The 72,089-nt window shown below is 38.6% G+C and overlaps 2 protein-coding genes and 1 long non-coding RNA gene across 3 annotated transcripts; 2 read left to right on the top strand and 1 right to left on the bottom strand.

Annotated features, from left to right (window-relative positions):
• Window positions 1-40,028: 40,028 nt before the first annotated feature.
• Window positions 40,029-40,544, top strand: LOC138897167 (H/ACA ribonucleoprotein complex subunit 4-like). Its single transcript, XM_070183125.1, has one exon. The coding sequence runs from the start codon at window positions 40,029-40,031 to the stop codon at window positions 40,542-40,544; it is 516 nt and encodes a 171-aa protein (XP_070039226.1).
• Window positions 40,545-47,336: 6,792 nt separating this feature from the next.
• LOC138897166 (uncharacterized) lies at window positions 47,337-47,971 on the bottom strand. Its single transcript, XM_070183124.1, has 2 exons — window positions 47,746-47,971; window positions 47,337-47,593 (listed from the first exon to the last, which is right to left on the bottom strand). Exons 1-2 carry the CDS (start codon window positions 47,969-47,971, stop codon window positions 47,337-47,339), a joined length of 483 nt encoding a protein of 160 aa, XP_070039225.1.
• Window positions 47,972-56,852: 8,881 nt separating this feature from the next.
• LOC104106109 (uncharacterized) lies at window positions 56,853-57,867 on the top strand. The gene is made up of 3 exons (XR_688496.4): window positions 56,853-57,087; window positions 57,573-57,613; window positions 57,760-57,867. It is a non-coding gene; the product is annotated as an uncharacterized lncRNA (long non-coding RNA).
• The last annotated feature ends 14,222 nt before the right edge of the window (window positions 57,868-72,089 follow it).

Genomic DNA, 72,089 nt, shown 5'->3' with positions numbered 1-72,089 from the left:
AACACTAAAGCTAAGCGAGAGTTGAGAGCAAAATAACAAGGCATTTTGCAAGCAATTCCTGTGTGATTCAAGTCTGCGAATATGAAGCTACATGAACCAGATAGAAGAACCAGTTCTAAGTGTCTATATTTTATTCTAATTTCATTATAGTAGGGCTGTTGAGCTGTACCTTTCAGCTTTCTCTAGAAGCATTTGTACTAGGTACTCTGAGTATATTGTTCAAGTTAAAGATAACTTGAAATTGTCGTAACAGCCTGAGGTTGGTTTCCACAAAGGGTTAGAGGCAATCCTTAGGCTTACAAGAGTTTTGTAAACGTTGTTTTTAGCTCAGTGATTTAGTGAAGTGTTGGGGAAAATCATTCGGGTAGTAGGTCGTAGTTTTTTTTACCTTTTGAGCTAGGTGTTTTTCACGTAAAATACTTTTGTTCTCTACTATCTGCAACTATAGTATAAGGAACACATAGAAGAACCAGGTCTTTCTATAATTTGTGCACGCGAAAAATTAGACACCACACAAATCACCCCTTTTTGTGTGGTATTGAAGTACAAAACATCAATTGGTATTAGAGCAGGTTATCCTTAAAAAGGTTAACACCATAGGAGAAGATCAAGATGAGTGCACCACCTGGAAACTGGGAAGGGGCAATCCACTGCTAGGCCACCACTCTTCAATGGCCAGTACTACTCTTGGTGAAAGTCAAGAATGAGAGATAATATACAGGGAGAGGACTATGAGCTATGGGACATTGTTACTGAGGGTTCACTGGCTACTTTCAAGAAAAATGCTGAAGGAGTAGATGTGCCAAAGACAAGAGCTGATTGCAATGATGAAGATCTAAAAAAGTGCAAAAGAATGCTAAAGCCAAGAAGTGGCTTGTTTGTGGACTTAGTCCAGATGAGTACAACAGAATCCAAGGTTCTTCTACTCCTAAGCAAATTTGGGACACACTACAAGTGGCCCATGAAGGAACAACTCAGGTAAAGGGATCTAGAGGAACTCTACTGTACTCTCAGTATGAGAACTTTGTTATAAAAGGATGGAGAAACCATTAAGGATATGTACACTAGACTCACTACATTGACTAATGAACTAAAATCTCTTGGAAGGATTGTCCCTGAAGAAGAAAGAGTCGAGAGCTCACCAAGGTCTTTCCAATCACTTGTGAGAGCAAGATCACTGCTATCCAGGAATCAAAGAATATTGCCACTCTCCCACTAGATGAATTGATAGGGAATATCACTGCCTATGAACTTAGGAGACAAACCGTGAAAATGGATGTACCTATGTACGTAAGAAGTAAAAGAGTCGAACTCATAATCACTGAAGGTTCTGATCTGGAAGATGATGAAATAACAATGATCACCAAAGACTTCAAGAAGTACCTAAGAAGAGGAAAGGGTTCTTCAAGAAATGGAAGCTACAGCAAGGCAAGAGCTCCGGAGAAGCAAACCAATGATGGCTACTACAAGTGTGGAAAGACTGATCACATGATCAAAAGTTGTCCTTTGTGGGAAATTCAATGGAAGAAGGAAAGAGCTGAACAAAGGAACCGGAAGAAGGAACATGTTCAACCCAAGAAAGGCAACAAAGGATAAACCAAGGATATGGTCGCTGCTTGGGGAGAAAGTTCAGATAATGATGATGAATGAGCACTAATGGCCATTGGAGAATCTGATGAAGAAACTGAGGTCAGTGTCCTTCATCTCAAAGTGTAACGACCCGGCCGGTCATTTCGAGAGTTGTAGCCCCGTTTCCCTATTTACTGCTCATTTTATGCTTTACAGTTGTTATGTGGCTTTCCGGGATAGTTGGTTCGGGTCCGGGGGGATTTCGAAATGAATTGAGACACTTAGTCTCAAGGTTGGAAGCTTAAGTTGAAAAGGTTGACCGGATGCTGACTTATGTGTAAATGACTCAGAAATGGAGTTTTGATGGTTCCGTTAGCTCCTTTGGGTGTTTTTTGGACTTAGAAGCGCGTCCGAATTGTGATTTGGATGTCTATAGTTGAGTTAGGCTTGAAATGGCGAAAGTTGGAAATTTAAAAGTTTGATCGAGAGTGGACTTTGTGGTTACCGAGCTCGGATTCGAGTTTCGGGAGTTGGAGTAGGTCCGTGGTGTCATTTGTGACTTGTGTGAAAAATGTGGGGTCAATCAGACGTGATTTGGTGGGTTTCGATGTCGTTTGTAGAAGTTGGAACTTCCTTAGTTTCAATAGGCTTGAATTGGGTGCGATTTATGTTTTTGATATTGTTTGAGGTGAGTTAAGGGCTCGACTAAGTTCGTATCATGTTTTAAGACTTGTAGGTATGTTTGGTTGAGGTCCCGGGGGCCTCGAGTTGATTTCAGATGGTTAACGGATCAAAACCGAAACTTAGTGCATTGCTGAAGGAAGGATTTTGCTAGTTCAATCGCACCTATGGATTTTTGATCACCGGTGCGAGCTCACATAAGAAAGCATGGAAGCACAGAAGTGGAAAAAGGGAGAGTGGGGCAGTGGCCGCAGGTGCGAGGGAAATTCCACACCTGTGTGATCGTAGATGCGGACGGGGTTTGCAGATGAGCTGGTGTACGAAGAAGCAGATTGCTTCTCATAGAAGTGAGTTCGCAGAAGCGGAAGGGCGATCGCAGAAGCGGAGGCAGTGCAGCCTTGGAAAAACCGCAGAAGCGGTGGGTTTTCCGTAGAAGTGGTTAAGTGTCTGCATGAGCGAAAAGGCAGGACAAAACATTTAAATTCAAGGGTTCACTATTTTTCTTCATTTTGGACTTTTCAAACGCGGTTTAAGCCGATTTTTGAGAGGATGTTCGAGGGGTTTCTTGAGGTAAGTCACTTGTGTTCATTTTTAATTAATAATCTTGTTTCCCCATTGAATTTCCCACCTAGTTTGAGTATATTTAAGGTGGAATTTGAGAATTTGAGACTAGGGATTTGGAGAGGTTGATTTGGGATTTTGGGTGGCGATTTGGTGTCAGATTTTGGTAAATTTGGTATGGTTGGACTCGTGGTTGGATGTGCTTTTGGATTTTGTGACTTTTATCAGATTTCGAGACGTGGGCCGGGGGGGATTTTGAGACGACTTTTGACTTCTGATTAATAACTTAGTGTTTTTCTTATGGAATTAAATAGTTTATCTCGTGTTGATTGTATCGAACTATTGGTGTCTAAGATTCGAGGTATTTGGAGGCCGATTCATGAGGCAAGAGCATGTTGGAGTAGGGATTTTCACGTTTTGAGGAAAGTAACAATTCTAAATTTGGTTTTGAGGGTATGAAACCTCGTAATATGTGTCATGTGATTGGTTTTGAGGTGACGCACATGCTAGGTGACTGTCATGTTGGAATGTACCATAGGAATTATGACTTGGTCAATTCCATGGAACTGAATATTTGAAAAAAATCTATTGTTATTCGTATATTCTCCATGTATTATAGAAATTGAACTGCAAATCATGTTAGAAATCATGTTTAGATTATGTGTTGGCACTACTGGGACCCACAGAGATCGTGTACACGTTGAATTATCTGCTAAATTATTATTTTGTACTCAGTCACAGTTCTACTTGCATATTACATCTTAGTCTCTATTGTTCATTATTGATACATTATATCATTACTGTTTGGGCTGATTATCATGATTACTGAGAGTCCGAGAGACTAGAAGGGTTGATGACTGAGTAAGGCCGAGGGCCTTATTGTGAGTATATTTATGGGATCGAGCTGCATGCCGTAACATGTTTTATTGATTCATGCAATGATTGGCTTGTTATAGCTCTTAGGCTGAAGAAGCCCCTCCGAAGTCTGCACACCCACAGTGAGCGCAGTTGATTTACATTGAGGGATGGATCTTCCATGGGTATGGATCTTTCCCAAATCATTTATATTTAGGGATGGATTTTTCCTGGGCTGGATTGGACTTATACAGTACTGAGTGATTGACTGTCAGTCTATATATATATATATATGGGATGGATCTTTCCTGGGCTGGATTGACCATATACAGTACTGAGTGATTGAGTATTCTGAGAGTGTGAGTACACGAATCTTCTATTGTGGTACATTACATAAAGCATGTACATTGACATGTTAATATAGAGAGGTTGTATTCCTCATATCATTCATAACTGATCTATCTTACTTGCACTGAGTTTAATTGTTGAACTTGAAAGCATGCCTATCTTTCTATGTTGGTTCAGTCCATTATTTAGTCTTGTTACTTACTGAGTTGGTTGTACTCACGCTACACTCTGCACTTCATGTGCAGATCTAGGTGTTTTCGGACACAGTGGGTGTTGATTTCTTTGCACAACTTGATCGTTTGGAGATTCCAAGGTAGCTGCCCGGCGTTCGCTAACCTTGTCTCTCTTTCCCTATCTTTCATCTTTATGTACATAGTTTTAGTCTTTCATAGACAATATTTCTAAACTTGTGTTGTATAGACGCTCATGTACTAAGTGACACCCCGATGTTGGGAATTTCCATATTGAGTTTTGACTTTCTATCCAATTTTGAGGATTTTGATGATTTACACCTGTGTTATCCTTATTTTTTATTTAAAAATGTTGGAAGTATTTTGCAGTGTCAGCTTGCCTAGTACTACGTGAGGCTCCATCATGACAGGCTATGTTTTGGATCGTGACAAGTTGGTCTCAAAGCCTAGGTTACATATGTTTCGCGAGTCATGAGCAGGTTTAGTAGAGTCTTGCGGATCGGTACGGAAATATATGTACTTATCTTCGAGAGGCTGCCGAACCCTTAGGAAACTTCACATTCTTGTATTCTTGTTGTGCAAATTTGTTGATTCCGGTCACTAAATTTTTGTTATTCTATTCTCTGATAGATGGTGAGGACACGACCTACCGGATAGGAAGGCCAACCAACAGTACCACCAGCTAGGGCCACGAGAGGTCGAGGTCGCGGTAGGGGCCGCGGTAGGGGCAGAGGTGCAGCTCGAACAATAGCTAGTGCAACACCTGTAGATTCACCAGTTGCTCCAGCTCAGGAGCATGTTTCAGATGTGGGTGAGCCAGTGGGGCCAGCTCAAACACCAGCTGTTCCCATTGTGATTCTAGGCCTTTATGAGGCTTTAGCCCAAATATTGACTGTTTGCACTAGCCTTGCCCAGGTAGTTTCGGCTCAGGCCGCACCAGCCACTTCTCAGGATGGGAGAGGTACTCATACACTCGTCTCCCGTACTCCAGAGCAGGTAGTGCAGGGACTTCAGATACTGGGGGTACTACCAGCCCAACCGGTTGCAGTTTCTCAGGCCCAGGTGGGTCCCGTTATGAATGATGATGAGCAGATGATACTAGAGAGATTTGGGAGACTCCAGCCTCCGGCTTTCAGTGGGGCTGAGTTTGAGGATGCCCAAGACTCTTTGGACAGATGCCAGCGGATCCTTCGCACATCGGGTATTCTGGAGACCAGTTGGGTCTCATTCACTACTTTTCAGTTTACTGGGACTGCCTTCAGATGGTGGGAGGCTTATGAGAGGTGTATACCAATCGGTGTAGCACCACTTACATGGTGTGAGTTCTCCGTCAAGTGAAGGAAAAAGAGTACACATATTTAGAAATACGCCTTTTTGTTGCCTCGTTAAAAACCTTGCAAGGGAAACCCAGTGGGACAAAACCTTATAAGAAAACAAGAGTACAACGTGTATTAACTCCTCCTAATGAGAGCATCAATTCACATCCTTGAGCCTTCGCATTCCAATCTTATACACTAGTTTCTTGAAGGTTGACGTCAGTAGAGATTTGGTGAACAAATCAGCCATATTATCACTTGAACGGATCTGTTGCAAATTGATATCACCATTCTTTTAAAGATCATGTGTGAAAAATAATTTTGGTGAAATGTGCTTTGTCATATCTTCTTTTATGAATCCTCCCTTCAATTGGGCTATGCATGATGTACTATCTTCATATAAAATTGTGGGTAGTTAGTCACATTTCAAACCACATTTATCTCGAATAATATGTATTATAGACCTCAACCATACACATTCTCGACTTGCTTCATGAATAATTATCTCAGTATAATTAGATGAAGTAGCCACGGTTGATTGCTTAGTCGATCACTAAGATATGGCAGTGCCTCCACATGTAAACACATAGCATGTTTGAGATCGAGTCTTGTGTGGGTCAGATAAATAACTTGCATCAGCATATCCAATCATTTTTGCCTTGAATTTATTAGAATAAAACAATCAAATATCTAGAGTTCCCCGAAGATATCTAAATATATGATTAACACCATTCCAATGTCTTCTTGTTGGGGAGGAGTTGAATCTTGCTAATAAGCTTATTGCAAAAGCAATATCTGGTTGGGTATTGTTGGCAAGATACATCAGTGCCCCAATTGCACTAAGGTATGGAGTTTCATCACCAACGAGCTCTTCATCATTTTCTTGAGGTCGAAATGGATCTTTATTTATGTCAAGTGATTTCACAACCATTGGGGTACTCGATAGATGTGCATAATCCATGTAAAATCGCTTTAAAACCTTTTCAGTGTATGTTGATTGATGAGAAAAAATTCCATTTGTTACATGTTCAATTTGTAGGCTAATTTCCACATATCTATTGTGTAGTAAGGTACTTACTTTATCAATTGTTAATATCTTAGCATGACTTGAACCAATAATTGATAGTCTTGTGAAAGTATAATATGGCAGTACCCTCACATACAAATAGATTATTTGAAGAACGAACTTCAAACAAATGCCTGTATTTGCATAACCAAGTTAGAATAAACAAACTTATATCAATGATTTCTAGTATTCAAATATCTTCATATAGGAATAAAATTATATCTCATTAGCATATTGTTACACTCATAGTCCTAGCAAGATACATTAGTGCACCAATTGCAATAGATACAAAAACAAAATATGTACGTCATGACTGCTCTAATCCACATAGGGATTTGTTGAAACTTTATTTAATAAATTTCTTGGAAACCTTAATATGCTTCAGAACAATTTAAATCTTTCAATAATTTCCATTATACGCCTATCAAGTTTTTCATGTGTTGCCAAATTAAAACCTGAAATGACTACATCTGCCACAGGAGAGCATGTCTCTATATAATCAATGTCAGGATATTTACAAATCTTCTTGTGACACAAGTCGTCTTTATGTCTATCGACTTGACTTTTTTTTTCCACAAAAGAACACATTTATACCTTCACTGGCTTTATACTTTCAGGTGTTGGAACTATCCGTCCAACTTCACATTTTTTAGGTGAAGTCAATTTTCATTGCGTATTTTTCATTTGGCCAATCATTTATCTATCCAAATTTCATGACAGATTTGAGCTCAAGATCTTCGTCAATATTAATAATATTGAGCGCTATATTATATTAACAACATCGTCGATGATCATTTTGCATCGGTTCCATCATCACTCAATAAAGACATAACTTACCGATCAATAGTTTCAGGTACCTGAGCCTCCCCCATGAGATCTTATAAAGTATTATGTCTTGGTGCTCTTATAGAGCACTTGCCTTCTTAGTATGACCATCTTTATCATTTTCTCCTCTCCTTCTTTAAGAAATTTTATCTTTGGAACCAATTAGTCTGTTACTCTTCTTGCGTGCCATAGACTCTGTCCCTCAAGGAATTTATTCTATTTGGAGCATTAGCAGTTGAAATATGACATTTAGCTTTGGGTCAGCAAATGCGTCTGGCAATAAATTGCAAATGAATTATCACTTAAACTTCAAGTTCATATTTTCTTATACGAGGATCTATATGTATTCATAATAATTCATTCCACGTATCATTTTCTCAGCTGCCCATTTTCTCCCCCTAATGTTGGGATCACCAACACATTTTCCAACCTTCTTTGGGAACCCACATGTATGCATTGTGGTGGCATAATTAAATCATATAGTACATCTATATTTCTAGATGGAAATTATTTGGTTTCTGACCCTGAACCGATTGTGATAGGGAGAAAGTTTCATAACTTGGCTAGATGCGTATAAGTGTTGATGTATATTAAATAATACATCTCATATCAAATTTTGTTTTGAGAGTTTTGTTCTCATAACCAAAGGTTTAGCTATAATTGGAAGCATACAATTTCTACTAAACCAACTTGGATTTAAACCAGTACTATCAAGATAGATTATCATAATTTATATTCTGAAACTTAGCTCTAATAATTTGAGCAAGTAACTTTGCAAAAGTCAAACTGCAAGTTGAACAAATGCACATGTGACCATAGAATAAATGGCAGGTGCCTGGGCCCATATATTTATCACCTTTTATTTGCAACAGAAATGAAGGGATTCAATCTTAATCTTGTGATGACCCAAAAGGTCATCTTATGTTTTAGTACTTGAATCTGCGCTCTTAAGCCTTAAAAATCTAATTTTTACCCTCTTCGATTTGCGTGCATAGTCTGGACATGTTTTCGAAAAGCTTTTATGTTGAAAATTAATGAAAATAAGAACTTATGCCTTAAAAGTTGATTTTAGTTGACTTTAGTCGACATTTTTGGTAAACGGGCCCGGATCCGTATTTTAACGGTCCCGGTGGGTCCGTATCAAATTATGAGACCTGAGCATTTACCCGGAATCAAATTCGGATGTCCCTAGCTCGAGTTATGAATTTTTGATGAAATTGAAAAGTCTGAAAATTTATTATTTTTAGGAATTGGTTGATGTTTGGCCTTGTTGATACCGGGTTCGTATTTTTGGTTCTGGAGCCCGGTATAGTTCCAATATAATATTTATGACTTATCTGTGAAATTTGGTGAGAAACGGAGTTGATTTGACGTGATTCAGACGTCCAGTTGAGAGGATAGAAATTTTAAAAGTGTTCTTGAGAATTTCATTTGATTTGGTGCTAAATTCGTTGTTCTAGGTGTTATTTTGGCGATTTGATCACGCGAGCAAGTCCGTATGATTTCTTTAGACTTGTGCGCATGTTTGGTTTGGTGCCCCGAGGGATAGGCTACGGGATGTTTTGGACTTAAAAAGATCTAGTATTTTTGCTGTATCTGGTATCTGCTATGTTGTGCGTCGCGATCGCGTAGTCACTCTCGCAATCGCGAAGGGGAAACTGGGCTGGGGAGGATTTACTCTATGTGAATGCGAGACCATGGTCACGAACGCGGAGCATTGGGGGGAGTTGCTTTACGCGAACGCGACCCAACTAACGCGAACGCGTAGCTTTAGCTAGGCTGGGCAGGGGACCTGGGGAAGCTCTACGCGAACACGAGCCATTTCACGTGAAAACGAAGGCAAGGCGGACTAAGCCTTCGCGAACACGTAAAGCCTCCCGCGATCGCGTAAGTCCTTAGGAGGCTTCTCTTCGTGAACACGACAGTGTTCACGCGATCACGACGAACACTGTCGCCCAACACTTAACAGAATCCAAACACGAGATTTAGCCAAAAAAAGTTCATTTTTCTCAAACACCAAAGGGTGTGAAGCGATTTTTCAAGAGTCATTTTCGGGCATTTTTCAAGTGATTCTAAACCATTTTCTTTCCATTACCCATTACATTCATGAATTATCAACCTAAAATCTAGAGTTTTCATGGTAGAATTAGGGGTTATGGTAGAAACTAGGGATTTCGAAAATTTGGGAATTTAGACCTCAATTTGAGGTCGGATTCCAAAACTAATTACATATACGGGCTCGGGGGTGAATGGGTAAATGGATTTTGGTCCGAACCTGGGTTTTGACCAAGTGGGCCCGGGGTTGATTTTTTAACCTTTTTGGAGGAAAATTTGGAAAATTTAATTTATGAAATATAATTGATTTCTTTAGCAATATTTGATATTATTGAGTCATTTTACAATAGATACGAGTGATTTGGAGGTGAATTCCAAAGAAAAAGCTGTGATTGAGAATTAAGTGGCCTTCAGAGCGAGGTAAGTGTTGTGTCTAACCCTGACTTGAGAGAATTAGGAACCTTATATTACTTGCTAAGTGAAATTCATGTGAGCGGCGTTTATGTGAGGTGACGAGTACTTATGCGCCTCCAATTTACATGTTTTCCATGTTTCTCTATTTTTCTTATATTGTCTCTTTTATATGCCTAATTGCTATGTGTTATACCAATGTTGTTCAATTTATCGTTCTTATCATGTTTACGGATTTTCTGGTGATAATTGAGTTTTTATTTTAAAGTTGAGATTGATATTATGGAATCAAATGTTGAAGTAAGGTTTGTACTTGTTATTCTATCTCTCTGTTGTTATTTATGCATTGCATTATGGTAAGGGAGAGTGTTAATGGACGAAGGGTGATGTCGTACCATATTGTGAGTGTTAATGCACAAAGGGTGATGTTATGCCATATTGTGAGTGTTAATGCACGAAGAGTGAAGCCGTGCTATATTGTGAGTGTTAATGCACGAAGGGTAATGACGCACCATGATATGAGAGTTAATGCACGAAGGGTGATGCCGGGTTGTTTCTATTTATTTAATGGTGAGATTGAGAGTAAAAACACTGAGGGTGATGCCGTGCATTTTTCCTTTACTGTATTCACTATTCCTATTGATTCATGGTATGTTTACTGCTCTGGTTATCATTCTGTTGTATTTATTTATCTCGTATTCCCCTCACTATGTTCCCCTCCCGACATTTCCTGTTTAGTTCTTCATTTCTGTTATTTGTATATACACTGTTAAATTGTACAGGTTGATTTGTAGGTTCCTTGCCTTAGCCTCGTCACTACTTCGTCGAGGTTAGGCTCGATACTTACCAGTACATGAGGTCGGTTGTACTGATACTATACTCTGTACTTTCTGTGCAGATTTTGGTACCGACTCGGGTTGATCGAGATTGTTTTTGCTATTGGTCCGTTGTCCGGAGACTCAAGGTAGATCTCTCAGCGTTTACAGGCCTTGAAGTCCCCGTCTATCTTCTCTGTCCTACTGTTTCTTTCATTCAGACAGTTGTATTTCTTTCAGACTATTAATTGTAGAAAATTCTAGAATGCTCGTGAATTATGACTCCAGATTCGGGTGGTAGTAATTAATACAGTTTTATAATATTCCGCACTTATCATATTTTATCTTAGTTAATTATTGTTATTTACTGAATGGAAATAAGGAATTGGTTTAATAATTTTCTAACGTTGGCTTGCCTAACAAGTGAAATATTAGGCGCCATCACGGTCCCTTCGATGAAAAATTCCGGGCCGTGACAAATCTTAACTGGTATATCATGATAATAAGCAGCACAAGAGAATTCTTGAAGAATCTTCTATTTTTTCAATATATGCCAATGTAATTCTCAATTAATTTTTCGCAACATAATTGAACCGGGATGGCCAACCGGTCATGCCAAATAATATTTATTTCAGTAAAGCTCTAGTTTACTTGTGGCATGTGATTGCATCATCATGCATACATTTGTGTAGTACAAATAGAAAAAAAGTCAGGTAACCTTTCATATTTACCCGGTATGATTATAGTAATATAAATATTGTAACGACCCGGCTGGTCGTTTCGAGTATTACATCCCCGTTTCCCCATTTACTTCTCAAATTGTACTTTACAGTTGTTGTGTGAATTGCTGGAGTAATTGGTTCGGGTCTAGTGAGATTTTGGAATGAATTGGAACACCTAGTTCCAAGGTTTAAAGCTTAAGTTAAAATAGTGACCGGATGTCGACTTATGTGTAAACGACCCCGGAATGGAGTTTCGATGATTCCAATAGCTCTGTATGGTGATTTTGGACTTAGGAGCGAGTTCAGAAGGTTTTTTTTTGGAGGTTCGTAGTGGAATTTGGCTTGAATTGCCGAAAGTTGAATTTTTGGAAAGTTTGACCGGGGGTTTGACTTTTTGATATCGAGGTCGGAATCGTATTTTGGAAATTGGAATAGCTTTGTTATGCCATTTATGACTTGTACGCAAAATTTGAGTTCATTACGGATTGATTTGCTATGTTTTGGCATCGAACCTAGAATGTTCGATGTCGATTCTTCAAGAAAATATGGTATCACATTAAGAAAATGAGCTCCAAATTCAGTTTTTATTGAATCATAAGATCTGTATTAAAATTACGGATCCATAGCCAAAAGAATCATTGTATTCGGACATCGTATGAGAGAGTTATGCCTATTTCCGTGTCGGAAATGATTTTTCATCGCCGCCAGCACCCAGGGGAGCGTGGGGCGCTAGCCCTGGCGTTGGGATATTTAAGGGTACTGTAAATAGTGCCATAGGCAGCACCCCACGCTACCTGGGCACTGGCGGCAATGGAAAATCGTTTCCGACACAGGATATTTGGCCATTTTTTACATAAAAATAGTTGGGGAGCTCGGTTTGGGCGATTTCCAGAGGCAAACTTCACAAATTAGACTGGGGTAAGTGATCTTACCTTGATTTGGTCTGTTATTCATGAATCTAACATTATTTCAAGTACTTATTTCATGATTTGGGAGACTAGAATAGAGATTTTCCAAAAAAATTGATTTGAGGGTTTGAAGGTCGAATCGGAGTCGGAATTTAGTAATTTTTGTTTGGATGGACTCGCGGTTGAATGGGCATTCACATTTTGTAACTTTTATCGGGTTCCGAGATGTGGGCCCCACTGTTAATTTTTTAGTTAATTTAAGATTTTATTGTGAAATTTAGCATTTTCATATGGAATTGATTCATATACCTCATGTTGATTGTATCAAATTATTTTGACCAAGATTAGAGGCGTTCAGAGGCCGAATTGCGAGGAAAAGGCTTATTGAAATAAAGAATTGCTCGGAATGAGGTAAGTAATAGTTTTAAATCTGGTCCTGAGGGTATTAAACCCTGGATTTTTGTATCAAGTGATTATTTTGGAGGTGACGCACATGCTAGGTGACGAGCGTGTGGGCGTGCGCCGAGGGGATTGTGACTTGGTCTGTCCCGGGAAACTGTAAAGTTGAATAATTTGTTGTTAGCTATATTCCCTCTATGTGTTGATAAAATTTAACTGTAAATCATGTTAGAAATCATACTTTGGCTATGTGATAGTACTATTGGGACCCACAAAGGTCGTGTACTTGTTGAATTGCCTGCTAAATGCTATATTTACTCGGTCTCAGTTTTTACTTGCACATTTTATCTCCGTCTCTGTTATTATATACAACATATCATTGTTGTTTGGGCTGATTCATGATTATTGAGAGCCCGAGAGACTGGAGAGATTTATGACTGAGGGAGGCTGAGGGCCTGATTGTGAGGATATTTTATAGATCGGGGCTGCCCGCCTGCAGCAGGCGTTATTGGCTTATTATAGCACGTGAGTTGGCCGTGCGTATCCTTATATTATACTATAGCACGTGAGTTGTCCGTGCAGCACGTGAGTTGTCTGTGCAGATCCAGTCATGAGCAGGTTTAGTAGAGTCTTGTGGATCGGTACGGAGACGTCTGTACTTATCTTCGAGAGGCTGCCGAGCCCTTAGGAAAATTTTACTTTCTTGTATTCTATCGTGCGGAATTGATTCATCTTGAAACATAACTCTTTGAATTCCTTCCACGTATTCGAATGCGTACATGAGCTCTCGGTATCAGCTGTGCATCGCTGGCTTGTGATTCTATGAATGAGGTTCGAGGTGTGTATTTTGTGTTTTGGTGATGGGCCATTTTGGAGTACTTGACGCCATGGTTAGACCACAGCTTGAGCTCGGTAGTTTCAGTTGTAACTTGTACATTTGGACTCATATGTCCGGTAATATCCCAATGAGTGGAAGTTGTGGCTCGATGAGCGGCGGAATGGCGTTGTGATAAGTATGATGTAAATGCGGGATGTGTTAAGACGATTTGAATGTGACAAGGAGTGTTACCTTGAAATGTAAAGGAAGGCCATTGGGAGTTTTATTTTTGTTTTGGTGTGACGTACATTCTCGAGTGTGAATGTTTTGAAAAATCTTTCACGTTGTTAAATTTTGGGGTAAATTAAATTTTTGTGTGTGATTAATGAGTTTGGAATGAGAAAGATTAAGTGATTTCATAGTAATTGTGGTTGCGAAAAGGTATAACAAGATGCCAATTTGAGACTAAGTAGGTGGGTTATCCCCTGCGCAGTAATTTATGTAAGTGTGTTCCTTATGATGTGAATAGAGAGTTTTTTTTCCTGCTAGCGGGGTATATGTGTTGAGACTTGAATTTGAATCTGGTTGAGAAAGCTGACTCGAGTGTTAAGAGAATGAATGCGAGATTAGCGGATGATTGAGCTATTTTATGGTTGGTGTGTCTTGAGCTTGGGAAGAATTTTTGTTGAATTGACTGCGTTATTAATGCAGTAATAAAAAGTATGGGTATTGTGAGTTTTCAAGTATTTTAATATATGGCTTTGAGCCAAGTGGGGGAGTTTCTATTGACAATTCAATTTCATGGATATATGTTAAATTTTAGTTTTTGTTTGAGGCATACTTGTGGGTTGGTTACGACTTGCAGAGATTGAGATCAGGGATGACTTGAGTAAGAAAATTTCTTGGATGCGGGTTATATTGCACTTTATGAGATGATTAAATTATTATTTTGAAGGATGTAGTGCGCACGAAGTACGTAATACGCACGGGGTATGAATTTGATCGGTGGAATTAAAGTAGAGTTACTTCTTTGAGTGTTGTTGTGCTAATGGGGCATGAGTCTTTTGGCCCGTTTGGGCGGAGCAATTTAGTATTGAGCAAAGTGGGTGACTCTCGAGAAAGTTCTAATGGATTAAAAATTGATACGTAACAACTGAGAAGTTTTGGCGGATTTGTATATCGCTAGAATCTGAGATTTAAGTTGGATGGTGTCGAAACTTGTGGCATTTCTTTTTTATCATTATGGATTTTATATTTCGGTATCAAGAAGGTGAAGAAAATGACTTTAGACTAAAATAATTTATTTTCAGAGTGGGTGTCTCGGTTGTGATATTTATGGGGGTGCTTAAGAAGAATACAATGGCTTATGGGACTTAGGGTAATGTGGTTTTATGTTAGGATGTCTTGTAGTGAGCTTTGGGTAAGGATCGTAGTGTTCTGACAAGGAGAAGTGTTAACCTGATGATAATTTAGAAGAAATTCGGAGAAAATAGAATGACTGGGTAGTAGGCTGGACCAGTATGGTAATGATATGATCGGTTCTTCGGTAATTAAGATGTGGTGAGACTTTACAGATGTTTTTGTGGCAATATTCTTGGGTTTAGTGACCTGCGTGGCTTGGATGAGTTGGAGAGATTCGGTCCTGGTGGCTTGGTTGTGCAAATAGATTCCAAAGTATTCTTGATGGTTTCTACCGGTGTGGAGAACGTGTTATGTATTGTGATTTCCTCCTGGAAAGAAGCAAGAGAAAGGTTTCTAACTAAAATGGTATGTAAATTATTGGTGACTCAAAGTTGATAATGGGATTCTTCTGCTTGTCACATGATGTCATAATAGATGCGGTGAGTTGTGTGGGATTAAGGTTGGCGTGTGCAAGGTCACGATTTAGTCTTGAAAGGGAGGTCATAAATTCTTAGAGGCATGAATAGTTTTCGATGTCTAGATGAATAATATTACTACTTGGTGTTGTATGAGAAGGGGGAAGACTTCATAAGGTGCATTGTATTTTGACTTACGGATGTATAAATTGGTATTGCGGTACTCACACGGTTGATAGAATGCTGATATTCAAATTTTGCCAAGTGGAACTGAAGAATTTTTAAAGTATTTCTCGTGGGATGATCGTGTATGAGAGAGGTTTTTAATATTCGGGCGGTGGAGATGGAATCAAATATGGTAATTCGCGTGTTTTATGGATTTGGAGATTGGGAGTTCTCAGGAGCGGATTGTTTCATGGTTGTGGACTGTGAAGTTGTGGCCGGAGCTAGCCAGATGATAGAATGTGTTATGATTCAGTCATTATGGATTTTCGGAAGAATTTTTATCTATTTGTGGGTAACCCGAGTTGATTTGGCGGTCCATTGGTAGGCCCAATTAAGATGTGTATTCTACACCGAGCCAGAATGGTTGGCTCCATACTGCTATTGTTGAGGGATGTGTCATTCGGTCGATGTTGAACTTATTCATGTTCTGAGATGATCTCTGAGTTACTCCTTTATGCTATGAAGATGTGTGATTCATTGGTTATGTGCACAGATGGTGCGGTTCTATTTGAGCTTTATAGCGGAATTTGAGTATAATGAGTATTTGGGTATTACATGATCGATAGCGTAATGGTTATGTCCTTTCAGGTTTTGTGTGGTATTTTTGTCAATTGCCTCTCCGTCGTTATTAATTTGGAGTAGGGTGGCTCTGGGTATATAATATGAACATTGTGTTAGAATCGGGTGATGGTTCTACTATGTATGATAAATTTTCAACGTTTCGTTGTGGCAGTACTTGTTAATCTAGCGGGGTAGTTCTCTCATTTGAGTCATTTTCCATGACTGGGTAAATTTGAATTACTGCGTATTGGTGCACGGATAGCACGGGTTGTGGATCTGATGTTATATTGGTGCGGCATGTCTATGGAACAATCGTGTTTAGTAATATAAGGTCATTAGACCTAGAATGGGTACTATCGGGTTTGATTTCGGTATATTCAGGAGTATAAAATTGAAAGTCGGCTCAGAAAGTGATTATGGTTCTGGTTGAGGCGAGAGAGCTCCGTGACTTGTTGATCTGGTAAGTGGTCATGAAAGTTTGCATGTTTCATTTATTATCAACAGTGTACGAAGGTTTTGGGATGAAATTTGGTTCGATATGGGTTTAATACTAGTATGCGGTTGGTTTTGGAGTAGTCACTTCGATCAAAAATGGTGCTACGAGCATGCGAGTTGTGTAATATGTTGGTTGATTATATCCGTGGTTATAGTTATAGCTCGATGCAACTTGTTCAGACTTATATGGTGTGTAAATGTAAGATTCGTGTCTTGAAAGAAATTCTAAAAGTTGAAAATTAAATTCCAAGGTTTATGGGCTAGAGTTAAATTAATGAATTCAGTTGGATTGTGTTGTCAAGCCTATATGGAATAGGGTGACACGGGTTCACCCCCGGGTATGTGTGTTGTAAGATGGAACAGTGATTTGGTGGCTTGAAAACAACTCTTGGCACGTTCGAGGACGAACGTATGTTTAAGTGGGGGAGAATGTAACGACTCGGTTGGTCGTTTCGAGTATTACAACCCCATTTCCCCATTTACTTCTCAAATTGTACTTTACAGTTATTTTGTGAATTGCTGGAGTAATTGGTTCGGGTCCAGTGAGATTTTGGAATAAATTGGAACACCTAGTTTCAAGGTTTAAAGCTTAAGTTAAAATAGTGACCGGATGTCGACTTATGTGTAAACGACCCCGGAATGGAGTTTCGATGATTTCAATAGCTCTGTATCGTGATTTTGGACTTAGGAGCATGTCCGGAAAGTATTTTTTGGAGGTTCGTAGTGGAATTTGGCTTGAATTGCCAAAAGTTAAATTTTTGGAAAGTTCGACCGGGGGTTTGACTTTTTGATATCGAGGCCGGAATCGTATTTTGGAAATTGGAATAGCTTTGTTATGCCATTTATGACTTGTACGCAAAATTTGAGTTCATTCCGGATTGATTTGCTATGTTTTGGCATCGAACCTAGAATGTTCGATGTCGATTCTTCAAGAAAATTTGGTATCACATTAAGAAAATGAGCCCCAAATTCAGTTTTGATTGAATCATTAGATCCGTATTAAAATTACGAATCCATAGCAAAAAGAATCGTTGCATTCCGACATCGTATGAGAGAGTTATGTCAATTTCCGTGTCAGAAACGATTTTCCTTCGCCGCCAGCGCCCAGGGCAGTGTGGGGTGCTAGCCCTGGCGCTGGGATATTTAAGGGTACTGGAAATAGCACCACAGGCAGCGCCCCACGCTACCTGTGACGCTCGAAAACACCAGAGGCTCTATAAACGGGATATTTGGCCATTTTTGACATAAACATAGTTGGGGAGCTCGATTTGGGCGATTTTCAGAAGCAAACTTCACAAATTGGACTGGGGTAAGTGATGTTAACTTGATTTGGTCCGTTATTCATGAATCTAACATTATTTCAAGTACTTATTTCATGATTTGGGAGATTAGAATAGAGATTTTCCAAAAATATGATTTGAGGGTTTGAAATCCGAATCGGAGTCGGAATTTAGTAATTTTTGTATGGTTGGACTCGTGGTTGAATGGGCGTTCACATTTTGTAACTTTTATCGGGTTCCGAGATGTGGGCCCCATTATTGATGTTTGAGTTAATTTCGGATTTTATTGTGTAATTTAGCATTTTCATATGGAATTGATTCCTATACCTCGTGTTGATTGTATCGAATTATTTTGACCAAGATTAGAGGCGTTCAGAGGCCGAATCGCGAGGAAAAGGCTTATTGGAATAAAGAATTGCTCGGAATGAGGTAAGTAACAGTTTTAAATCTGGTCCAAAGTTGGTCGGTTTTCTTTGGCGCAAAAATGCAGAAAACTATTTTTGTGTCCTGCGATATTTATGTTTCAAGAAACCGACCAACTTTGGTTGGTTTTTCAATTAAAATAAATAAAAATTAATATTAAAAAAATCGACCAAAATTGGTTGGTTAGTTCGGCCGGTTCTTTAAAAAAACCGACCAACTTTGCTCGGTAATTTTACTTTTTAATAAAATCGACCAACTTTAGTCGGTTATTTTCGTGCGAAAATACAATTGAAGAGTATAAATCAAATAAAAGACAGTCTTAAAATAAAATGTATCAATGGTCTAGTGGTAGAATAGTATCCTGCTACAGTACAGACCCCGGTTCGATTCCCAGATGGTGAATCTTTTTATTACATAATTAAAATACCGACCAAAGTTGGTCGGTAATTTCCAACCAACTTTGGTCGGTATGCCTTTCCGACCACAAAAATACCGTCCACACGTAAATGGTCGCATTTTGGTCGGTTTTTGGCCATTACCGACCAACGTTGGTCAGTTATTTTGGTCGGTTTTTACCGAATTTCTAGTAGTGAAAGTTGAATAATTTGTTGTTAGCTATGTTCCCTCTATGTGTTGATAAAATTTGACTGTAAATCATGTTAGAAATCATGCTTTGGCTATGTGATAGTACTGTTGGGACCTACAAAGGTCGTGTACTTGTTGAATTGCCTGCTAAATGCTATATTTACTCGGTCTAAGTTTTTACTTGCACATTTTATCTCAGTCTCTGTTATTATTATTGATACAGCATATCATTGTTGTTTGGGATGATTCATGATTATTGAGAGCCCGAGAGACTGGAGAGATTTATGACTGAGGGAGGCCGAGGGCCTGATTGTTAGGATATTTTATGTCTCGGGGCTGCCCGCCTGCAGTAGGCCTTATTGACTTATTATAGCACGCGAGTTGGCCGTGCGGATCCTTATATTATACTATATCACGTGAATTGGCCGTGCAGCACGTGAGTTGGTCGTGCAGATCCAGATATTTATATTATGGCACGTGAGTTGTCCGTGCAGCACGTGAGTTGGCCATGCGGATCCAGATATTTATAGTATGGCACGTGAGTTATCCGTGCAATACGTGAGTTGTCCGTGCTTATAGCGCTTGGGCTGTAGGAGCCCCTCATGAGTCTGTACACCTCCAGTGAGCGCGAGTACCCATTGAGAGTGAGTGATGAGGGCTGGGAGCCTAGAGAGTGATTGTTGTCCTAAGAGGTGGTACTTGATTTTCATTTGTTGTTGCACTTAGTTGCTATCTGTCATTGTTGTGAAATATCTAAAAGATTGTTGATATACGAATTACATGAACAAAAACTGTTTAAATATTGATTTGACATTAAACTGCCAGATTTGATAGCATGTTTATTCTTTGCTGGAAATGAATCATAACTGTGTAGCTCGTTATTATCTTTAGTTCCTTATTTATTATTGTTACTTGCTGAGTTGGTTGTACTCATACTACACCCTGCACTTCGTGTGCAGATCCAGGTGTTCCCGGACATAGCGGGTGTTGATCATTTCGCGCATTTGATTTTCAGGAGATTTTGAGTTAGCTACCGTGTTTCGCAGACCTTGTCTCTCCTTCCCTATCTCTGTATTACTGTATTTTGGTCTTAGACTATTGCAGACCGTACTTTTCTAGATTTGTATTCATATTAGATGCTCATGTACTCAGTGACACCAGGTTTTGGGAGTATTGTATCGGATTTTGCTAGATTTTGGTATTGTATTAAACGTTACGTTTTTTTTAAAATTGAAACGGAATCATGGGTTATTGATGTTGTCGGCTTGCCTAGTGCTGAGATAGGCGCCATCACGACAGGTTAGGATTTTGGGTCGTGACAAATATATTCAATCTTCTTTTCATTTATAGTCTCAATATGCCAACCACTTTGGCTAAAATATTTGTAAATCAAAATGTTTCTTTTTAGATTTACTACAATATTAATGTCATGAACAATTTCATTAATACGGGTAGTAACAAATTAGTTCTTTCAGAACTCTTAACTGCTTTTGTACTACAAGATCTTTTGTCACACCATCCATATAATGAATGTCTCTTTCACAAAAAAAATCATATCATAATAATTGTCATGTTCAAAAGCATCATAAGCAAAATAATTTCTTGCTTTAATTTTGCTTTTAATAACTTTCATAAGGCATGCCAAAATAAGTTTTTGGTGTATCACATATATGCGACCAATGATATATTCATGTAACTACACAGTAATATTCATTATCTTTCTTTGTCTCAAACCTCCCTTAGAGGTGAGTTGTAGTATTTATCCAACCATGTATAAGTACATTATTATGCATAATCTTAATCACATATGTATTTTCACATTCACTTTCAGGAATGAGTCTGCATTCTCAATGTTTATCACAAGTCACATTATCTTCAAAAAATGGAGTATAATCATAACAATGTGCTTTATTATAATTTTTTTTATACCAATTTGATGGTAAACATTGCCTTGTTCTCCATTTTATAATTATCATAATGATAATTATTATTATTTTGGTCTTTCGTATGCCCACATTCATTGGTCAACCACTTGTCTTCATTTAGACTTATCATGCATTGCTATCACATTCACTTCAAGAATGGAGCAAATCAAGTGGGACAAGCTTTATGCTTTTTCATGAAAAATATATTATTTTTCTTTAGTCATCACTATATCATCAATATATTGCATTGAGACTCAAACTCAAGTCCTTACCCATATAAAGACGTTTAGGCCATAATACGTCGGGACTCAAACCCAAAGTCTTATATCATCATGTGCATCAGAACTTATATTCGATGTTTTGTTCTCATAATAGAGTGTTAGGCCTTAATATGTTGGAACTTGAATCCAATATTTTGTTATTATATATGGTGCGATAAGACTAGAACCCACCGTCTTACCTCAACCAATGGGATATATAATAGGACATACTGCACTGAGACTCTTCCTCGAGCCTCTCGGGCATACTGTTAATAGTGCTCATTGGATCTTTAGTCACTAAGGATTTAGATCCTCCCAAATTCTTCTCTGATAGACTAACTTCTTCAAAACAAATTCAAAGCAAGATACCGTAATCCCGCAATTGAATAACATATTATAATGAAGAGCGTGTCAAATGCAATTGAATAAGCGGGATACCTGTTCAACTTCCTTGCGGACAGTTATGAATACATAGTGTAATCCCGCAAGTAAGGTCTTCTCGGAGGCAACACACATAGAGAACTTTGGGCGGGAGATCTTTTATTATGTCGTTTCGTTTCTTGCTAGCAATTATGCTTCCAACAAATATTTATGGCTTAAGAAATACATTAGTCATAGCATTTTAAATTATGAAAAATGTAAACTCTATAAATTCATTAACTAAGACTAGTAGATCTCCATCATATATTATCATGTCAATGAGAAAATACTATCTTGTGACAAAACAATCAAAGTACTCTTAGTTAGAACGCTCCCCAAGTTTCTGGATAATGACCAAATTAAAGAAAGGTCATCAATAAAAAATAATGAATAACTTGGGAGCATAGACATAATTTTTATAGTATTTTTAGGATCAATACACGTGATTCAATTAATTATAAATAAACATATGACTAATGTGTTGGGGTAATTAGAATGACGGTAAATTAAATGTCATTTTTAAAGAAACTTATAGTTGGTCCCGGATATAGCATAAATGGAGAAAATTATTTCCTTTAAGTATTAACAAATGATAAGTGCAAACTCATACTATGACAAAGGGCATCAACAACGTCAATGACAAAAGAAGCCTTAGTGTTAGAGATACAAACCTTAGTTAATGGCTCAACCATTTCATAGCTTTTTACTTACTGTACTAATCACCATAACTCACCATAAGGTGTTAGCTTTGTATTTTTTCTGGGAATGAAACTGGATTGCCTTGGGGAATCCAGCTGCGACATGACAAAAATAAATAGAGGCTCATCCGCTTCGTGTTCATATTTTGTGAGCAATTCGTGATGATAATGTGTTATGAAATAAAAGCAATTTAGTAAAACATGAACAAGAAATGTTGTTATGAAATAAAAGCAATTTAGTAAAACATGATCAAGAAATGGAGATAGAGAGAAGAAAGAGATTTTCTCTTCAATTATGTATATATATTCCTATCTATTACAAGGCCTTTATATAGGCATGAAAAGTGAATGATCGCTATTGCAAAGTATGTCATTGAACATGTCATCAAGCATTTGAGAGGAAGATCATGGAGGAGGTTATGGAGTTATCATGGAGGAAGATCATAACTCCATAATCATTAGAGTATTAGGAGTTATGAAGATAATGGAGAAAAACAGACATCCATCATAATTTAATTTTCTTATAACAAAAATAAAAATGAGCGCACATGTGTGAATTTTATGGAATAGTGAGTGCATATGAGCTAGTTATGGAAAGTGGATAGGAAAGCATCTTTTGGCAAGTGGCACAAATTGATTGGCTCTTGTTATTTTTTATTTTTTTAAATTCTTTTAAAAGGTAAAATAAAATACCAAGCTAAAAATACTAGCTAAAGATTTTAAAATCAAGAACATATACATAAAGTCATTAAAGAAGAATTACGAAAACACTAGCTAGTTTAATACTACAAAGTTTAAAAGAAATCTTTTTGTGAATTTTCTTTTACAAACGAAAACAAAATATATACTTCTAAACATAACTCTTTTTCTTTTTGTGATTTTTAATTTTCTTAAATAAAATTTATAAAGGTGAAACAAGAGATAAAATATCAAGATTAAACTTAAAAGATATTTAAATACAAAAAAGTGATAAAATAAAATCCGAATATGGTCAAAAATTAGGTGCTCACAGGAGGGTAGAGTGATTGCTTATGCTTCGCGTCATTTGAAGACTCATGAGAAGAACTACCATGTTCATGAATTGGAGTTGGCTTCCATCGTTCATGCATTGAAGATTTGGAGGCACTATCTCTATGGTGTGTCTTGTGAGGTATTTACATATCATCAGAGTCTCCAACACTTGTTCAAACAAACAGATCTAAATTTGAGGCAACAGAGATGGTTGGAGCTGCTAAAGGATTATGATATCACCATTCTGTATCATCCCGGGAAGGCCAATGTGGTGGCCGATGCTTTGAGTAGAATGGTGGTGAGTATAGGTAGTCTTGCATTTATTCCTGTTGATGAGAAACCTCTTGCAGTTGATGTTCAGGCCTTGTCAACCCAGTTCGTGAGATTAGATGTTTCGGATCCCAGTAGGGTTCTAGCTTGTGTGGTTTCTCGGTCTTCCTTATATGATCGCATAAGAGAGCGCCAATATGATGATCCACATTTTCTTGTCCTTAAGGACACGGTTCAACATGGTGATACCAGAGATGTTACTATTGGGGATGATAGGGTATTAAGGATGCATGGTTGGATTTGTGTGCCTAATGTGGATGGGCTACATGAGTTGATTCTTGAGGAGGCCCACAATTCGAGGTATTTCATTCATCTGGGTGTCGCGAAGATGTACCAAGACTTGAGGTAGCACTATTGGAGGAGAAGAATGAAGAAGGATATAATGGGATTTGTAGCTCGGTGCCTTAACTGTCAACAAGTGAAGTATGAGCATCAGAGACCAGGTGGGTTGCTTCAGATGCTAGAGATTCCAGAGTGGAAATGGGAGCGGATCACCATGGATTTTGTAGTTGGGCTCCCACGGATTTCGAGGAAATTTGATGCTATTTGGGTGATTGTGGATTGGCTGACCAAGTCCGTGCACTTCATCCTAGTTGGGATTACTTATTCTTCGGAGCGATTGGCTAAGATTTACATCCGCGAGATTGTTCATCTTCATGGTCTGCCGGTGTGCCGGTGTCCATCATTTCAGATCGGGGCATGCAGTTTACCTCGCGGTTTTGGAGAGCGCTACAGCGAGAGTTGGGAAACCAGGTTGAACTGAGTACAATATTTCACCCCTCAGACGGACGGACATTCCGAGCGCACTATTCAGATATTAGAGGATATGCTACGTGCTTGTATCATTGACTTTGGGGATTCTTGGGATCCGTTTCTACCGCTCTCGGAGTTTGCCTACAGCAACAACTACCAGTCAAGCATTCATATGGCTCCGTATGAGGCTTTGTATGGGAGACGGTGTCGATCTCCGGTGGGTTGGTTTGAGCCAAGGGAGGCTAGGCTATTGGGTACTGACTTGGTTCAGGATGCTTTGGACAATGTTAAATTGATTCAGGATTGACTTCGCACAACGTAGTATAGATAAAAGCGTTACACCGATAGGAAGGTTCGTGATGTTGCTTTCAGGGTTGGGGAGAAGGTACAGCTCAAGGTTTCACCCATAAAGGGTGTTATGAGGTTCGGAAAGAAGGGCAAGTTGAGAGATTGGTATATTGGGCCGTTTGAGGTGCTTCAGAGAATCATAGAGGTGGCTTACAAGCTTGCCTTGCCACCTAGTTTGTAGAGTGTGCATCCAGTGTTTCATGTTTCTATGTTCTAGAAGTATGTCATTGATCCGTCTCATGTTTTGGATTTCAGCACGGTTCAGTTAGATGGTGATTTGACTTATGATGTGGAGCCAGTCCCATTTTGGATCGGCAGGTTCGAAAGTTGAGGTCAAAGGAGTGCAGTGGAGAGGTCAGCCAGTTGGAGAGGCTACTTGGGAGACCTAGTGGGAGATGCGGAGTAGATATCCACGCTTATTTGAGACTCCAGGTACGTTTCTAGAACCTTTTGAGGATAAACGTTTGTTTAAGAGGGGGAGGATGTAACGACCCGGCCGGTCGTTTCGAGAGTTGTAGCCCTGTTCCCCCATTTACTGCTCATTGTATGCTTTACAGTTGTTATGTGACTTGCGGGGGTAGTTGGTTCGGGTCTGGAGGGATTTCGAAATGAATTGAGACATTTAGTCTCAAGGTTGGAAGCTTAAGTTGAAAAGGTTGACCGGATGCTGACTTATGTGTAAAGGACTCCGGAATGGAGTTTTGATGGTTCCGTTAGCTCCGTTGGGTGATTTTTGGACTTAAGAGCGTGTCTGGATTGTGATTTAGAGGTCTATAGTTGAATTAGGCTTGAAATGGCGAAAGTTGGAAATTTGGAAGTTTGACCGAGAGTGGACTATGTGGTTACCGGGCTCGGATTGGAGTTCCGGAAGTGTGAGTTGGTCTGTGGTGTCATTTGTGACTTGTTTGCAAAATTTGGGGTCAATCGGACGTGATTTGATAGTTTTATACGTCGTTTGTCGAAGTTGGAATTTCCTTAGTTTTAATAGGCTTGAATTGGGATGTGATTCGTGTTTTGGATGTTGTTTGAGGTGATTTGATGGCTCTAATAAGTTTGTATCGTGTTTTAGGACTTGTAGGTGTGTTTGGTTGAAGTCCAGGGGGCCTCAGGTTGATTTCGGATGGTCAACGGATAAAAAACGAGACTTAGTGCATTGCTGAAGGAAGGAGTCTGCTGGTGCAATCACACCTACAGAATTTGGATCGCAGGTACGAGCTCGCAGAAGCGAGCATGGCAGCACAGAAGCAAAAAAAAAAAAAGAGGGGGGCAGTGGCCGTAGGTGCGAGGGATATTCTGCACCTACGTGATCGCAGATGTGGATGGGGGTCGTAGATGTGCTGGTGTCTGCAGAAGCAAAAAGGCGATTGTAGAAGCGGAGGCAGTGCAACCTTAGCATAACCGCAGAAGCGGTGGGTGTTTCGCAAAAGTAGAACCGCATATGCGGTTAAGTGTCCGTAGAAGCGAAAAGGCTGGACAGAACATTTAAATTCAAGGGTTCACAATTTTTCTTCATTTTGGACATTTCAAACTTGGTCTAAGGCGATTTGTGAGAGGATATTCGATGGGTTTCTTGAGGTAAGTCACTTGTGTTCATTTTTAATCAATAATCTTGTTTCCCCATTGAATTTCCTACCTAGTTTGTATTTATTTAAGGTGGAATTTTGGAATTTGAGGCTAGGGATTTGGAGAGTTTGATTTGGGGTTTTGGGTGGCGATTCGGTGTCGGATTTTGGTAAATTTGGTATGGTTGGACTCGTGGTTGGATGGGCTTTCAGGTTTTATGACTTTTATTGAATTTCGAGACGTGGGACCGAGGGGGGAGGCTTTTGAGTCGACTTTTGACTTTTGATTAATAACTTAGTATTTTTCTTATGGAATTAAATCCTTTAGCTCGTATTGATTGTATTAAATTGTTTGTGGCTAGATTCAAGACATTTGGAGGCCGATTCACGAGGCAAGAGCATGTTGGAGTAGTGATTTGCATGTTTTGAGGTAAGTAGCAGATATAAATTTGGTCGTGAGGGTATGAAACCCTGTAATATGTGTCATGTGATTGGTTTTAAGGTGACGCACAAGCTAGGTGATGGGCGTGTGGGCGTGCACCGTAGGAATTATGACTTGGTCAATTTCATGGAACTGAATAGTTGAAAAAAATCTGTTGTTATCCGTATATTCTCCGTGTGTTATAGAAAGTGAACTTCAAATCATGTTATAAATCATGTTTAGACTATGTGCTGGCACTGTAGGGACCCACAGAGGTCGTGTAAATGTTGAATTATCTGCTAAATTATTGTTTTGTACTCAGTCACAATTTTAATTGCATATTACATCTCAGTATCTATTGTTCATTATTGATACATTATATCATTGTTGTTTGGGCTGATTATCATGATTATTGAGAGCCCGAGATACTGGAGGGGTTGATGACTAAGTGAGGCCGAGGACCTGATTGTGAGGATATTTATGGGATCAGGCTGCACGCCACATCATATTTTATTGATTTATGCCATGATTGGCTTGTTATAACGCTTGGGATTAAGGAGTCCCTCCGTAGTCTGCACACCCACAGTGAGTGCAGTTAATATACATTGAGGGATGGATATTCCCTGGGCATGGATCTTGCCCGAATCATTTATATTTAGGGATGGATTTTCTTGGGCTGGATTGGCCTTATACAATACTGAGTGACTGACTGTCAGTCGATATATATATATTTGGGATGGATCTTCCCTGGGCTGGATTAGCCATATACAGTACTGAGTGATTGAGTATTCCGAGAGTGTGAGTACACGTAGCTTCTAGTGTGATGCATTACATACAACATGTACATTGGCATGTAGATATAGAGAGGGCGTATTCCTCATATCATTCAGAATTGATCTATATTACTTGCACTGAGTTAATTTGTTGAACTTGAAAGCATGCCTATCTTTCTATGTCGTAATTTCTGTAATTGAACTATATCTGTGAAGCTCATCACTACTTTCAGTCCATTATTTAGTCTTGTCACTTACTTAGTTAGTTGTACTCACGCTACACTCTGTACTTCCTGTGCAAATCCATGTGTTTCCGGACACGGTGGGTGTTGATTTCTTTGCACAACTTGATAGTTTGGAGATTCCAAGGTAGTTGCCCAGCGTTCGCAGACCTTGTCTCTCCTTTCATAGAAAGTATTTCTAGACTTGTGTTGTATAGATGCTCATGTACTAAGTGACACCCCGATATTGAGAATTTCCGTATTAAGTTTTGACTTTCTATCTAGTTTTGAGGGTTTTGATGATTTACACATGTGTTATCCTTATTTTTCATTTAAAAGTGTTGGAAGTGTTTTGAAATGTCGGTTTGCCTAGTACCACGTTAGGCGCCATCACGACATGCAACGTTTTGGGTCGTGACACAAAGAAAAGAATATTTTTTTGTCTAAAGAAAGATTATCTGAGTTACTACGAGAACTAATTGATGAATCTGAGGATGTGAATAATGAAAAGGAATAACCGTCAAAAGAATGTGTGATTTTGAAAGCTAAGTTCAAAAACTTGGAACCTAGGGCTTGTGAATCTGAAAGTGAAAATACTGTGTTGAAGAACCGGGTTCATACACTTGATAAAACTGTCCTAGAACCTAGATCTGAAAATCTAAAATTGAAATTAGGAACCTGCAAAAAGACAGCTGATCACACACAACTCACTTTAGAAAAAAATATAAGAAAAATAAAAGATGAGTTGTATGAGTGGGATGAACTGGTAAGAATCTTAAAGGAGGATTTGAACAAGGTCAAGCATAAGCGAGACAGAACTTGTAAATAGAACATGTCCTCTGATGCACTTTCATGGCTACAAGAACATCAATGTAGCAACAGAAGAGGACTTGGCTTTGGGAACTCTGCACCTAAGTGGGATCCTAAAAGCAAGTATCTCACACTTTCTGAGAACAAGATTTGCACATAATATGGTAACACTGGTTACTTTAAGAGTGAATGCACTGCAAAAGAGAAGGCAAGTCAAAAGAACAAAAATTTTGTTCTAGGGAAATATAGGATGCCAAGTTGGGCTAAAAAGAATTTAATTTATCCTTTTGCCTATAGAATGGGACCCAAACTAGTTTGGGTTCCTAAGACTAACCCCTGATTTTCTTTTACATGTACAAGTGAAGGGGAGTAGCCAAATATGGTACATGGATAGTGGTTGGTCAAAGCACATGACAGGTAGCAAGAACTAGTTCCTTTCACTTGAGGACCCTAAAGGAGGTAATGTCTCCTTTGTAAATGGAAAGAAAGGTAAAATCCTTAGGGTTGGAAAGGTATGTAAGTCTGATTATCACTTTATTAAGAATGTCTACTTGATAGATGGACTGAACTACAGTCTAATAAGTGTATCACAATTGTGTGATAGAGGTAACATGGTAGCCTTCTCCTCTACAAAATTCTTTGTGATTAATCTTACCACTGACAAGATAGTTTTTCAGGGAAAAAGAGTGAATAACATATATGTGGTGGATATGTCCACACTTCAGATAATGAACTCACTTGCTTAAGTATATTGGATACTGATCCTCTCCTTTGGCACAGGAGACTTGGACATGCCAGTCTAAGTCAACTCAACAAGCTAGTCTCCAAGAACGTGGTGATAGGCCTGCCTAATACTAAATTCAAGGAAGATAAAGTTTGTGAGGCTTGTACAAGGGGGAGGCAGGTCAGATCCTCTTTCAAAAGCAAGAAAATGGTAAGTACTACCAGGACGATGGAACTGGTACCAATGAAAATATTGAGCACAGGTGGTAAGAGATATGTTATGGTGCTTGTTGATGATTACTTTAGGTTTACTTGGACATTGTTCTTAACATATAAAGATGAAGCATTTGACATGTTCACTTCATTTGTTATAAAAACTAAGAAACAACTAGGCAATCAACTTGCACCAATTAGGTCTGATCATGGTACTGAATTTGAAAATGCTAAATTTACTGAATTTTGTGATGAGCATGTCATAGATTATAACTTTTCTCCTCCTAGGACTCCAAGACAAAATGGAGTAGTTGAAAGAAAGAATAGGATACTGAAAGAAATGGCTAGGACTATGCTACTTTCTAGTAAATTGCCCCATAGCTTCTAGGCAAAAGTCGTAAACACTGCATGCTACATCATATATAGGTGCATTACTAGACCTCTTATTGAGAAGACTCCCTATGAGTTACTTAAAGGGAGAAAACCAAATACATCCCATCTTAGGGCATTTGGATACAAGTGCTTTGTGCACAATAATGGAAAGACTCCCTAGGTAAGTTTGATACCAGAAGTGATAAGGGAGTATTCTTGGGATATTCTTCACATAGTAAAGCTTATAAGATTTATAAAAAAAGAACTATGTGTATAGAAGAAAGTGTACATATGGTTTTTGATGAAACTAACATTCTTTCTCAGACACAGGAACAGGATGATGAATGTTACATCTTACTTTTTCGTACGTTAACGTTTCGTCTTCATATAATCGACGTAGACTCGAGGATGAGATTATCTTGAGATTATAAGCATTTGTTCTATTTATAATAAGTGATAAGTAAAATGCCGTGAAGGTTAAAGGGTAAACGAATCAAAGAAAATGAGTTTCGTTGAAGATTGTCTATTAGGGAAAAACATACGGTACGAGCTATAGTACCCGGTATTTATGGACTAGTGCCATACAAGGTACTACATGACCATGATAGTAAGGTGTATAAAGTGTGTTAAAAGAGAGTAGTACTTTAAGTAATTTGAGATAATTCCTAATTATGTGGATAATTGGGTAACTATTGATTAATGGGGGATTAACAAATTGAGTAAGGAATTAAGTGGATAATTATAGGATAAGAATTAACTCCCCAACGTGGCAGCCACATGGAATCCATTAAGTGACTCTTGAATCACCTTGCAAGGTGGAAACACTTCAAGATATGAGCACCTTATCCCTTTGGGATAAAGAATGTTATCAAAAGACTTCTTTAATTCACAAAAATGAAGACATTTACATCCTCAAAGTGACGGATAGCTTTAGCAAGAAAAGTTATACAATATTGTGATCAAATTCATTAAGAGAGATGGATTAAAAATTCAGCAAGGTAACAATCTTAAGCAAAAATTTCATACGAAATTATACTGCGTAATAGCAACGGAATTTTGCGATTCTAAGGGAGTGCGGTGCAATCTTTCCCAAGAATATCATACGGATTTTTTCTACTCCAGGTATGTTAAGGTTAAGCCCTTCCTTCATTTTGGCATGATCTCGTAACTACATGCGTTTGATAATGAGGCATAAAGAGAAGTTCATACTTCCGAATTTATATACATTATCCTAGTTTTATAAGTTACAGTATTTTCCCTTATCGGGACTTCATATTCAATTGAGTATTGTCTTCTTCCAGTCAAGAGAGCGGAGGGTCTATATATATATAGTATTACAGTATTTTCCCCACCATCGAGCTATAATCGGTGGGCAGGCCCCTATTGGGCAACCTCTAATCAGATGGCAAGTTATATACCGAGCCTACTGTGGCCAAGCGCCTATGAGCGAGCCCAGTATGGCCGAGGTACAGAGTCTAGTATGGTCGAGCACCTATGAGCGAGCCTACTACGGCGGAGTAGTTACACGTTCTGAGCCTTATAGGGCCGGACATCTATTTTATTTACTATATTGAGAGAGTTGAGTGGGTATCAACAGGTAAGTATATCTCCAAATCATCTTTGACTCCCAGTTACTTTCAGTTATTATATTATCAGTTCACGTTCAGCTTTCAGTTATTTTATTTCCTTGCATACACGGTACATTATTTTATACTGACGTCCCTTTTTCTGGGGACGCTGCATTTCATGCGTGCAGGTTCAGATAGACAGACGGGTAGACCTCCTCAGTAGGTGTTGCCCGAGTTCAGCTTTATCGGTAAGCTCCACGTCTTTCAGAGTTGCCGGGTTTAGAGTTTTATGTACATCTTGTGAATATATATATATATATATATATATATATATATATATATATATATATATATATATATATATATATATATATATAGGTTATGGGTAGGTTGGGGCCCTGTTCCGATCATAGTACATCCATCAGTAGAGGCTTATAGACACATCCTGCCAGTTAGTGCAGTATGTTGGGCTTGTAGGCCTTGTATGTATATTTTGTTGGTTTGTCAGTTATAATAGTTATAACGGTCTTGTCGGCCCAACTTTATATTGATGTTTAATCAGCGTTAGCTTCCATTCAGTTTTATATTTTGCTTCGCAAATTGTCTTGCAATGTGGCCACGGCCAAAGTATGACATTATTTGTTCAGTGTCCCTTAGTCGCAAGTTGGTACGCAAGGATAGGTAAGGCACCGAGTGCCGGTCTCGAACCCCAGGTTCGGGGCGTGACAAAAATGGTATCAGAGGAGTTCTGTCCTAGGGAGTCTACAAGCCGTGTCTAGTAGGGTCTTGTTTATAGATGTATTGCGCACCACATTATATAAGCAGGGGACTATAGAGCATTTAGGAGTTGGTTACCCTTATTTCAAATCTAAATCATGTTGTAGAACTGAGTTATAGGAAATTTGAGTTAAACTTACGTGTTGGCATCTGTATGCACAGATGACGGTGACTAGGAAGACTACGGCTAGCCAGATGAGAGATACAACAGTAGGTGAGGGGACTAGCAGGGTACCCCCAGTAGATGGGGCCCAATCTGAGGCCCATGAAGAGACCCTTCTTCATCCATTACCGCATCCTCCACCACATGAGGGCATTCCTAGGGGGACCGCACATCCAGTTCCCCCTCCGATTCCATCAGATCAGGACTTAAGGAGTGCGGTGCATTTGTTGACACAGTTGGTAGCTACCCAGCAACATGCTAGGGCACCCACTAGTGCAGGATCTTCTGAGGGGTCTGGAAGTTCAAGGGTCCGATTGTTTATTGCTTTGAGTCCCCCAGAATTTACGGGGACAGATCAGAGGGAGGACCCGCAGGATTTCATAGGTCAGCTTCACAGGATCTTTCGGGTTATGCATGCCACGGAGAAAGAGGCAGTTGAGCTAGCAGCTTTACGACTCCGAGATATAGCCATCCTTTAGTACGAGGGATGGGAGAGGTCCAGGGGACGTGATGCACCTCTAGCTATTTGGGAGAATTTTTCGGATGCCTTCCTTGACCAGTACTTACCGCAGGAGATTCAACAGGCTCGAGTCGATCAGTTTCTAGCCCTCAAGTAGGGCACTATGAGTGTTCGAGAGTATAGTCTCCATTTTGACTCATTGGCAAGATATGCACCATCCATAGTTTCTACTATGCGGGGACAGGATTCACAGGTTTATAGCAGGGTTGTCCCTAGAGTTGACCGAGGCATGTGCCACCGCTGCATTGCAGGAAAGTATGGATATCTCCTAGATTCAGGCATTTGCCCAGAATATAGAAAGGGGTAGGCGTCGGCAGTAGGGTACAGAGAGGACTGAGTCTTGACAGCGTAAGAGGATGAGATTTGTCAGGTCTCAGGAGCAGTCTTAGGTTTGTTATAGGTCCCAGTACATCGAACGGCCACCTAGGCCTTCGCCACCTCAGTTACATGGTTACCTGTATGACCGTTATACTCAGTCAGGACCAGGTGAGAGCTCCCGGGCGTCGGGTTTGCAGTGACAACGAGGTTTAGGGCAGACATGGTCATTTTCGCCGCGGTGTGACATCTGTGGTAGAGGATACTTGGACCAATGCCGAGCCAGTTCCAATGCTTGTTGTACATGTGGACTTTCGGGGCATATGATGCAAGATTTCCCAAATAGAGATTCTGGGGGTATGGTACATTATTCGTGGTACTCCATTCATCTTGGGTCGATAAATATGTACCATAACATTAAGGATGTTTATGTGTATATCAAGAAGAACATTGCTGAGTTTGTCGCTCAGTGTCCTAGTTGCCAGCAGGTGAAGGTAGAGCACCAGAAGCGCGGAGGGCTAATGCAAACTATAGAACTCGCGATGTGGAAATAAGAGGCGATAAACATGGAATTTGTCACGGGTTTACCTCGTTCTCATCGTAAGTTTGATTCTATATGGGTGATAGTCGATAGGCTCATGAAATCAGCTCATTTCCTATCGGTCAGATCTACATATACAGCAAAAGATTATGCAAAGTTACATATTAAGATATAGTGCGGCTACATGGAGTACTAGTATCTATTATATCTGACCGTGAGGCCCAGTTTACAACACATTTTTGGAGGTCATTTTAGAGAGGTCTAGGGACTCGGGTAAATCTCAACACAACTTTTCATCCACAGACTGATGGACAAGCTGAGCGCACAATTCAAACACTCGAGGATATGTTACGAGCATGTGTGTTGGATTTTAATAGAAGTTGGGATGAACATTTACCTCTTATCGAGTTTGAATATATTAACATTTACCATTCTAGTATCCAGATGGCTCAGTACGAGGCTTTGTATGGGCGTAAGTGCAGATCTCCTATAGGGCTGTTTGATGTTGGAGAATCTGGGTTACATGGGCCAGACCTGGTTCAGCAGGCCGTAGAGAAAGCAAAGCTTATCCGGGAGCGACAATTGACAGCCTAGAGTTGTCAGAAGTCATATTCTGACGTGCAGCGACGAGACTTAAATTTCGGGGTTAATGACTGGGTATTCTTAAAGGTGTCACCTATGAAGGGCGTGATGGGGTTTGGCAAGAAAGGCAAGCTAAGCCCGTGGTATATTTGGCCTTATAGGATCATTCGAAGAATGGGCCAAGTAGCTTATGAGTTAGAATTACCCTCGGAATTGGTGTCTGTCCATCCAGTTTTTCACGTATCTATGTTACGGAAGTGCATTGGCAATCCTACCCGAGTGGTATCCACAGATAATGTACAAATTATGGAGGACTTGTCATACTAGGAAATTCCAGTTACCATCCTAGACCGACAAATCCGTAAGCTACGAAATAAGGAGGTAGCTTCCGTGAAGGTTTTATGGAGAAACAAGAATGTGGAAGAGATGACGTGGGAAGAAGAGGAGGAAATGAAGTCTAAATACCCCCACCTATTTCAAACTGAAGATATGGCTCGAGGTGGGATACCTCAGCACAGCTCTATTCAGGCCAGTAGGTCATTAGGTAAGCTCTTATTTTTGACTTTTAGAATTTATAATGGACAGTTGTGTGGGGCCAAGTGATGCTATTTATAGACATTGTCCATGTGTGGCATATATAGGGGGAAGGATGCTATTCTTAGACATTGTCTCTACGAGTAAACATTCGAGGACGAATCTTTCTAAGGGGGGAAGGATGTTACATCTCGCGTTTTCGTACGTTAAAGTTCCGTCTTCAGATAATCGACGTAGACTCGGGGATGAGCTTATTTTGAGATTATAAGAATTTATGCTATTTATAATAGGCGATAAATAAAATGCTGTGAAGGTTAAAGGGTAAACGAATCAAAGAAAATGAATTTCGTTGAAGATTGTCGATTTGGGAAAACAATACGGTCCGAGCTATAGTACCCAATATTTATGGACTAGTGACATACAAGGAACTACATGACCATGATAGTAAGGTATATAAAGTGTGTTAAAAGTAAGTAGTATTTTAAGTAATTTGAGATAATTCCTAATTATTTGGATAATTGGATAATTATTAGTTAATGGGGAATTAACAAATTGAGTAAGGAATTAAGTGGATAATTATGGGATAAGAATTAACTCCCCAACGTGACAGCCACATGGAATCCATTAAGTGACTCTTGAATCACCTTGCAAGGTGGCAACACATCAAGAGATGAGCACCTTATCTCTTTGGGATAAAGAATGTTATCAAAAGACTTCTTTAATTCACAAAAATGAAGACATTTACATCCTCAAAGTGACGGATAGCTTCAGCAAGAAAAGTTATACAATATTGTGATCAAATTCATTAAGAGAGATGGAATATAAATTCAACAAGGTAACGATCTTAAGAAAAAATATCGTACGAAATTATACTGCTTAATAGCAACGGAATTTTGCGATTCTAAGGGAGTACGGTGCAATCTTTCCCAAGAATATCATACGGATTTTTTCCTACGCCAGGTATGTTAAGGTTAAGCCCTTCCTTCATTTTGGTATGATCTCGTAACTACATGCGTTTGTTAACGAGGCATAAAGAGAAGTTCATACTCCCAAATTTATATACATTATCCTAGTTTTATAAGTTACAGTATTTTCCCTTATCGGGACTTCATATTCAATTGAGTATTATCTTCTTCCAGTCAAGAGAGCGGAGGGTCTATATATATATATATATATATATATATATATATATATATATATATATATATATATATATATATATATATATATATATATAAAGTATTACAATAGTTTCCCCACTATCGAGCTATAATCGGTGGGCAGGCCCCTATTGGACAACCTCTTATCAGATGGTAAGTTATATACTAAGCCTACTGTGGCCGAGCGCCTATAAGTGAGCCCAGCATAGACGAGGTACAGAGCCTAGTATGGCCGAGCGCCTATGAGCTGTGGAGCAGTTACACATTCCGAGCCTTATAGGGCCGGACATCTATTTTATTTACTATATTGAGAGAGTGGAGTCGGTATGAGCAGGTAAGTATATCTCTAGATCATCTTTGACTCCCAGTTACTTTCAGTTATTGTATTATCAGTTCAGTTTCAGCTTTCAGTTATTTTATTTCCTTGCATACTCGGTACGTTATTTCGTAATGGCGTCCCTTTCTTTGGGGACGCTGCATTTCATGTGTGCAGGTTCAGACAGACAGACGAGTAGACCTCTTCAGTAGGTGTTGCCCGAGTTCAGCTTTATCGGTAAGCTCCACGTCCTTCGGAGTTGTCAGGTCTAGAGTTTTGTGTATATCTTATGTATATATGTATATAGGTTATGGGTAGGTCAGGGCCCTGTTCCGATCACAGTACATCCATCAGTAGAGGCTTGTAGACACATCCTGCCAGTTAGTGCAGTATGTTGGACTTGTAGGCCTTGTATGTATATTTTGTTGGTTTTTCAGATATATAGTTATGACGGCCTTGTCGGCCTAGCTTTATATTGATGTTTAGTCTGTGTTAGCTTCTGTTCAGTTTTATATTTTTCTTCGCAAATTGTCTTGCAATGTGGCCATGGCCAAAGTATGACATTAAATGTTCAGAGTCCCTTAGTCGCAAGTTGGTACGCAAGGATAGGTGAGGCACCGGGTGCCGGTCTCGCCCCCAGGTTCGGGGCGTGACAATGAAGCAATTGGGCTGGTAAGAAACTCAAATGAAACCACAACCGAGACTGAATCTGCGCCAGATGAAGGAACATGTGTTGGAATAGGTCTTCCACCCAGGAAAATCTGACAGGGGGAATTGAACAGAGAGGAACTGATCCTCAAACCTTGAGGAAACTTGTCCATGAACATGATCTTCAGCAACAAAATATTGACGGAACATATAAGGGAAACCAGCTAGTTGTGAAACCTTACAAGTATCAAAGTTCTCATCCCATTGGGAACATAATCACTGATCCAACATCTGGAATCAAAACCAGATCTTCTTTGAAGAATCTTTGTGCTTTTGATGTTTTTTTATCTCTTATTGAACCTAAAAATATTACTGAGGCTTTGCAAGATACAGACTGGGTGAATGCAATATAAGATGAACTCAACCAATTTGAGAGAAGTCAAGTTTGACATCTGGTACCAAGATCCAAGGACAGATCAGTAATTGGCACAAAATAGGTCTTCAAAAACAAACTTGATGAAGATGGAACAGTTACAAGGAACAAGGCAATATTGGTGGTTCAAGGATATAGTCTAGGGGAGGGCATAGACTATGTTGAGACTTTTGCTCTAGTTGTAAGATTGTAAGCAATTAGACTTCTTATAGCCTTTGTTGCTTACATGGAATTCACTCTCCATCAGATGGATATCAAGAGTGCCTTCCTCAATGGCTATCTATAGGAAGAAGTGTTTGTCAAGCAACCTCCTAGATTTGAAAGAAAGGAAAGTTCTGATCATGTGTACAAACTTGACAAGGCACTTTATGGGCTCAAGCAATCTCCAAGAGCATGGTATGAAAGATTGTCTAAATTCTTACTTGAGCATGGTTACAAGAGAGTAAAAATTGATAATACTTTGTTCTTAAAAGAAAAAAGGTAAAGATTTCTTGGTAGTTCAGATATATGTTGATGATATAATCTTTGGAGTAACTACAGATAGGTTAAGTAAAGGATTTGCTAAACTAATAGGGAGTGAATTTGAAATGAGTATGATGGGTGAGCTTAATTTCTTTTTAGGCTTACAGATTAAACAAAATTCATATGGAACTATGATCCATCTGCAGGAGTATATAAAAGAGTTGCTCAGAAGGTTTAAAATGGAAGATTCCAAAGAAATTGACACTCTTATAGCAACAACCACAAAATTGGATATAGTTGAACCTGGTTCATCTGTTGATCAGAAGATGTGTAGGGGAATGATTGGCTTTTTGTTATATCTCACTGCTAGTAGACCTGACATTGTTTTTAGTGTAAGCCTTTGTGCTAGATTTCAAGCAAATCCAAAGGGGTCTCACTTGGCTGTTGTCAAGAGGATATTGAGATACCTAAAAATAATCACTGACCTCTGTCTATGGTATCCAAAAGGTAGTAATTTCAATTACGTGAGATATGCTGATATTGACTATGCAGGATTTCTTGTGGATAGAAAGAGCACCTCATGTATGGCTCATTTTTTTGGCTCATGGCTTGTGTCTTGGGCCACCAAAAAGCAAAATTTTATGGCTTTGTCTACTACTGAAACTGAGTATGGCTGCTGCCTCGTGTTGTGCTCAATTGTTGTGGATCAAACAATAATTAATGGAATTTGGAAATGATGTAGGTTGTATCCCCATCTTTTGTGATAACACTAGTGCAATTAGTATGACCAAGAACCCGGTTCATCACAAAAGAACTAAGCACATAGATGTTAGGCATCACTTTTTGAGGGACAACTATGAAAAAGTTTTGACCACTGAGGAATTTTGTGCTACTGACAAGTAAATAACTGATATCTTTACAAAATCTCTAAGTAGAGATCACTTTTAAAGGAACAAGTTAGAATTAGGGATGATTAAGATCACCTAAAAAGAACTAGTTCTAACTCACTATTTGGTTAGACAATTTGTTAATTTTGTAAATAATTATATTAGATTTTGCTCAGTCTCACACTTTCGTTAGTATACTCTTGTGCCATGTGCTAAAATGTCTCATTAATCCCTAATGATATTATCTTTATTTTCTTTGAAAATTCAGACTTACACAAGAGAATTCTCAGTGAAGAACCTGGTTTATCAAGATTACATGGTATATACTCTCCACTCCGTATATTTTGAAATAACTATATTTGGATCATGATCAAAAAGAGAGTCACATTTAATCCCAATCTCCCTGAATCTTTATCCGTTACAAAGGAACTGGTTTCATCCAAAAGGAGTCCCACGCGCCATAATTGCCTAGATTCTAGGGAAGAGTCCAACGTCTTTTCAAACAGACTTTCCCAGTTTAATTAGTCCTCTGAACTTTTAAAAATATATCGTTACCCACTTAAACCCGTTTTTAAATTGATTAGGCCTTACCCATTTCTTCACTTCTAATTTTCCATCTGCCAAAAATCCTCTCTATCATCTCTCATCTCTTCTACACACACATCTCCTCTACACACAGCAATGACAAACCCTTCTAAAAATCCTTCTTCACCACCCAAAAAAAGCATCACCTACACCTTCGATCACACCTTCAACCACACCCACCTCTAAAAAAGGAAGGTTCAAGATTCTTACTCATAAAGTAGTCGCTGACAGTGAATAAATCAAGAAAGTAAATGAGAAATTGAAAGCAAGCCAAGCAAAAAAACCCCAAAAATCTAAAAAATCCTTTAAGTCTGCTATTGAGGGGGGAGAAATTATTTCATCTGAAACAGAACAAGTAACTTATGGTCTCAATATTGCTTGTGATGTCATTACTAAAGTGGCTGGAAATTTGGAGAACAGATTTGTTCTGGTTGGTACTATTGCTGGGGTAGAGACCACTGAGTCTGAAAGAATTGATGGTGAAAATAAAAAGGAAAAAGAAAAAGAGAGTGAGGGCATTCAAGGTAATGTAAGGGGAAAGGGTAAAGAAGGAGTAGTTGAATCTTCACCTACTCATGTTGGGTTGGATGAGAAAATAGGGGCTATGGTGTTATAGAGTGAGGAAAATGTTGAGGAGGTAGCAAGTTGGAGAGAAGAAGGGGGTAGTGGGTCTGGCGATGCAAGTGCAATTGAGGGGCTGGTTAGGTTGAGGAAGAGGTTCCAAGAACATGTTCCATATGTGCAGGAATCCCTCGAAGACTTTTTGAAATGAATGTCTGACAGCTACAACCCGAAAAAGAAGAAAAGTTCAGGAGTTAAAATCTCTGGAACTGCTAAGGCACACAAGAAGAGAAAGGTTGCCTCCACTATCCCTCTGGAGACTCCTCCTACAAGAGTAATAGCTACAAGGAGTCAGAAGAAGCAGAGTGAGGCTGAACTTGAAAGATCCTTAGAAGAGAATAAACGAAAAGTCGTTGTAAAGGGAAAGAAGAAAGTGAGTGAGCCTGTTAAGGAAATTGAGATTGAGGAGATGGACCTGGTTCTTCATGATGAAGATGAGGCAGATGAGGTGGAGGTTGTGACTCCAAAGGCAAAGAAAATAAAGACTTCCAAAAAGAAGTCTCCTTCAAAGACTGTTGATGCAGAGCCTTCTACCTTGGCAAAAAGAACCAGGTCTGCCAGGAAATCTAAGAAAGTGCAAGTAGTGGAAGAAGAAGAAAGTGAAGAAGAAGTGGAAACTGGTGAAGAACGGGACAAGATGGTGAAGTTTGAAAAAAAACCATCTTAAAGGGTAGACTCCTCAGGGACTTGGAAGTGGAAAGAATGGTGATGTTGCTAGAGAAGCTAGAATTTCAGGGCTGGAAGGACATGGTCCTTCAGATGGAAGGAAGACTAGCTAGAGCTGAGATTGTGGAGTTCATGTCTAACTGTGAAATCAAGAATGTCAAGGTCACCAACGTAGTGAAATGGGTGACTGTGAGCTTTGACGAGAAGGAATTGGGAGAGATTCTAGGGGTACCTGCTAAAGGGTACAATGATTACAAAATGCTGAAATGGTCAAGCCTAGAAAATCTACCTACCTCCCTTGCCATTACAAGGAAATTTGCTGACAATGAGTTAGAGCTACAACCCAAGGAAAGACAGTTAAGGTCTGCGGACGCCAAGTAGATACCTCGATAGTATCCAACAGATAAATCCACAAATCTAGCAATCGCCGTATCCGGAAGTACCTGGATCTGCACATGAAATGCAGAGTATAGTATGAGTACAACCGACCTCATGTACTCAATAACTAACAAGACTAACGTTACTTTGGACTGAAAGTAGTGACGAGCTCAACAGGTACAGTCCTGTGTAGAAATAACAGTATAGAAATGTAGGCATGCTTTCAAGTTCAACAGTTAAACTCAGTACAAGTAAACTAGATAAATTCTGCATGATATAAGGAGTATGACATCTCTATATCTACATGCCAAAATATATGTTGTATGTGATGTACCATAATGGAAACCTCATATACTCACACTCTCAGAATACTCAATCACTCTGTGTGTATATATATATATATATATATATATATATATATATATATATATATATATATATATATATATATACACACACACACACACACACACACACACATCAACTGACAGTCAGTCACTCAGTATTGTGTAAGGCCAATCCAGCCCAGGGAAGATCCATCCCCAAATATAAATGATTTAGACAAGATCCATGTCCAGGGAAGATTCATCCTTCAATGTAAATGCTTCGGGCAAGATCCATGCCCAGGGAAGATCTATCCCTCAATATAAAATGCTTCGGGCAAGATCCATGCCCAGGGATGATCCATCCCGCAATATAAAATCAACCGCGCTAACTGTGGGGGGTGCAGACTCCGTAGGGGCTCCCTCAGCCCAAGCGCCATAATAGCCTGATCCAGGCATAAATAAATAAAATATGTTGTGGGGTGCAACCTGATGCCATAAATATCACTCAAAATCTCCAGTCTTTCGGGATCTCAGTGACATAAAAATTAACCCGACATGATGATATGATGTATCAATGAATAACAATAGAGAATGAAATATGATATGCAAATGATAGATGTGACTGAGTACTAAATTGTAAATTTAAACAAGTAATTCAACAGCAATAAGACCTCTGTGAGTCCCAAACATATCGGCATGTAGCCTAAACATGATCTTTAACATGAGTCGCAGCTCAAGTTCCTCTAACACGTGGGGGATATGTGGATAATGACATGATTATTTGATTATGCAACTCCATGGAAAGTCACAATTTCTATGGTGCACGCCCACACGCCCGTCACCTAGCATGTGCGTCACCTCCAAACAAGTCATATAACACGGAATTCAAGGATTCATACTCTCATAACCAAATTTAAAAGTGTTACTTACCTCAAACCGTGAAATTCTTTATTCCAATACACCTTTGCCTTGCAAATCGGCCTATGAACGCCTCGAATCTAGTCACAATTAACTCGATATAGTCAACACAAATTATAGGAATTAATTCCATATGAAAATACTAATTTTTCAACAAAATTCGAAATTCAACTCAAAAATGGTCAGTGGGATCCAAGTCTCGGAACCCGACAAAAGTTACAAAAAATGAACGCCCATTCAACCACGAGTCCAACCATACCAAATTTACCAAATTCCGACATCTACTCGACCTCCAAATCTCAAATCTTATTTTCAAATCTCTAGGCCCGATTTCTCGAATTACACCTCAAATACACGTAATCTAGTCGAAATACTCAATGATAATTCGATATTATTGATTAACAATGATCACAAGGGACTTACCTCAAGTTTTTCCGTGAATTCTCGCTAAAAATCGCCTCAACCCGTCTTCTTTCGCCCAAAAAAATTGAAATGAGCTAAAAAACAAAACTGCTCAATAAAAACACTAATCTGGTCAATAAAAGTCCATTGCCCGTCACTAAAAGTCCATTTCTCGTCACTAAAGGTCCGCACAAGAACCTGCTTGCACCAGCAATTTATTATTTTTACTAAAAAGGCTCTAACTCCATCATACGAACTCGGAATTCGACAATTCTTGTTCCTATGAGTCTCAAATAATAATACAAACCTAGTCGTTCTATCAAAACTTAATTCAGAGCTCATTTGTTCAATGAAATACCAGTTTCGCTTGTTAAACAATTAACTCATGTTTCGCGCTAAAAACCCAATTGCGACTTGATGAAATCAGACCAAACATTCCAGATCATTCCTATAATTCATTATCAAACTCCTGAAAGACTCGAAATCGAATTTCGATCTCTAGAACTAAAAATGGACCTTTGGATCGCTGCATGCTTATGCTCAAAACACCAAACTCATCCAAAAACTCTTTCAAAACTCATCCGAGCCCTATGGGACCCCAACCAAGTATAATAACAAGTCCCATAACATGACACTAACTTAGTAGATGCCTCAAATTACATTAAACAACACTAAAACACGAATCGCACCCCATTTCAAGTTTAATGAAAACTAACGAATTCCAAATTCTACATTCGATGCCGAAAGCTATCAAATCAAGTCCGATTGACCCCAAATTTTGCACACAAGTCATACATGACATAAAGGACCTATCAAAATTTCAAGAACTGAATTCCGACCCTGATATCAAAAAGTCAACTCCCGGTCAAACTTCAAAACCTTCCATTTCCAACTTTCGCTATTTCAAGCCAAAATCAACTACGGACTTCCAATTAAATATCCGGACACACTCCTAAGTCTAAAATCATCATACAGTGCTATTGGAACCATCAAAACTCTATTCTGGGGTCATTTACACATAAGTCAACATCCGATCAACCTTTTAACTTAAGCTTTAAATATTGGAACTAAGTGTTCCAATTCATTCTGGAACTTCACCGGACCCGAACCAATTACCCCTGCAAGTCACAAAATAACTATAAAGTACAAAATGAGTAGTAAATAGGGGAACGGGGCTATAATACTCAAAACGACCGGCCGGGTCATTACATTATCCCCCTCTTAAACAAACGTTCATCCTTTAACGGGTTTAGAGTTATACCTAGAGTGTCAAATAGGTATGGATATTCGCTCTGCATCTCCCGCTTAGTCTCCCAAGTAGCTTCTCCGACTGGCTGGCCTCTCCACTGTACTTTCACTGAAGCTATGTTCTTTGATCTCAACTTTCGAACATGCGGGTCTAAAATGGCTACCGGCTCCACATCATAAGTCAAATTACCATCCAACTGAACCGTACTAAAATCAAAAACATGAGACGGATCTCCGACATACTTCTAGAGCATAGATACATGAAACACTGGATGAATACCCGATAGACTAGGCGGCAAAGCAAGTTCATAAGCTATCTCTCCAATCTTCTTAAGTATTTCAAAAGTCCCAATATACCTAGGACTCAACTTGTCTTTCTTCCCGAATCTCATAACACCCTTCATAGGCGAAACTCAAAGTAGTATCTTCTCTCCTACCATATAAGCAACATCGCGAACCTTCCACTCAACATAACTCTTCTGTCTAGACTGCATCGTGTGAAGTCGATCCTGAATCAATTTAACCTTCTCCAAAGCATCCTGAACCAAATCAGTACCCAATAGCCTAGCCTCACCCGGCTCAAACCAACCCACCGTAGACCGACATCGTCTCCCATATAATGCCTCATACGGAGCCATCTGAATTCTCGATTGGTAGCTGTTATTATAGGCAAACTCTGCAAGTGGCAGAAACTGATCCCAAGAACCCCCAAAATCTATAACACAAGCGCGAAGCATATCTTCCAATATCTAAATAGTGCGCTCGGACTATCCGTTTGTCTGAGGGTGAAATATTGTACTTAACTGAACCTTTGTGCCTAAGTCTTGCTGCACTGCTCTCCAAAACTGTAATGTAAATTGTGTTCCCTTATCTGAAATGATGGACACTGGCACACCGTGTAGGCGAAATATCTCGCGGATATAAATCTAGGCCAACCGCTCCGAAGAATAAGTAGTACCGACTAGAATAAAATGTGTGGACTTGGTTAACCGATCCGTAATCACCCAAACAACATCAAACTTCCTCAAAGTCCGTGGGAGTCCAACTACGAAGTCCATGGTAATACGCTCCCATTTCAATTCTGGAATTTCAAGTCTCTGAAGCAATCCGCCCGGTATCTTTGATGTACTTACTTCACCTGTTGACAATTTAAACACCGAGCTACATACCCAACTATATCTTTCTTCATTTTTCTCCACCAATAGTGCTGTCTCAAATCCTGGTACATCTTAGCGGCACATGGATGAATGGAATACCGCGAATTGTGGGCTTCTTCAAGAATCAATTTACGCAGCCCATCTACATTTGGAACACAAATCCGACCCTGCATCCTCAACATCCCATCATCCCCAATAGTAACATCTTTGGCATCACCGTGCTGAACTGTGTCCTTCAGAACAAGCAAATGGGGATCATTATACTGGCGCTCTATGATGTTGTCATATAAGGAAGGTCGTGAAACCACTCAAGCTAGAACCCGACTGGGATCTGAAACATCTAATCTCACAAACTGGTTGGCCAAGGTCTCAACATCAACTGCAAGAACCCTCTCACCAACAGGAATGAATGCAAGGCTACCCATACTCACTGTCTTTCTACTCAAGGCATCGGCCACCACATTGGCCTTTCCGGGATGATACAAAATAGTAATATCATAGTCCTTTAGTAGCTCCAACCATCTCCGTAGTCTCAAATTTAGATCTTTTTGTTTGAACAAGTGCTGGAGACTCCGATGATCCGTAAACACTTCATAAGACACACCGTAGAGATAGTGCCTCCAAATCTTTAATGCATGAACAATAGCTGCCAACTTTAAATCATGAATAGGGTAGTTCTTTTCATGTGGCTTCAACTGGCGCGAAGCATAAGCAATCACTCTACCCTTCTTCATTAAGACACACCCAATACCAATCTGAGAAGCATCAGAATACACTGTATAAGAACCTGAAGCTAAAGGCAAAACTAGAACTGGAGTTGTGGTCAAGGCAGTCTTGAGCTTCTGAAAGCTCTCTTCACACTCATCCGACCATCTGAATGGAGCACCTTTCTGAGTCAATTTAGTCATAGGTGATGCAATAGACGAGAAACCCTCCATAAAGGAACGATAATACCCGACCAAGACGAGAAAACTCTGAATCTCAGTAGCTGAAGATAGCACGGGCCAACTCTGAACTACCTATATCTTCTTCGGATCCACCTTAATTCCTTCACTGGACACTATGTGTCCCAAGAATGCTACCGAACTAAGCCAGAACTCACACTTAGAGAATTTGGCATAAAGTTTCTCCTCCTTCATCATCTGTAGTACAATACTCAAATGCCGTGCATGTTCCTCTTGGCTATGTGAGTACACCAGGATGTCATCAATAAATACTAAGACAAAAAAATCAAGATACGGCTGGAATACACTATTCATCAAGTGTATAAATGTTATTGGGGCATTGGTCAGCCCAAAAGACATCACGAGTAATTCATAATGACCATAACGGGTCCTGAATGTCGTCTTTAGAATATCCGAATCTCGAATTTTCAACTGGTGGTACCCAGATCTCAAATCAATTTTGGAGAACACCCTCACTCCCTGAAGTTGGTCAAATAAATTATCAATACGTGGCAAAGGATACTTGTTCTTGATTATAACTTTGTTCAACTGCTTGTAGTCGATACACATCCGCATAGTACCGTCTTTCTTTTTCACAAATAGAGCTGGTGCACCCCAAGGTGACACACTAGGCTAATAAACCCTTTATCAAGAAGTTCCTGAAGTTGCTCTTTCAATTCTTTTAATTTAGCTGGTGTCATATGATACAGACGAATAGAAATGGGCTGAGTGCCCGGCACCAAATCAATACCGAAATAAATATCCCTATCGGGTGGTACCCGGCGGGTCTGCAGTAAATACATCCGGAAAGTCTCCCACTACCGGTACAGAATCAATAGTAGAAGTGTCTGCATCAACATCTCTCACAAAGGCCAAATATGACAAACACCCTCTTCCCAACCATACGTTGGGCCTTCAAATAAGAAGTTACCCTGCTGGGAACATAATCTAGAGAACCTCTCCACTCGACCTTTGGCAATCCCGGTATTGCTAAAGTCAAGGGTTTTGCGTGACAGTCCAGAATAGCATGACATGGAGACAACCAATCCATACCCAAGATTACACTGAAATCAACCATACTAAGCAATACGAGATCAACTCTAGTCTCCAATGCCCCAATAGTTACCACAAATGATCGATACACATGATCTACAATAATATTATCGCCCACCGACGTAGATACACAAATAAGTGAAACTAAGGGCTCACGGGGCATATCCAAATAATGAACAAAATATGATGATACATACAAATATGTGGAGCCAGGGTCAAATAATATAGAAGCTTCCCTATGGCATATTGAGACAATACATGTGATTACTGCATCTGAAGCAACAACATCTGGCCTGGCAGGAACAACATAGAATCGTGCCTGACCGCCACTTGATCGGCCTCCCCCTCTTGGGTGACCCCTAACTGACTAAGCCCCACCCCGAGCTGGCTGAGCGGGTGGTGAAGAAACTGGTGCTAAAGTCGTAGTCTGACTCATCTGCTGAGCTGAACCTCCTAAAAAGCGTGGGCAATATCTCTTTATGTGACCCAAATCTCCACACTCAAAACAACCCTTCTCTGAGAATGTCGGCAAGAACTGAGGTGGACCCCGAGAACCAAAATAACTACCAGAAGAACCTGGTACAGAGGAACCCTGAACTGATGGTGCACGAGATGAACTCTGAGCTGGAAGTGCACTAAGAAAAAACTGACTTGGTCGAGCACTGTATGAATCATGGCTAGCGGATACGCCACGGTGAGACCTCTTGTGATAGGGCTATAAGGACAAACCCTGTTGTGATAGGGTTGTCCCCCAGAAGGAACACCGCTAGAATTACCCAGACCATGAGACCTCTTGAACTCCCTCTCCTCACGCTCCTGAGTACGGACCATTTCTAGCCGTCGAGCACTGTCAACCACCTCGTCGAATTTAGCACCCGTTATATTCCCCAAAGTCATAACAAAACGGAACTGATGGTTGATGCCATTAATGAACCTCTTGATCTTCTCCCTCTCAGTGGGAACCAACCAAACTACATGACGAACCAATTCTGAAAATCGCATCTCATACTGAGTCACGGACAGGTCCTCCAGACATAAATACTCGAACTACCTGCGTAGTTCCTCTCTGTAGGTATGTGGCACAAACTTCTCCAGAAATAATACGGAGAACTCATGCCATGATAGTGGTGATGCACCAATTGGTCTGCTCCTCTCATAAGTTTCCCACCATCTGAAGGATGCCCTGGTCAGCTGAAAAGTAGTAAATAAGACCCCACTGGTCTCCAGAATACCCGTTGTACGAAGCATCCGCTGGCATCTGTCCAAAAAAGTCCTAAGCATCCTTTGACTCAGTTCACTGAAAGCTGGAGGGTGGAGTCTCCCAAACCTCTCTAATCTCTTCTGCTCCTCATTATTCATAATAGGACCCACTCGGGCCTGAACAGCTGCAACCGGCTGGACTGGTAGTGCCCCCGGTATCTGAAGTCCCTGCACTACCTGCTCTGGAGTATGAGCAAAAGGGGTATGAGTACCTCCCCGGCCTGAGAAGTGGCTGGTGCGGCCTGAGCCTAAACCACTTGAGCAAGGTCAGTTCGAACAATCAATATTTGTGCTAAAGCCTCCTGAAAGCCTGGAATCACAATAGGCATAGTTGGTGCCTGAGCTGACCCCGCCGACTCGACTATATCTAGAACCTGCTCCTGAGGTGGAGCAACTGGTGGTTTTACAGGTGCTGCTCTAATTGCTGCACGAACTACACCTTGACCTCTACCACAGTCCCGACCTCTCGCGGTCCTAACTAGTGGCACTGGTGCCTGGCTGTCCGATCCAGTAGTACATGTCCTCACCATCTGTGAAAGAATAAAATAACATAAATTTAGTTTTCGGAATCAATAAATTTGCACGACAGAATACAAGAAAGTGAAATTTTCCTAAGGGTTCAGCAGCCTCTTGAATATAAGTAGAGACGTCTCCGTAACGATCAAGAAGACTCTACTAAACCTGCTCATGACACGTGAGACCTATCTAACATAGGATCTGATACCAACTTGTCACGACTCAAACTCTGCATGTCGTGATGGTGCCTATCTCAATACTAGGCAAGCCGACAATCTCAATAAACCTCAATTTCTCTTAAGTTTGAAAACATAAAATTTAAATTTAATAGAAAAACCCTACACATACTGATATAAATACACTCCCAAAACTCAGTGTCACCGAGTACATGAGCATATAAGTGATAACATAGTCTGACTAATCAAACAATGTCTGGAAATATAGAACAGTACAAAAAACTGAAAGAAAAGAGAGTCAAGGTCTACGGACGCCAAGCAGCTACCTCGATAGTCTTCAATAGATAAATCCAAATATCTAGCAATCACCGTATCCGGAAGTACCTGGATTTGCACATGAAGTAGAGAGTGTAGTATGAGTACAATCGACCCCATGTACTCAATAAGTAACAAGACTAACCTTTGGGCTGAAAGTAGTGACGAGCTCAACAGGTACAGTCCAGTATAGAAATAACAGTACAGAAATGTAGGCATGCTTTCAAGATCAACAATTAAACTCAGTACAAGTAAAATAGACAAATTCTGCATGATATGAGGAATATGACATCTCTATATCTACATGCCAAAATATATGTTGTATCTGATGTACCACAATGGAAACCCCATATACTCACACTCTCAGAATACTCAATCACTCAGTACTGTATATGGCCAATCCATCTCAGGGATATATATACAAATCAACTGACAGTCAATCACTCAGTACTGTATAAGGCTAATCCAGCTCAGGGGAAGTTCCATCCCCAAATATAAATGATTCGGACAATATCCTTGTCCAAGGAAGATCCATCCCTCAATATAAATGGTTCAAGAAAGATCCATTCCCGGGGAAGATCCATCCCTCAATATAAAATGCTTCAGGCAAGATCAATGCCAAGGGAAGATCCATCCCTCAATATAAAATCAACTGCGCTCATTGTGGGAAATGCAGACTCCGGAGGGGCTTCTTCAGCTCAAGCGCCATAATAGCCAGATCCAGACATAAATAAATAAAATATATTGCGGCGTACAGCTCGATCCCATAAATATCACTCAAAATCTCCAGTCTTTTGGGGTCTCAATGACATGAAAATTAAACCGACATGATGATATGATGTATAGATGAATGACAACAGAGACTGAGATATGATATGCAAATGATAGATGTGACTAAGTACAAAATTGTAAATTTAAACAAGTAATTCGATAGCAATAAGACCTCTGTGGTTCACAAAAATATCGGCACGTAGCCTAAACATGATCTTTAACATGAGTCTCAGCTCAATTTCCTCTAACACCTGGAGAATATGTGGATAATGACATGATTATTTGATTATGCAACTCCACGGAATCAATTAAGTCACAATTTCTATGGTGCACGCCCGCACGCCTGTCACCTAACATGTGCATCATCTCCAAACAATTCATATAACATGAAATTCAAGGATTCATACCCTCAGAACCAAGTTTAGAAGTGTTGCTTACCTCAAACCGTGAAATTATTTATTCTAATATGCCTTTGCCTCACGAATCGGCCTCCAAACGTCTCGAATCTAGTCACAATTAATGCGATACAATCAACAGAAATTATAGGAATTAATTCCATATGAAAATACTAATTTTCCAACAAAATCCAAAATTCAACTCAAAATTCATTAGTAGGGCCCACATCTTGGAACCCGACAAAAGTTACAAAATATGAAAGCCCATTCAACCACGAGTCTAACCATATCAAATTTACCAAATTTCGACATCAACTTAACCTCCAAATCTTAAATCTTATTTTCAAATCCCTAGGCCCAATTTTTCGAATTACACCTCAAAAACACGTAATCTAGTTGGAATACTCAATGGTAGTCCAACATTATTGACTAACAATGATCACAAGGGACTTACCTCAAGTTTTTCCGTGAATTCACGCTCGCCTCAACCCGTGTTCTTTTGCCCAAAAATATTGAAATGAGCTAAAAAACAAAAACCAAACTACTCAATAAAACACTAATCTGATAGCTAAAAGTCTATTTTCCGTCACTAAAGGTCTGCACCAGAACCTGCTTGCGCCAGCAATTTATGTTTTTACTAAAAAGGTTCTAACTCCATTATACGAACTCAGAATTCGACGATTTTTATTCCTATGAGTCACAAATAATAATACTAACCTAGTCGTTTAATCGAAACTCAATTCGGAGATCCTTTTCTTAATGCAATACCAATTTTTCTCGTTAACAATTAACTCATATTTTGCGCTAAAAACCCAATCGCGACTTGATGAAATTAGACCAAACATTCCAGATCATTCCTATAATTCATTTTAAAATTCCCGAAAGTATCGAAATCGAATTTTGATCTCTAGAACTGAAAATGGACCTTTGGATCATTACATGCTTATGCTCAAAATACCAAACTCTTCCAAAAATGCTTCCAAAACACAATCGAGCCTCATTGGACACCAACCAAGTATACTAACAAGTCCCATAACATGACACGAACTTAGTCGAAGCCTCAAATTATATTAAACAACACTAAAACATGAATCGCACCCCAATTCAAGCTTAATGAAAACTAACGGATTCCAAATTCCACATTCGATGCCGAAACCTATCAAATCAAGTCCGATTGACCTCAAATTTTGCACACAAGTCATACATGACATAACGGACCTATCAAAATTTCCAGAACTAGATTCCAACCCCGATATCAGAGCGTTAATTCCCGGTCAAACTTCCAAACCTTCCATTTTTAACTTTCGCCATTTCAATCCAAAATCAACTGCGGACTTCCAATTAAATATCTGGACACACTCCATAAGTCCAAAATTACAATACTGAGCTATTGAAACAATCAAAATTCTATTCCGGGGTTGTTTATACATAAGTCAATATCCGGTCAACCTTTCAACTTAAGATTTAAATATTGGAACTAAGTGTTCCAATTCATTTTGAAACTTCATCAGACCTGAACCAATTACCTCGAAAAGTCACATAACAGCCGTAAAGCACAAAATGATTAGTAAATGGGGGAACAGTGCTGTAATACTCAAAATAACCGGCAAGATCGTTATAGTTTCCCACAAGTTGCTCTTTTAATTTGTCAACAAGGTTGTGTTGCCCAGGTAGGAAAGAAGGCACATTTCCACATTCACAGACCTAGTCCTTATGGAGTGCTTAGATAGTGGGAGGCAGATAAATTGGCTAGAGTTTATCATCCAGTTCCTTGATAGGGTTCTAACTGGCACCAAAACTCACATCATACCCTATGGATTTATTCTCACTACTGTGCTTGCTCACTTCAAGGTTCCCCTCAAGAAATGGGATGTGAGCACAAGCAAAGATTACTCTGGGGCCAATACCTTGACTGCATGTGACTATGAAGTCCATAATGCTCCCAAAGAACCTGGTTCATCCAAGAGGGTGCCTGTGAACAGCAAAGTAAGAGCTTTGGTGCAGGAGAGTGGGGCTAAGGATACTGAGATTGAGAGGCTGAAGAAGAGGCTGACAGAAGTAGAAACTGAGAGGGATGCTCTCAAGACTGAGCTTGCGAAGGAAAAAGAGAAGAGTGAAGGCATTCTTCATGACATGCTAAAACTGCTTCAGGCCAGAAACCAAGAACCTGGTCCTTCCCAGTCTTAAACCCTTCCTAGCCTAGTTAGAAAACCAGTAGTCCGATTTGTTTTTTGTTTTTTGCTAATAGTGCACTACTGTTATTTCCTTCTATGCTTTGTGGATGACTCTTATCAATGATAATCAACTGCTTTTGCTCTAATTGTTTGTTGATATTTCATAGATGGATAATATCCTTAAATTGATAAGTGATAATTGAATCCATGGTTGCATTTGAAGTTGCCTAAATAGCCATGAGTAAGTTCTACTAAAATCTGGTTATCTAACATAATTATGCAACTTTTTGATGATACTAAAAGGGGGAAGATAGGTTGTGCTTTTTTACTTTTAACTGTGATATTTATAACCTAATGAACCTGGTCCTTGATAATTTATGACTTTAAAATGGAAAGTGTTCTAACATTGTGTTGATATTGAGCTGAGTTGAAACATGTTTCAGACTTATAAAAATCACAGAGTCTGTCATCATCAAAAAGGGGGAATTTGTTGGCTTAGTAAGTTTGTTTTAATGATTGACAAAGGAACACCCACATGAACCAAGTCCATACACAATGTACACAGACACGGTAGATTCAAGCACCAGGCATGCATGTGAAGGAGATAAGCTTAAGTGGTTATATCTGATATCTTCTGAACGAAAAAGGTTGCATAATTGATATGGAGCAAGACTCCTTACTCGAAGAGAACTGTATCCTAGATAAGGGAGGAGTTAGAAGTTGAAGATAACTAGAACTCTTCAACCAAGGAAGAGTATATCATTAGAACTCTATTTATTTCTTATTCTACTAACTCTAGATATGTGAGTTTGTTCTCTTTTTCAGATACGCACAACCGCTGAAGTTAAGCGAGAGTTGAGAGCAAAATAGCAAGGCATTTTGCAAGCAATTCCTGTGTGATTCAAGTGTGCGAATCCGAAGCTACATGAACCAGATAGAAGAACCAGTTCAAAGTGTCTGTCTTTTATTCTAGTTTCATTGTAGTATGGCTTTTGAGTTGTACCTTTCAGCTTTCTCTAGAAGTATGTGTACTAGGTACTCTGAGTGTATTGTTCAAGTTAGAGTTAACTTGAAATTGTCGCAACAGCTTGAGGCTGGTTGCCACAAAGGGTTAGAGGTAATCCTTAAGTTTACAAGAGTTTTGTAAACGCTATTTTTGGCTCAGTGATTTAGTGAAGTATTGGAAAAAATCCTATTCGGTAGTAGGTCATGATTTTTTCACCTTTTAAGTCACGTGGTTTTCAAGTAAAAATGCTTGTTTTCTTTACTTTTTGCATTTATTATTCCGCAACTATAGTATAAGGAACACATAAAAGAATCAGGTCCTTCTATAATTTGTGCATGCAAAAAATTGGACACCACACAAATCACCCCCCTCTTGTGTGGTATTGAAGTATAAGACATCAATGGGTACACTATTGTGAAGAAGTGGATCCAGAATTTGCATTTGACTAACTTTAGTCTCTTACCATAAACTCAATATACTTTTGAGATTATTGATTCAAAATTATACTCTTTTTAAAATTTAGTGATTTTTACATATATATTTATATAGTCTGCCGAAAACAAGACCGTCCGAAGTGGGATTTGAACCGCTAATTTCACTCGTAGAGATGCACCCAATAATTATTGCACTATAGGAATCTTTGAGCATGAGTGCATATATTTAATTTTACAAAAATATAACATTATTATACATTATTGAAGGAGAGGAGTATGAGTTCACGTGAACCTATACCCTAAGACCTAGATACGCCCCACCCTTTACAAGGTGAGCAGATAGTTTGCCCATTGTGACACTGTAAAAATAACATGGGAAAATGGCACATTAAGATGTTGACAAAAAAGTGATTCGTGAAGGGCATTGCTCAAATCTAGAGTTCCCAGTTATGGACAAAAAGATTCAGGTTATATACCTAATTGGGTATTTGTATTGTGGGTTGTCGCAGGTATATTCGATATATACCTGAAAAATATTTGCAGGAATATTTACTCATTTAACTATCCCATTTAAGGAAGTCTATGATGTGATGACTGAGTGTTTGAGAGTAGGATAAGAACCTGGAGATCCCAGGTTTCGGTTTCCGCTCTAACACTTAGTATGAGTTCATCTGCTCCAGCCTCAAAGAGCGAGCTTACACAGCAACTCTGTTCATGGACTGTAGCAGGTAGCTCGGTGGATTACCTGCCAAAATGGGCAGGACACCACCATTATCAATGATATTAATACACTAGTGGTCTGAAACTGTAAGAATAAATTGCAGGGCAAGAACAACACATTGTGTACCTTTATAACCCAGTAGAGATTTTTCAACTTGCCACTGAAAATATTGCTCCAAGCCGATTTTGTTTCTCTTGGAAACGAAATTTTGTTCACGAATTCACTCCGTGTATATTTAGTTTCTTCCCTTTGAGAAATACAGATTTTCTCCTTGAAGAAGAAAGAGACCATTTTTCTATTTTGAAGAAAAAAGAGAGGTTCCACTACCCAAAAACTGTATTATGGCAATAATACAAGTAACAATTATAGATAAGTAGTTCGTGCGACCTAGCCTGCGAGCATCTAAGAGTTATAATATTCTAGACCCATTAAGGTTGTAAAAAGGCTCCATGTAAAAATCCAATAACATGCGGAAAGGATTCACTACTAACATGTAATCGCAATATCCCTGACATCATCTGCTACTCCAACAGTTGTTTATCATATTCCGTATCCCAAAAGAGACAAACTCGAGTTCATGTATAATATTATCTCCTTTCAGCTCTGTATTGATTATGTATTGATGTGGATCTAGGGTTTAATTGTTGGATTGCTTTGCTCTGTCAACATAGTTGTTAGATTTTGATAAACCTATTGTAACCTACGGTTCTACATTTTGAGGGCCTATTATTTATCAAAACAAAGGGGTTTAATGTTGATACTTTATATTCAACAGGAGGTTGTATTCCTAAATCTAAAAGAGCAAAGGATTTGGTCACATTGTTAGATGTCAATATCCTGCCCTTACAGTACAGGTCAAACTTATGAAATACTTTGTGGTGGAGTCTTGTTTTTCCGAATTTTCAAAATTAGTGTTTCTTCTATTGATTTGGATCGTTTCCATGAGTTGATAGTCGTAGGATGTGCTACTTTCTCCTTGTCTTAAAGCCTCTCCATTCATTTTGTTTACTTATTTGCAGGTTATATGGAGGCATACACCATTCAAACAGTTGATGTGATCCTAATTTTTACATGTTACTTTTATATATTAAAAAAAATTAATAGAAGGAAGCAGAGATCTCGATTTTTTGTTGTACAGTGGGATCTTTTAGTTGATAGAAATACAAGCAGGTCTTTAGTGGTATAATATCTTATAAATAATCACATCAATATACTCTTCTAATGCTGATTCTAAAAGTCTATGTAAAAGAGAATCTCTGCCAAAATGCACATCGATACAAGCTCAAGTTTCATTTCTGGTGTAAAGAAAACTGTGTAGAGGAGGCAGAATCTTTAGTAGATCTGATAGGTTGACAAAGTTGGGTTTTGTTTTCCTTGTAAATATGGCTTGGCACTGCCCTAGTGCTGTTTTATTTATTAATATACATGTTACCATTATCAAAAAAAAAAGTATTATGGATATGCGAGAAGTGGTATATATATATTTTCTAACTATTAAATCAAGTGAGGTATACCTGCCTTTAGAGTGTGACTGGTCCAATTGTAATTTTCAGTGATCTTTGGTGACCTTGGAGAAACTGTATAAGGAATTTATGTATGTCCTATTGCGAGTGTATTAATCACTTACTTAAACTATATGAATCATGGTGCAGTGATTAAAGAACTTCAACTAGTCAACAAGAGAATTTATTCGATTCCTCAAAAAATTGACTACATGACAATTGTCGTAAGGTACTTACCTTTCTCTCAACTAGCTCAAGTTGCTATATCTCTTCTTGCTTGCCGTTTTATTATTCGTTGAGTTCTTTGCTTTATTGAAGATTGCAATAAATCAAAACCTTTGTAGTAGTCAAACTTGTGATAAAATCAACAATCTCTTTGTGATCTGAACCATACAGAGAGTAATGTGTAATACTCATCTTCGGCTTATTATTTTAAAGAACATACTGTCTTCAATCTTCGGGGCATCTCGATACTTAACCAGTGCTTTTGGTTGGGTTTTTAAATGAGCAAGTTCAGCCTTTTCATTTTTTTGGGAAGTGCCATGTTTTGTAAGACAATTGCCATGGCAGTCTTCCTGTTCTATTTACACGTCCAAAATTTGATTTCAGGTTATATATGGTTTTCGCCAATTATTCCGATGCAATCACTAATAAGAATAAATGAAATGCCTTAAAGGTTTTCTTCCCTTTTGTTTGACAGATTAACATTCAGGTGACCCAAGAATTTCTGAAAACCGTTGAAAGCAATGTCCTCTCACGGCGTCCTGCTTGGCGTGTTGAAACTGCAAAGGTCAATCCCCTATGTGATTCTGTTATGCTCATGTCCGATCATTCAATGTTCCCACTCGGTAATAATTTTCAAATCCTCTTTATCCCTTGATTCATCACTAAAATATTAACATGCACATGTTTCATACCCTGTAGTAAAGAACTGAACATTATATTACAGAAAGCTGTTAGCATGGACCTATCAAATAAAAAGAGACAATAGTAATTGGCGTCCTATTTAGTAGACCAATAAAACATAAAACTCAGTATATACCTCTATTTTCTAAGGTCATAATCCTTCCTATATTACTTTCTATTGTTTGAGTGCAAAAATGGTTTAAATTTTGGTGTCCTGATTTTGTAAATACTTTGTGGTTAAATCAATTTCATGCTACTACTAACAAAATAACTGCAATTTCTCTTTGTTTCTTGATAAAGAACAACAAAAATTCGCAGTGGATAGCTAGCTTTATCATCGTCTACATGCTAACCAAGCAGGCTTAGATATGGACATTTGTTGTATTTACATTGATTCCGTATGGTACTCACGTTCTCCTAATGTCAGGTATGTGTAAAGAGGCATGCAGCATTTCTGTAGAAATTAAGGTACTACTTGTTTCCTAAAAGCTTTAGTTAGTGTTCCTCTTTATGCAGCATTTTCTTCTTCTTCTTTTAAAAAGAAACTGTTTTCTATACGTTTCCATAGTATGTTTTTCTGACGGCTATCTCCATTTTCTTTTTGTTGAAGCCAGCCTAACTGTGGATTCCTTCCACACTCAGAATTTATCGCAGAAGATAATGCTATTTAAAAGACTGTGACTAGTTTTCAAATGCACCAGGCTCTAAAATTGAACCAAGGAAAGGTAATAATTGTTCTGTCTGCAATTTATTCTTGAGATAAAGCTGTCTCTGGTGTAAGAATAATATTAGCTTTAGTTTGCTTGTCTTATTTTTGTTCATGTTAATTGCGATAGTAGTGACATCTCCATTCCAGTCATTTTATTGCGAAAAAGAGCAAAAGATAAAGTTTAAATTGCCCCAGCAAATGGTACTGATTTATCGACGTCTTTCTTACAGTTACTTAATTCAAGAATTGGGCGGCACTGGGAGATGTTCAGTTGGGAGTAACTATGCAGATCATGCGTGCGATCATTAGTCATTGTTGTTAGGATTGACTTAAGTTTTTCTTTAATCTTGTTAAGTAGTTCTTTGAGATTTTAATACATTTGTGTTGTAATTTTACATTACTTTATGTTATTTTTAATACAATGGATATTTTAATTGATTTATCCTTTATATCTGTGTCACTATTATCACAAAGAAGTGATAAACAATGCCTGTGTGATGTCGAAAGGTAAAATTTGTAATAAATAAGTAAAAATACAAATAATATTGCCCCTTTATACGTGTAAAACAGGCCATTTCAATTGGCTGGAGAGATTTGCATATTGTGGCAGTTTCTGCTGCCTGCCATTTTAAGCATAAAAATTTATGGCATCAATGGAATCTTATTCTGGTGGTTTGAACCGCTGTTTCATGCAGAGACAAAACCGCCATTATATAAACTTAAAAATTCTGGCGCTTACGGGAAAATCGTCGTATAAGCTTTCTGGCGATTGTAATTTCGGCGTTTTGGAAACTACCATTAATACACGAAAATGCATAATGCGGCGGTTTTAAACCGCCATTATATGAAACAATAACCGCCGCAAATACCTCCCTTTTTTTTGTAGTGCTTCTACTAGAATCTTTCTGTTCCAAATCAACTACTTTCTTAGACATGTACTGCATTATCGAATCACTCATGACTATTAGTGACATGCTAAAGTAGCAATATCATTTGGTACTTCAAGAAACAGTAAAAGGTCAAAGACTATTCTAACAAATAGTTTATACAATGAAGAAGCAAGGATATAATCTTTCATTATCCCATTAGTCGCTAGCACACGTGGTATAAAATACGTGGGGTATTCTCACCTTATATAAGCGTGTGTGTCTTATTCTTTTACCATTCAAAACCATACAGATCATGGTCTAGATACCTCGAGATGTCTAACCTGAGTTTCTCACTTCAATAATTTTCAAATCTCACTTCTCAAAGAAACTCGCATCTAGCTTACAAAACAAGTCATTAAGGATTATGAAATCCATTAGTCTAAACTCTAGTCAAGACCAACCATTTATTTTAAAATATATACATTACCTTACACTAATCAATGTTCTAATAGGTCTCATCTCTGCACGTTTTTCGACGTCAGAGATGATCGCCCGTATGAAAGAGCCGATCTCATGACTTGTTCGACACACTCAATATCCTTATTATGTGCATACATAATATCAATACAATCTCAATAATAATATATTGGATGAGTATAAGATAATAACCAAAATATTTTACATTACTTAAATACAAACATACCCTTCACAAACCTAAAGCCACAATATATTTCTCAAACATGTCTCTAGATATTGCTTTTGTAAGAGGATCAACTATCAATCTTGCGTAGGTATGTATTGTAATATTATTTCTTCACTTACCATGACGTCTCTCACATAGGTATACTATCTCAAGAGTAAATCACTTTCACTATAATATAGTGAATAATCTGGAATTCTCTTTAGGTATCGAAAAATCCCTATCTCTTTTAAGATTGGATTGATACCTTCTAACAGACCTATTGTTAGTCAATATGTATTACTGTAAATAATGAAACAGTAAACTTTCTGAAACAGGAAACAATAGAAACATAAAGTTAGCAACAACAGAATGTTGAAATAATTTGTGAAAAAATAATTTCGGAATAAATCGAGCCCATTGAATGTACAATGTGTCATTAAGAAAATTATTTCCCTCAAGTACTCGAGGTACTGGAATATTATTCTCCCTGGATAGAACGATTTAACTCACCGGAGTGCTGGTACTAAAAACGTCGATCTAACAGCGAACCACTCGAAGGTTGTAAACACACTGAAGATTTTGTTCAGAAGAGGAAGAAAAAGAGCAGAAAATTTCGTAAGGAAAGATTCTGGGATTCAAAGCATATTTATAGACTTTCTGGTACTGTTTCTGAAAAGGTTTGCAACCTTTCAAAAACAACCATGGCTGTTGGAACAGGCTGTTTGAAATATTGCGGGAAAATGGATTTAAAATAATTCGGGAAAGTAAACGAACCAGACCGGGTCGCGTCGCGGATCCTGGGTTATTTAGGGTTGAATTTTTGTTAATTAATTAAATAATTGAAAGAAATTTATCCAAAAAGATTAATCAATCGATCGATCTTTGACCAAAATCTGAATCCGAAGCCGAAGCCGAACCGAGTGAGCAACGACGACGACGGCGTGGGGCTTACTTTCTTTCCAATCTATTTAACATCAAGAGAAGTGCTTTCTCAATATAAGCACATTCAATTTTCTTTCCACCACCATTGAGGGACACTTTGCTCTTTCCAAAGCAAAAGGGAGCTCACTTTCCCTCCACTTTTTTCCCTGCATTCCCCATTCACCAATCTTTAATCCCAACAATCCCCCACATGAATGGGGAATGGATATAAGACAAAGGAATGCATGGACGAGTGTGTGTTTTACATGCAAGGATTAATTGCATATGGATAAGTAGGTTTCTCTTTGAACTTTCCGTAGTGAACTTATATCAGATATACTCAGTCAATTGGTAGATTTGATATCTTTGAACCGTTGAGCTTTGTTATATACCTAGACAATATAAGTCACACAATTAACCCTTAACCATCTATGGTTATCACGGTTGTGTTCGTTTCAGCCATGAACACCGCCTGATTTCATGAGTGCTTAGAGAATGAGACTTTACTTTCATTCCACTTGAAGCGGCTTATACTTCACACTTACATAGGTGATTTCTAAACGTGTAATCCTATATATACACTATCCGGCAAATTGGAAATTTATTGAAATTGAATTGCAGCTTGTAAAGCTATTTGATAAATTAGAATTTTTATTGAAATTGAAGGATTTAATTAATATATTAGAAATTATTTGAATTGAAGGAATTTAATTAATATATTGAGAATTATTGGAATTGAAGGAATTTAATTACCTCTGCTGGTACAATAAAATTATTGTTAACTCTATGAATCACGTTGATATAAATATTTTTATTTTCATGATTATTTAATATTATTGACCCATAGTGAGTGTCATAGTCGGCCATCTCGTCTCTACCTCTTCGAGATTAGGCTTGTTACTTACTGGATACACGTTATTTTTATACTCATACTGCACTTGTTGCACATTTTATTGTGCAAGTATATATATGTATAGCGGCCTTGTGGGCGCAGAGGTGTGGATAATTGTGGGGACATAGGTGAGCTGTATTCTATATTACGATCCGCAGCTAATAGAGTCTCCTTCAGAGTTATTATATTTTTCTGTGTAATTTGTATTCTAGACAGATATTGTATTTTATTTTAATTCCCTAGTAAATGCTCATGCACTTGTGACACCGGGTTTTGGGATGATTATAGGTTGTACTGTATTGGAAATTTTTAAAGATATTAGTACATATTTGATAAATGTCATCTTCTGCTATTTAATTGAGGGGAAACAGCTATGACTTTAAAAATATTAAAATGAGAATTTATTTAGTATTTATTGTTGGCTTGTCTGACAGCGGTGTCCGACGCCATCACGACCTATAGGTGAAATTGGGTCGTGACAACATGGTATCAGAGCATTAGGTTCACGTAGGTCTCACAAGTCATGAGCAGGTCTAGTAGAGTCTTGCGGATCGGTACGGAGACGTCTGTACTTATCTTCGAGAGGCTACAAGGCTGTTAGGAATACTTCCCTTTTTGATTCCTCATCGTGCGATTTGATTCCTTTGATTCTTATGCCTTCATTTCCTTCCTACTCAATCTTATGCGATGTGAAGCGCTTGTTATAAATTGGGAATCGAGGAAATTTTTAATGGTACTACAAATGTAGTACAAGATACTTCTCCTTATGTAATTAATTGGGCTATTGTCATCACCTTACGAAAGGCCGCTTTGTCATTTCAAATTAAGTATCAGTACTACTTAAGGTTTTGAGATTTGGCATTGATTGTTATGACGATTCGTGCATTGTTATCACACAGTGTTTATGAAATGGAAAAAAGATGTCCTTCTATGTGTCGGGGCAGTAAACGACTTGAAAGAAGATTTTCTCAGTACATGATTCAGAGGTTCCATGTTTTAATTCCAGTGGAGAAAAAGCAATCGGACTATGAATGTTCAGGTTTGGGGTTGATGGAGTAACGAAGCTTGATATTTTCGAGTGTGGTAGAGTTCTCAATTTTGATGTGGTGTCATCGCCTTGTAAAATGCGTTAAGGTTCGCCAGTGTTATGATTTTCTTCAACTCTCCTTCACAACGGTGTGTTAGAAATTGGTATAGAGGAAGCAGTCGTTAGAGATTGCGGTGTGAAGTGATTCAGGATCGGAGCAGCGTTTCTAGTATTGATGTCTCGAGAAGGATGATCGCCAGAAAGGTTTAAAGCTGGTAATGATCTATTGGTTCAAGTGCTACAGAGACGGATTTTGAGTTAAGGAAATAACTGGGCAGCGAAGAATGAGGAAGGGCATATGGAAGGTGCCTTGCGGTGGTTAGGTTCCGAAAATGCCAAGTGTAAGAAAACAAAAGCAGAGTAGTTGCTTAAAGGAGATGGTTGACCAAAGTGGGAGAGTGGCAAGGTAGCACATGGGTTACATGGTAGGATGATTACATGTCTTGAGGAACGTTTGGAGTGATTTGGGATGTAAAATGGACAGTGACTAGGTCTATGGACTTAAGTTGTAATATTAACTGCTATATTGAGGAAGATTGGATACAACAGGAGGGAGTTGCTTGATATGAAGAATGATACAACATGACTTTGGATTGTAATGTATTGTCGCACCTCTAGTTGACGGCCATGAGGAGTGAAAGGACTAGTGCAGCTGGTGAATGAGCTCGGACTCAGGGTGATCTACTGATTTCGTAGTAATTGCACCCAATGCAGCGTCGTTGGAATATGTTAGCATGTAATTTTTACATGTGGCTTATCTCATATAAGCAGGTTAGCGGTCGCGTGGTGTTGACGAAGTTTCTGTAAAGAGTTTTACTGGCTACCCGGTAAGAGATTTAATATGTAAATATGGCTAGTGGTTCGGAGTGTTTATTAAAGGTTAATAGAAGAATTTCGAGAAATTTGGAAAGTTGCGTGTGCAGGATCATGCCGACGATGAAGAAAGAATCTCGGTGGATTCCAAAATTTTGTAATTTGTAGCTTCAAGCTAAGTGGGAGAGACCCATTGTCTATGATTGGATTGTGTAGTGTCAACTTATGCGATTTCTGGTTATCGGTGTATTGGTGGGTTATTACGACTAAGGAAAGAAAACATCACTGATAATTTGAGCAAAGGATTTGGGGAATGTGTACCATATTTGGCCTTATCAATCTATATTCAGGTTTGTGAGAAGACTCAGAGTTTATGCTTCGTGTAGATGTAATGCACAGGGAGAGTGAGACAGTCGGGTGTTTCCTTGAGAAAGTGTCCATGTGCTAGCAAGGCCTTGGAGTTGATCATGTATGGGAACAAGTCAGAGCAAGTGACTTTCAATAACGGTCCTAGTGGATTCAAAAATTTAAAGTGTGGTGTCTAAGGATCTCGAGTCTATAGTATGGTTGAGTATCGAGCTTTTGCAGTAGATTATTAAACGGGTCTTGGAGTACTCTACGTTATCTTCAGGTTGTGGCGTAGCATTGGAAAAATGGAAGAAAATAACTTCGGATTCATAAAAGAAGTATCAGAATGGGTGTACCAGTTGAAGATGTAAAAAGTGCGCACAAGAAGGGATATGAGATAATTAATGGGTTTTGAAATAGCGTGGCCTCGTGAAATAAAGTCACTTGGGATGAGTGCGGATTTGAGTTCGTGATATAATGAATGGAGCTATTATTATTTCTAAGGCAAGTTAAGAGTAAATCGAGAAAAAAAATGGATCGGCTAACAATGGTTGAATCGGCACGATGGTGACAATGATCAGTTCCTTCATTGCATTGAATTATGCATGTGATTTGTGGCGGTACGTGCGAGGCTTGACGGCCGCCGTAATTGATTTTATTTTGGAGAAATTCAAGTATTATGACATGTTATGTGTAGAGGGATCCCAGAAGAGTTATGGTGGTTTAGACCACTACCTAAGGCCGGTATTTTCTACGGATATAGGAATTCAGCCACATGTTGCAATGGTTCTCTTGAAATGAGTTAAGAAGAAGGTTTCTACATGATGAATTGTTTACCCTATTAAGTGGTTCGGGAGTTATGATGAAATTCTTGTACTCCTGCGCATTGGCGTGATTAAGTGCACTAAGTAGCATGGGATTCGAAAGTTGAGGATTTAAGATTTCGGTTCGGTGTTGACAAGGATGTTATGAGCTCGGATGAGCAGGAAAAGAGATTTAGATATTTAAAGTAAGATGGTATTATTTTTGGCATCATCTAAGGTCGATGTCAGGTGTAAGGGGCCTTGTGTATTGATTTGTGGATTCTTGATATGCTTTACAGCATTTTGTGTAACCGGTAGCATGAATGTGCAGACTTGGTGTGGAAGGTCGTGGGAGCATGTCTCACAGAAATATTGTGTAAGAGTGACGTGTAGTCACTTGATTGAGTGAATATTGAAACCAAGTATGAAGATTGTGGTAATATCGCTAATTCGAGAATTTATGCCTAGAGGGCACTTGGTTCATTTGGTTGTAGACTGTGAAAGTTTGTTCCGATTATGACGGCTATTCTTGTGTGTTATGGAAAAAAGGGTTATTATGGATCCTTGAAAGGTTATTAGCCTAGACCTCAGAATCGGCTTGAGGTCTGTGGATGGATTTAAATATGAATACGGGCTCTATATCAGGCCAGATGTGTTCATTTCAGCATAAAAGCTCCCTATGGAGGAGTATTCGGACGTTGGATGTCATTTCATCATCAGTTATTTTATGTATTACTATATTGTGCCGTGTGAGTTATGAAACGGCTTGATAAATTTCTTATGTGTTGAGGTTTCGCAGGGCGATGGTGTTATGTGAGCAGGATGGCTCTCGGGATTCAGATTATGTCGCACCTTAGTTGTGCTTCAGTTTTGTAGCATATGGCGATGTCGGTCCTTCCAGGGATGGTATTATGCACTTAGCGTGCTTGTGTCCAATATTCAGATATTTTGTAGTAATGAGCATTCTAGCTCGGTAAGTAGATTCTTTATGTGCGGATCGGGTGGCACGCCGCCACAGGTATATTGTTTGGATCGGGTTGTACGCCACAACAGTGTGATGTTGAGTACAATCCCCTATATTCTATTTTGTGTGTTTTGTGTTCCATTTTTTGAGGAAGGTTCATGACACCTTTTCAGTTGTCTAATTAGTCACGTGGGTCGAGAAATCCTTTCCAGAGTTCGTGTTTCTTATGTATCGCAATCAAGTCCGTAGCTTATTAGCTCATTGTGGCGTCATATGAGGCTTTTTGATCGTGTCTAAGGTGGTTTATTGCCTGAGCAGCTTATACTTGGTAAGACGATATTATTGGATTCGGGATTAGTGCGATCGGATTATATGAAGTGTAATAAAGAGCAAATACCATTATTTGGTTATAATGAGGCAATGATTCTTGTCAGAAGGAGAAACTCAATAATTGTTGACTCGGCAGTTGGTTATCAATGTCTACACATTTCTTCCATTGTGGAAGCATTTCAAGAGTTGGAACAGGACTTATGTGAATCATGAGGTGTGTTGTGAACATCAGATTCGTGGAATTTTAGCTATTGTTATCGGAGGATGTTATTATAGTCATGTGAATGATGCGGTGCATGGTCTAAATTCAACAAAAGTATTCAACCCTGTATTGGTGCACGGTGTAATGATAGATACGACATTCATAAGTTGAAAATCGGCATGGTGGAGAATTCTGGATGTTAGAATTGGGCTCTAAGGCTTATTTGCCTAAATAAAGGGGAGAATTTTCAGATTGGCTCGAGTTAATGTGCTCAACTGGGTGTGGTAGCATGGGTAGGTGCACGAGGTGTTAAACAATGATTTTGGATAACTCCGGAACACTCCTTAGCACGTTCGAGGACGAACGTATATTTAAGTGGGAGAGAATGTAACGACCCAACCGGTCGTTTCGACTTTTAGAACCCGGTTCCCCTAAATAAAACTCCCCGAATGTGTTTTTAATAATTTATGACTCGCGGGGATGGTTGGTTCGGGATTTGGAAGTGTTTGGGTTGAAATCGGAACACTTGGTTCCTTAAGTTAGCCTTAAAATGGCAAATTTGACTTCGGTCAACACTTTAAGAAAACGACCCTGGAATCGGGATTTTAAGGTTCCAGCAGGTTCGTATGTTAATAAGTGAACGAGTCATATTATAGGTGATATAGGGTCTAAGTAGAGCCCTAAGTCTTAATCAAGTTGGAAATTACATGATAGACTAAAGTTCCAAATAAGTACACACAAAAACCTAAATTTGGACGAGCATGCCTATATATATATATATATATATAACGATTTATAAGGTGGATATATATATATATATATATATAAGGATTTAAATGGTGGACAACCTATCAAATGAAAGATCTTCGAGTCTAGTTTCTAACGCTTTCAACCGTTCGTCATTTGGATATTTCTACAAGGACTTATGGACGTTTTAGTAAATGGTGTCCAGCAGGGCAAAACTTGTAATACGAGGTACAACCTGCACATCGCAAGGTACAACTCGCGGAAGCACCTGTGCCTTTATAAGGCAGTCACGGGCAGCAGCCATTTTTGGGGATTTTCTTGAGCTAGGGATTGGTTCTTTCATGGTGGATTCGACCTTGGGGACTACTTAAGAATACAAGGTGAGTTTGTTTTTGGATATTTTAAGTTAATAACATTGTATTAACACTAGTATTAACATCCTTCAATCTTTGAAATCCCTAGAAATCTTTAAGTTATTCAAGAACACAAAATTTTCCAAACATTGGAATTTCAAGGAAAAGCTTCAAGAAGGTAATACTAATACTTCAAGCTCATTTCTTATGAGTCGGTGAGAGTAATTCTAATAGTTGTTTCAAGTTGTTATGGTTGGATAATTGATTTCATAAACTCTAGTTCATGGCATGAATAGTGTTCTTGAGAAAATGAGGGAAAGATAAATAGTGTTCTTAGAAATAAAATTAAAGGATGCAATGAACCTATGGAATCATATTCTAGCTTAGTAGGAAGTATTCAACTAAGTAATCACCAAATTGAATGTTTTGGAAATATTGGTTAAGGAAGATGATGAATAGTAATTTGGCAGTGTTGGAGAATTAATGTAGTATCATTGATGACTTCAAATGGGTATTGAATGATAAGAGTGGAGTTGAATGTGCTAGTAAGTGAACCTATTAGACGATTTGAGCTGGAGGCTTGTAGCCAACTTGAGAGCCATAAATGGATATTGATAAATATTCTTGAGTCATATTTTGATTGTAATTGGGATTGTAATTGTAGATATCAATTTATTGGTGGCGTATGAGTATTTTACTCAATGTTACGATGTCGGAGGAGGATTAAAAGCTTGTGAATGTTAATAAAGCGAAAGCGAGTTTTGGAGCGTTGGGCATCGGTCGAGTTATTTGAAAGGCTTGGGAGCCGGCTATGGAACTTCTGAGCGAGGTAAGTCTCTTGTCTAATCTTGTGAGGGAGAAATTACCCCATAGGTGATTAAATTAATAATGGTTGCTAATTATGGGGGCTACGTATGCACGAGGTGACGAGAGTCCGTGCGTAGCTATTATTAATGCTAAAGTCCGGGTAGTTTAGGACACAAAGCATGAATTACTTGTGTAAATTGTATTCTTTATTTAATTGAATTATTTGATATATAAATTGTGAATTGTTAGGAAAAATAATAAAGATGAAAATTTCATATGCTTAATTTTCTGTTTAAATTAATTAACTGTTTAAAGAAATTGTTCATCCTCCCGAATTTATCTTATAATGAATATACTCTCCTTCCGGAGGTACATAAGAAAATGTCCTCCTTTCTTGTGGAGCGGGCCGAACGCCTCGGCATGATAGATGCATCTATGGATCGTGCCGCACGTCCCTCGTCAGTGTACACGAAACTCTGGATTGGGCCATACGACCTCGGCAGAAATCGTGCTTAATAATAATAATAATAATTACACGATACTTGGACAGTTTATTACAGCTTGTAAAGTTATTTGATAAATTGAAAATTTATTGAAATTAAATTGCAGCTTGTAAAGCTATTTGATAAATTGGAATTTTTATTAAAATTGAAGGATTTAATTAATAGATTAGAAATTATTTGAATTGAAGGAATTTAATTAATATATTGAGAATTATTGAAATTGAAGGAATTTAATTACCTCTGCTGGTACAATAAAATTATTGTTAACTCTGTGAATCACGTTGATATAAATATTTCTATTTTCATGATTATTTAATATTATTGGCCCATAGTGAGTGTCATAGTCGGCCATCTCGTCTCTACCTCTTCGAGATTAGGCTTGATACTTACTGGGTACACGTTGTTTTCGTACTCATACTGCACTTGCTGCATATTTATTGTGCAGGTACATATATGTATAGCAGCCTTGTGGGCGCAGAGGTGTGGTTAATAATTATGGGGACATAGGTGATGTGCATTCTATATTACGATCCGCAGCTAATAGAGTCTCCTTCAGAGTTATTATATTTTCCTATCTAATTTGTATTCTAGACAGATGCTGTATTTTATTTTAATTCCCTAGTAAATGCTCATGCACTTGTGATATCAGGTTTTGGGATGATTATGGGTTGTACTGTATTGGAAATTTTTAAAGATATTAGTACGTATTTGGTAAATATCATCTTCTGCTATTTAATTGAGGGGAAACAACTATGACTTTAAAAATATTAAAATGAGAATTTATTTAGTATTTATTGTTGGCTTGTCTGACAGCGGTGTCCGACTTCATCATGACCTATAGGTGAAATTGGGTCGTGATAGGCGTGCAATCCGCTCCTCCAATATATATATACATTTACCCATTCAATACTGTTGCGGCGGGCAACCCGCTCATCCAATATATTCATTTATCAATTCTTATAGAAGAAATTTCCCCAATAAATGCAATAATTAATATAAAATTATAAGACAACAAGCATACAATAATTATGATTTAATTATGAAATAAACAATGACAAATAGCAAGTTTTTATGGAAATCAGAGAGAAAATAGGCAGTTTAATATTTAATATGCTAAATGTCAAATAACAATTAAGACACATAATTCAAATAGCATGTAACAATTAATGCAAGAATTCAAGGATTAATATTTGACAAAGAATAGGAGAGAAATAATTATTATAATAATTAATTCATGATTTAAAACAATTTATGATTTTTCAAGTAAGTAGGCAAAAAATTAATTTGACGACGTATAGACACTCGTCACCTCGCCTATACGTCGTTCACATGCATTTCACATAACAAATAATCTAAGGGTTCTATTCCCTCAAGTCAAGGTTAACCACGACACTTACTTCGCTTTGCAAATTTCAATCAATTACTCGACCACAACTTTTTCTTTTAAATTTGTCTCCAAAAACTTCAAATCTATTCACAAACAGTTCGATATACTCAATACGAATCACAGGAATTAATTCCATATGAATTTAATAATTTTTCGGATAAAAATCCAAAATTTATTTAAATATTCAACAGTGGGACCAACGTCTCAAATCCGAAAAAAACTCGCGAAATCCGAACACCCGTTCCGCTACGAGTTCAACCAAACAAAAATTATCCAATTCCGATATCAAATGGACCTTCAAATCTTAAATTCTCGTTTTTGAAAGATTTTATAAAAATCTGATTTTTCTTCCCTAAATTCACGGATTCATGATGCAAATAGGTATGGAATCATGAAATATAATCAATATAGGATAAGGAACACTTACCCCAAGAATTTTACTCTTAATCATCCATCATTACCCAAACTCGAAATTGAAGATTAGGGGTTAGAACCTTACCTCTTTGATGAAGAACTTGAGGTATTTCTTGTTGGTTTTCAAGGCTTGGACAAGAATTTGATGACCAAGACACTTTATCTACTTCCTCTATCTAGAACACTCTCACTTCTCTCTAAAATCATCAGATAAATGCCCCAAAATAAACCCCAAAGCTAATTTATCAAAATGGGGTCGGGTTATGAAAATAGAAAAATTACCCCTCCGAAAACAGGTATGCGGTCGCACAATGGACCACACAATTGGTGTGCGCGTCACAAAATGATCGCACAAATCGGTGCCTAGAACTGGGCTGTTCTGGACCATTTTGCGACCAATTTGCGGTCGCATAACCATTTTGCTATCGCATAATGATCGCAGAATCACATTCTGTAAGCCTTTGATAATTTGGTCATTACTTATTGTAGCAATGTCCAAATTATGAACGGTTTAAAGCGTTAGAAACTAGACTCAAAGATATTTCATTTGATAGGTAATACACCATATAACTCTTCATATCAAGAGAGGTATGCTCATTTGAAATTAGGTCTTGTGCGAACTCACTTGAAACCTTAGTCTATTATGAAATTTTCAACTTCTACATTCGATGCCGAAACCTACCGAATCAAGTCCGATTGACCTCAAATTTTGCACACAAGTCATAAATGACATAACGGAGTTATGAAAATTTTCAAAACTGGATTCCGACTCCGATATCAAAAAGTCAACCCCGTGGTCAAACTTGAAAATCTTTAGCCTTTAAATTACTAGTTTCCGTTAAATGGTCATAACTTGAGCTAGGGACCTCCAAATTAAATTCCGGGCATACGTCCAAGTCCCAAATAACGATACGGACCTACCAGAACTGTCAAAATACTGATCCGGATTCGTTTGCTCAAAAGACTCAGTTGAGTTATAAGACTCTAGTTCACATTTTAATCTATTTTTCACATAAAAATATTCTGGAATAATTTACGGACTTCGCACACAAGTCGAGGAGTGGAAAATAGTTCTTTTCGAGGTCTTAGAATACAAAATTAATTATTAGATTTAAAGATGATATTTTGGGTCATCACATTCTCCACCTCTAAAACAAACGTTCGTCCTCGAACGAAGTTAGAAAAATTACCTGAGCTGGTGAATAAGTGTGGATATTTACTCCGCATGTCTGAATCGGAATCCCAGGTAGATGCCTCTACCGGATGACCTCTCCAGTGCACTCGAACTGAAGGATAACTCTTAGACCTCAACTGTCGGATTTGCTAGGCTAGAATAGCCACCGACTCCTCCTCGTAAGTCAAATCTTTGTCCGATTGGACTGAGCTGAAATCTAACACATGGGACGGATCACCATGATATTTTCGGAGCATAGACACATGGAACACCGGATGAACCGCTGATAAACTAGGTGGTAATGCAAGCCTGTAGGCTACTTCACTCACCCTTTCAAGAATTTCAAAGGGTCCAATATACCTAGGGCTGAACTTGCCCTTCTTTCCGAACCTCATTACACCTTTCATAGGTGAAACCCGGAGTAATATTTTTTCTCCAACCATGAATGCAATATCACGAACTTTACAGTCGGCATAACCCTTTTGCCTAGATTGAGCTGCGCGAAGTCGATCTTGAATAATTTTGACCTTATCCAAGGCATCCTGTACCAAATCAGTACCCAACAACCGAGCCTCTCCCGGTTCAAACCAACCAACTGGCGATCGGCATCGCCTTCCGTATAATGCCTCATATGGAGCCATCTGAATGCTCGACTGGTAGCTATTATTATAAGCAAACTCCGCAAGTGGCAAGAATTGATCCCAAGAACCCCCAAAGTCCATAACACAAACGCGAAGCATATCTTCCAATATCTGAATGGTGCGCTCTAACTGTCTGTCTGTCTGTGGATGAAATGCTGTACTCAACTCAACCCGCGTGCCTAACTCACGATGTTCAGCTCTCCAGAAGTGTGAGGTAAACTGCGTACCTCGATCTGAAATAATCGACACGGGCACACCGTTAAGACGAACAATCTCACGAATGTAAATTTCAGCTAAC

Source organism: Nicotiana tomentosiformis, chromosome 8 (genome assembly GCF_000390325.3).
Source record: "Nicotiana tomentosiformis chromosome 8, ASM39032v3, whole genome shotgun sequence".
Taxonomy (NCBI): domain Eukaryota; kingdom Viridiplantae; phylum Streptophyta; class Magnoliopsida; order Solanales; family Solanaceae; genus Nicotiana; species Nicotiana tomentosiformis.
The sequence above is the reverse complement of the archived record's forward strand: the minus strand, read 5'-3'. Positions and strand labels throughout refer to the sequence as shown.

Coding starts and splice junctions, on each gene's coding strand:
- LOC138897167 (XM_070183125.1), top strand. CDS start 40,029: ATGTCTGACAGCTACAACCCGAAAAAGAAGAAAAGTTCAGGAGTTAAA.
- LOC138897166 (XM_070183124.1), bottom strand. CDS start 47,971: ATGCGATTTTCAGAATTGGTTCGTCATGTAGTTTGGTTGGTTCCCACT. Junction 47,594..47,745: donor CAAGAGGTCTCATGGTCTGG/GTAATTCTAGCG, acceptor GTGCACTTCCAG/CTCAGAGTTCATCTCGTGCA.